The sequence below is a fragment of the Arachis stenosperma genome, chromosome 9 (assembly GCF_014773155.1).
Source record: "Arachis stenosperma cultivar V10309 chromosome 9, arast.V10309.gnm1.PFL2, whole genome shotgun sequence".
NCBI classification, from domain to species: domain Eukaryota; kingdom Viridiplantae; phylum Streptophyta; class Magnoliopsida; order Fabales; family Fabaceae; genus Arachis; species Arachis stenosperma.
The window spans coordinates 21,124,201-21,196,289 of record NC_080385.1 but is presented as its reverse complement, the minus strand read 5'-3'; the positions used below and the strand labels follow the sequence as shown (position 1 = coordinate 21,196,289).

The 72,089-nt window shown below is 33.9% G+C and overlaps 2 protein-coding genes across 5 annotated transcripts; one reads left to right on the top strand and one right to left on the bottom strand.

Annotated features, from left to right (window-relative positions):
• The first annotated feature begins 42,557 nt into the window (after positions 1-42,557).
• LOC130947924 (phosphoinositide phosphatase SAC2-like) lies at positions 42,558-52,849 on the top strand. 4 transcript variants are annotated; one of them, XM_057876637.1, is made up of 17 exons: positions 42,558-43,133; positions 44,733-44,937; positions 45,060-45,225; positions 45,941-46,166; positions 46,512-46,588; positions 46,875-47,062; positions 47,157-47,254; positions 47,363-47,496; positions 47,579-47,707; positions 47,917-48,280; positions 49,467-49,588; positions 49,976-50,089; positions 50,356-50,520; positions 50,852-50,995; positions 51,252-51,350; positions 51,660-51,747; positions 52,374-52,849. In XM_057876637.1, the coding sequence occupies exons 1-17, from the start codon at positions 43,026-43,028 to the stop codon at positions 52,464-52,466; spliced, it is 2,520 nt and encodes an 839-aa protein (XP_057732620.1). In that variant the 5' UTR covers positions 42,558-43,025; the 3' UTR covers positions 52,467-52,849. The 4 variants fall into 4 exon arrangements, with proteins under 4 accessions (XP_057732620.1, XP_057732619.1, XP_057732622.1 ...); XM_057876636.1 differs by having other exon boundaries at positions 42,560-43,133; positions 47,576-47,707; XM_057876639.1 differs by lacking the exons at positions 51,660-51,747; positions 52,374-52,849 and adding an exon at positions 51,453-51,501 and having other exon boundaries at positions 42,560-43,133; positions 47,576-47,707.
• Positions 52,850-68,302: 15,453 nt separating this feature from the next.
• LOC130949221 (uncharacterized) lies at positions 68,303-70,802 on the bottom strand. The gene is made up of 5 exons (XM_057878004.1): positions 70,247-70,802; positions 69,901-70,110; positions 69,568-69,811; positions 69,234-69,484; positions 68,303-69,120 (listed from the first exon to the last, which is right to left on the bottom strand). The coding sequence occupies exons 1-5, from the start codon at positions 70,800-70,802 to the stop codon at positions 68,303-68,305; spliced, it is 2,079 nt and encodes a 692-aa protein (XP_057733987.1).
• Between the last annotated feature and the right edge of the window lie 1,287 nt (positions 70,803-72,089).

The following is a 72,089-nucleotide window of genomic DNA, read 5'->3' as shown; positions in this document are numbered from 1 at the left end:
GTTTGTAGATAATGGAAGCTGTGGTATTTGTAGATGATGGACTTGAAGGAGAAGAAATTTTTACATTTTCTATTAGCGAGATGTCAATAGTAGATTAAAATTTCTTATTTTTTTAATAATTGCATAATTTTAAGACTTTTTTATGCAATTATATTTACTCTTATATTTACAATATGATATTTTATTAATTTAATATATTATTCAAATTTTAATTCACATCGTATCCTAAACGTGTCGTATCCAATTTTTTATAAAAAGAACGTGTCGGCATATCCGTGTCGTGTCGTGTCCGTATCACGTATCGTATCGGTGCTTCCTAAATGATAATTCGAGACGATAAATCCAACAGTATTTAGCATTTTTCTTGTAATAGATATGATCAATTTGTTAAACGAGTCAATTTTTGGATATTTTTTATATCAACATATTAAAATTCTTTTCGGTTATAACGCATCCCAAATACTTATATATTTATCTTGTATCTACTGTATTCGAGATGTACTTCAAAATTTAAATTGATAAATATTTTAGAAAGTATGCATATTAGTAAATAAAATAAAATATTTATTTATAAAAAAAAAACTCAAACATTAAGTCTTTTTTTTCATCCATAGTCACAAGAAGTATTATGAATTTTTGAAAGAAGTAATGGGAAGAGTTTTGTATTGGGTAGGATGCATGCTAGGAGATCAAGTGGATCAAAGTAGGTGTCGTTCCTCGTTAGCTAGATTCAAGGGATTTGGTTTGAATTGTTTGGGTCTATATATAAAGTTGGTTGCTCTTCTGATCCTTGGTCGGAGGAGGTTTGGATTTTGCGGAACACTTATCTTTGATAACTTTGATCTCTCCATTTTGTGGATCAAAATGTAACCAAAACTTTCTAAAACTAAGAGACTGAAAATGAATATTTTGTATCCAACTACTCTCATACAGTCATAGTCATATACCACTTCAATTGACCAGCAAGTGCCAAATCTCACTTTATATGAATTGTTGAATTCAGGGATATTTTTATTAGCGAGATCTTTTCATGAATTATTTTTTCTATTGTGACGGTGGACGAAATTATGAACTTCTGAACTTAATTGAAATTTTTTTACACAAGAAAGACTTGATTGAAAACGTTTTAAGTTATATTTAATAAAACTTTAATAAAATTATAAGAAGCTATAGAATAATTAAATTTAATCTAAATATATCTTTACTAATTTTAACTATAAACATGGAATATAAAACAAGCACGTTCATTAAAATTTAAAAAGTAAAACAAATGTAATTACTTTATAGAAAACAAAAGTAGGTATGGTTTCTATTGCTTCTAAATAATTTTCTTTTCTCAAAATTATCTTGATTTTCAATTTTTTTTAAAAAATATTTTGATTAAACTTTTCGATTTTAAATTTTGTTGTTATAATTCTGATACTAACTTATCTCTTTTGTAGTGGAAGATTAAGAATTTAAAATTCTGATATCACTGTTAGGTACTAGAGTTAATAAAGATAAAATAATGCAACTAAAATTTGCGAACGAAAAATAGATGGAACTGAACAAAAATTCAGATAATAATGAAAATAATATAACAAAATAGTGAAATTATAATCTCTCATAATACATAAAGAAGTCTATAGTACTTTCTTACATATTATGGAAATTCATTCAAAGAGTTACACATATGAGAGATCTTATTACTTTTTTCTCTAAGTTTTACTTTCTAATTCTATGCAAAATATGGCATACATTAATAAATACCCTAACCACCTATATATAGTATTTTGTGGAGATGTATTTAGTTTACAAGTTAATCAAGTTGTGCACAAATTGCACAAATATGTATACTAAAGGCTTTTTTCACATTCATCTTTATCAAGTTGTAATCTTTAACTAGAATTTTTGACTATGCAAGTTGAACAACTTGTCAAGTAGTTTCATGAGTCTTCCAACTTGATAAGAACATACTTGATTCTAGACCAAGCTTAAGTTCTATAATGTTCTTTAATTTCCTTGAAATTTTATTATGCTCCACTTGTATCACTTGTAACCTCTAGCCATTTTTGTTGACTTCAAACTAAAAAAAATAATTTTGCTTCTTCTTTTTTCAATCTCTCACTCAAAATTATTATTTTAGAATATTCATACTACTCATATTTTCAATAGGCCAGGAGAAGATCTGCACTAATCAAATTTATCTGTATTAATTGGTTTTGTTTTGATATCTGTAAGATTGTCGTTGGTGTGGATTTTTTGCATATCCACATTTCTTTCCTCCACTACTTTACAAACAAAATAATATTGAACGCCTATGTGCTTCATTTTTTAGTGAAAGGCTGGATTCTTTGCAATACACTCTAACTATCACAAAATATTAGAATCATATCCTAATTGTGTCCGAGTTCTTCCATTAACCTTTGCAACCAAATTGTTTCATTATAAGATTGTGTAGCTGTCATATATTCAATTTTTGTAGTTGATAGTGCTACAACTGTTTGTAATTTTGATAATTAGCTTACTGCATTTTTTGCAAGTATAAACACAATCTTTAGTGGACTTTCTTTTGTCAAGATCATCTGCGAAATCAAAGCCAACATAATCTTTGATAGTAAATTCAGATCCTCCAAAATATAAAGCAACATTAGAGATTCTTTTGATATATCTCAGGATCCTCTTCACAGTACTTTAGTGCTCTTTTCTTAGATTTGCCATAAATCTGCTGACGATCCTAGCATATTGAACGATATCTGGTCTGGTGCAAATCATGGCGTACATAAGGCTTCCTACTGCAGATGCATATGGTACTTGAAATTTTTTTTCTTCTCTGTTTTACTACTAGAACACATCTCAGAAGATAATTTAAAATTGATAGGAAGTGGGGTAGATATTAGCTTACACTCTTGCATTTTTGAAGCGCCACAAGACCTTCCTTAAGTAATCTTCTTGGGATAGTCAAATTTTTCTATCTTTTCTGACTCAAAAAATCTGCATCGCAAAATCTTATTTGTTGGTCCCAAATCCTTCATATCAAACTTCCTAGCCAACTGAGCCTTTAATTCCTAGACACGATCTTTGTTGAGGTCTATCACCAACACGTCATCCACATACAATAGCAGAATGATAAAATCACCAATACTAGACCTCTTTTAATAAGTACAATAGTCTTATTGAAATCTGTTGTAATCAAGGCTAATAATAAAAGAATCAAAACTCTTGTACCAATATCCTGGCGCCTGCTTTAAGCCTACAGAGATTTGGTTAACTTGCAAACTAAGTTTTTTTTTGTTCTTCAAAGCCTTCTGGTTAGAGCATATATATTTCTTCTTCAAATTCACTATGAAGAAAAACAGTCTTTACATCTAGTTGGTCTAGATATAAATCATACACAGCACATATAGTAAGAACTAATCTTATGATAGAAATTCTAACTACTGGAGAAAATATTTCATTGAAATCAATACCTTCTTTCTAAGAAAATCCCTTTACCACCAATCTTGCATGATAATGTTCTATCTGGTCTTGATTGTCACGCTTGATTTTGTAAACTCATTTGTTACCAATGGCTTTCCTTCTGTCCAGGAGTGGGACAAGCTCCCACGTCTTGTTTCTGCGTAGTACATTCATTTCTTCTTGCATAGCTATCATCCATAAAGAAGAACCTAAACTTTCAATAGCCTCTTCAAAGGTTGATAGTTCTCCATTTTCAGTAACAAAATAATATGCATCATGGTAAGTCAAGACATACTTAGCATGCCATGATGGTCTTCTTAGTTCACCTGTTGTTCTCCGAGCTTCAGCTAGTCCTTATACAACTTGCTCAGATTTTGCATTAGAAGAGTCTTTTTTCTATATTTATCATCCATGTATATTGTAGTAGTTTTTTTCAGTGTTGCTATTCTTTTCTTGCTTTCTTTGCAACTTATTGTCAGCAAATATAACATCTCTACTGACAATAATTTTGTGGGAAGTGGAGTTCCACAAATGATACCTCTTTACATTGTCAACATAGCCTAAGAAGATACATTTTTTAATTTAGGATCAAGCTTTATTCTTTCTTGAGTACTAAACATCATATAAACAAGACATCCAAATATATGTAGACAAGAATAATCGGGGTGGCTTACCTTGCCACATCTTCATTGGTTTTTTCAACCCAATTACTATTGCTGGCGATCTATTAATCACGTAGCAAACTGTTTTTACTGCTTCTGCCTAGAAAGACTTGGCTAATCCTGCAGTTCATATCATAACTCAAGTTCTTTCTAAAAAAGTTTTATTCATCTGCTTTGTAACACCATTTTACTAAGGTATATATGCAACTGTGAATTGTCTCTAAATACCCTCGTCCTTGCAAAATGAAATGAAATCACCATCAGCATATTCTCTTCCATTGTCTGTTCTCAAAAACATTATTTTTTTCCATTTTCAAGCTCTATTCGTGGTTTGAACTCTTTGAATACTGAAAACACATCTGACTTCTTCTTGATAAAAAATACCCACACTTTTCGTGAGTAATCATATAAGAAGGAGACAAAATATTGTGCTCCTCCTAGTGATAATTGTCGTGATTCCCAACATCAAAATGAATCAAATCTAGTACATGTTTGCTTCTAGCGGTTGGTCTTTCGAACTTCAATTTATGCTGCTTGCTTGTCACACAGTGCTCATAGAAAGGTAGATTCATCATTTTGAGCCATAGAAAGAGATTACGTTCTGCAAGAACTTGTAGACCACGTTCTAACATGTGGCCTAATTTACGAAGTCACAATATCGTTGTGTCTTCTTGGTTTGGAGATGCAACTGATGCCTCTACGACTCAAACTGTATCTCCAGAAAGCAAGTATAGATTGGTTGTTAGTTTTTTTGACTTCATGATCATACGAACACCATTAGTCACCTTTAACGATTCACTTTTAATATTAATCTTGTACCCTTGAGAATCCAACAACCCAACGGATAACAAATTTTTTTTAGGCCTCACATGTCTTACACCTTAAACTGTATGGATGGAACCATCAAACATCTTAATTTTGATGATACTGATTTTCACAGTTTATAAGGTATGATCATCTCCCATGAGTACAGATCCTTTTGAAACAAGTTCATAAGTACTAAACCACTCATGATGTGGAGTCATGTGATATGTTGTTGCACAATCCAATAGCCAGATATCAGCTAGTGGTTTATTGTCTTCATGACCAATTGCAACTTCAATGCACAAGACATCTCCATTATCATAGGTATTTGCAACACAATCATGTGAGGTAGTTGCATCAACAGTTTTTCCTGTGCTCTTATTGTTGAACCAACAATCTTTCTTCAAGTGCCATTTCTTACCACAATTATAACAAGTAAGGTTCTTCTTCCGAGACTTTTTTTCTACTACGACTTTGACTTCCACTAGAATTACGTTCTATTGATCTGCCTCTCATCACCGACAAAGCTTCTGTTTACTTTGAACTCTCCGTTCGATCATCTTTTTTGCACTTACTTTTTTTTTTAAGAATAGCAGTAGCAACATCATCAAATCAGACTTGATTAATAATATTTTTATTTGTGATGTTGATGATGAGTTGATTATACGAGTCTGATAAATTTTGGAGAAAAAATTTAACACATTCATTCTCTACAATCTGGCATTCTATGGCTATCAGTTGTGAAAATATAGTATGAAGATTGTTGATGTGATCCATCACCGATGTGGATTCACTCATACGAAGAGTATAGAGCCTCCTTTTCATGAAGATTCTATTGTGAAGCAACTTTGCCTCGTACAACTTAGTGAGTGCCTCTCAAATTTTCTTTGCTATCTATTTCTCCAAGATGCTTGATAATACGAAATCTACTATAGCCAAGTGTAAATTGGCAATGATATTTTCGTCCATCTCTTTTCACTTGTCATCAAGAATGCCGGTAGACCTACTTTCTATTGCTTTTGAGTAATTCTCCTTTCTCAAAATTGCCTTGATCTTCAGTTTTCAAAAAAAAAGTTTTTTTATTGAATTTTTCGATCTTAAATTTTGTTGCCATATGGTTTTGATACCAACTTGTCTCTTTTATAGAGGCAGATTAAGAACCTAAAATTCTGATACCACTATTACATACCAGAGTTAATGGGGACAAAATAATGCAACTAAAATTTGCGAACGAGAAATAGATGAAACTAAACAAGAATTTAGATAACAATAGAAATAATATGATAAAGTGGTGAAATTATAATCTCTCGCAATATATAGAGAAATCTATAATACTCTCTTACATATTATAAAAATTCATATAAAGGAATTACACATATGAGAGACTTTACTACTTATCTCTCTAAGTTTCACTCACTAATTCTATGCAAAACATGACATACATTAGTAAATACACTAATAACAACATTTATCTTTATCAAGTTGCAATATTTGACTAGAATTTTTGACAATACAAGTTGGACAACTTGCAAAATAATTTCATGAGTCTTCCAACTTAATAACAACATATTTGATTCTAGACCAAACTTAAATTTTATAATGTTCTTTAATTTTTTTTTAAAACTTCATTATGCTCCACTTGTATCACTTGTAACTTCTAGTCATTTTTATTGACTTTAAACCAAAAAAAAAATTTATTTTTTCTTTTCACAAACTAAACCTAAATACTAGTTTACTACTATGTTTTTCTTCTTCTCTTTCTTTAGTTCAAAATCATATTTCACTATCTCTCTTTCTCTTGTCAATTCTATTTTTATTCTTCATATCACATTATGTCATTTTTTACGACAATTTTTTTTATTCTTATAATTTCTTTTTCTATTGATATTTGTTTTTTTTTAATTCTTCTTGTTCTTAATAAATTTATGAATATTATTTAGAATTTAATTTTAATGTACTGTTAGTATAAAATTATTTTACATGTTCATCTAATTATATAATATTATATTAACAAAAATAATTACCTTTATTCTTATATGTTCGTTCAATCACATAATATATATTTTAATAGTTTGATTTTATTGATATGTATTTATTAATAAGTGTTTTTGTGAAAATGTAGATCTTTAATTAGTATGTTTGGTTTTCCAACGTAAATAAATAAATTTAAAAAGTATATATATATATATATATATATATATATATATATATATATATATATAATTGTCTATTGCCATACAAACTTACATAATATATATAGAAATTAGAATTTTGGTTTTAAACTTTATTCAAATTCGATTTGTATCCAGTTTAAATTGATTTTATTATTATCCAAAAATAACATAATTTCATCAGATAAAAATCTCAAAAATAAATTCGATGAATATACCAGACCAAATTTGGATCAAGCAAAAATCTAATTTCACTTGACCCATCTTAAGGGAATTTGGATAAAATATGATTTTGAGTATAATTTGACGCCTATAAGCCGTACATGTTGGGTTGTGGGGTAACCTTTGTTGCCCTTATGATGCCTCTAAAATAATACATTAAATACATTATTAATTTAAAGTTTTATATTTTACAAAAAAAATATGATAAAAATTTTGATAAATAATTTTAAAATTCTTATTAATAAAAATAATTTATAATATTTTAATTGTAACCTCTTAAAGTAACTATATATTTTTAATAATATTATTTATATATTAAATATTTTTTATATTTATTTAAAAATAGATTTTTACAAATTAATTTTGTATTTAATTTTTTAATTATAAAAATAAAATATATATGATTATTTAAAAATATTAATATCAGAACAATATGTACTATAAAAAAAATATATACACACAGCGAAATTGTATATTTTTATATATCTGAATACACCTAAACCAAATTCCCAATATTTTCTTTTGCTTATTTGGTTTATTGACGTAGCGATTTTGTTTTATAAATTTGTTTAATGATGTTTTTTCATTCGGATTTGACAGAGAGAGAAAAAGACACGTGGCGTGAATGGCGGATGAATGCAACATCACGTGGTTGGGATGGGATGTCCACGTCATCATGCCAGCTGTCGAAACCATCAGGTCACGTTTAAAACTTAAAAGGTCACTCTTAACGCCACGAGACTCTTGCGACTTGCCACTCTCTTCTTCAGCCGTTGGATCACCATCTTGCACCCCACCACATCCATCAATTTCGTCTTAACAATTATTTTTGTATTTATTTGATCTCAATAATTAAGTCATCAATAACAACGTTTTACTTCGTTTTGTTTTTTAAATTAAAATAATATATTATTGGCCCTCTTTTTTCTTTTGTGATGATTGGAGGGGAAGACTCTTTCGCTGGACAAATCATGTTATCGTCTTAAATAACTTCATGTGCTTATGTCACCTTCGCTTCACTATTCTCTAATTTTTGACCAGGTCCCTTTATTACTTTTTTGTTGTTGGGAGAAGTATTCTTATTACTACTTCCAAGTTCCAAAACTAAATAAAAGTATATGTAATTATTTGGTTAAGTTTAATTTGTATGAACAAGATACTAGACAGATAAATGGAGACATAAATTTGTGTTTGACTGCAAAATATAATATGTTTTATACATTGTGACGAAGATTAATCAATCAATAGCATGATAATTTCACATAATTTTTAGCATTTATTTCTCTGAAGTCTTCCTTCTTCCTACATTGTTCATCACTTACTTAATTAATAAGCTTGATGCAGAACTTTTACACATACTTACATGTAAAGATGAATCCAAAAATATTATTATACAGGTTAATAATATATATAATATTAAAATAAATTTATGCAAATAAATTATGTGATGTAAAATATATTATAAAAATATATTGATAGTAATATATATTTTGAAATACAAAAAATATGTATATATTTTTTATTAATAAAATGGTATATGTTAATTTTTTATATTATAAAATTTATTGATAATAAAATTTGTGTCAAATTTTTTAATAATCTTTTTTAATATAAATTAAAAGTTAATTAACAAAAAATTTATTTTTTATTTTATTTTCGAGTCTATTCTGTACAATATTCATAATTGAAAAAGATCTCTTAGTTGTAGTAGTTAAAACAGAAAGAATTAATATCAAGCAAATCAAACGATCAATCAAATAATATGTGAAAGACTTTCTATTCGTTAACCATTGAGATAACTCATAAATTATGCACAAATTACTTAATTCAACATGATTAAGAACATTAAATTTATAATATTGAACTTACATTTTAATGTGAAATTTTTTTTGTCACTAAACTCAGTTAAATAAAATCATTCTACTATTTTACTTAATTTTTAGATATTAAAAATTATTAATATTTGAACTAAACTTTTATTTATACTAGACTAAATACTAAATATATTTTTAAACAAAATATAAAGTTATATAATATATAATAATTTTATATACTTAATAATTTATTATTATTATTATTATTTATTTTTTAAAAATAAATCGGAAACCAAGGCCTCCACTCGCCCTTCCCTTGCATAAATTGGATTTTTTTCTTAAATAAAATAACAAAATTTAATAATTCTCCAAACAAGATATTTCATCTTTATTTTCGGAAATATAATTTTTCATGCATGTTGGTGTGCAGATCAGAATAGCACCATTTTGTTGTTCATTTTTTTCCTCTTACTGCTGACATTTTTTTTTACGATGTCAAGGAATCAATTGTTATACTTTTATTATGATGGTGAAATAGTGTATGACGAAGAAAGTTCAATCGTGTGTAATTCGGGACAACCGATAATTACCTATATGACACCGGAAGTCGACAGTTTAACAACTTTGAAGAATTTAATATTGTATTCTATCGTGCAACAAGAGACAAAAAGAGTGAAAAAAATTTACTACAAATATCCGACCGAAGTAGATGCCACTTTGTTTTATAAAAGGTATGTTACAGTTGTATTGTCTTTGTTGTTATTATATTTATCAAATCACAATTGTGAGAAATATTTTTATTTTCTTTAATTAGGTACCGTTTGCGCGACGACGATGACGTATGGCTTACGGCGTGGGTCAGCATATGGCGGCGGGTCAACATACGGCGTCCATTCTAACTGTTCACAAAACGCATATAAACGACGACATTCAAATATCAAATGAAACAGTTATTCAAGTAAAATAAGCTTAAATATGTAAAACTTAAATATTTATCACTTACATTCAGCATCTCAATTCCGTTCAGGATATGCTTGTAATACCTAAACCTACTCTCGCCTCTGGCATTTGTCCAGCTGGTACTGAACTCACCTACAATGCCAACCACAATATTGATTATTGCTCAATTCAATTAACTAGGTAATAATAATATGCAAGGTATTTATAAGTATTTATAATACCTCTCCATCAAGAAAAATCGACGAGTATCAAAATTGTCGGGCCGTAGCAGCAGAATATGGTGATAAGCCTAGGACAGCAGCAAGCTGACGCACCCACCCAAATTGTATTGACCATATGCTCCGTGGCCCGGCACATCTGGCGGTACAGCCATGCTAGGACAGCTGAGCCCCACGATAACTGGCCACACGTATCAAGGTCCTCCAAGAGGAGGAGCCACCTGATGTGCACCCGAGAGTCAGATGCCTCTGGAAATAGAAAATCCCCTATCAACTGCATGATGTACCCTCTTGTGTACCTCATCAGGCGCTCCTCTGTGGCATCCTGCTCCAGCTCTCCACAAACCCTGTTGTGGAACCAAGCGAGCTTCACAGTCCACTTCGTCTGTGACTGTCTGTCATCTGGACCGGAAACAACATCCAGAATCTGCTCACATAACTACTCAATTGTGCGTCCCTGATAGTGCTGCTCCCACCCACCAATGCATCCATTCACAGGATCACCATCGATCTTGAGTCCCAGCTGATAAGCCACGTCCTGCAGGGTGATAGTCATCTCCCCGCATGGTAGATGAAATGTGTGGGACTCAGACCTCCACCTCTCTATCAAAGCCGAGGCAAGCGGCCAATCGTGCTCGAACTCGACCATATAGGCCGCATACTCAAACCCAACTCGTCTGAGATATGGCCTAATATGCTCCGATGACCGTGTCATCAAATTTCTCCTGGTGCGCAAGATCCGAGGCGCCTACCAAACGGAAACAAAAAAATAAAAAAATAAGGGGACAACGAACACATAAAAAATTACAAGTTCCCTGCTTATTAATTAGAGTAAAATAAAAACCTAGTTAAAAATGTGTACCACTCGATCAAGCCTACCAGCAATGTGCTCTTCACGATCCACTCTGTACATCTGACCCTCATAACCCAATAACTGCTCCTCCATCTAAACACAATCTAGTAAAATGAAATCACACACACTGAACTCAGTTCCTTCTACGTTAACTAAATTATTAAAAAAAATATGTAAACCCAAAACAGTTTATAAACTTAGTAATTCTACTTCTGCCCCAACTAACTGACGCCACTAACTAACTAATTAATCAATATATTACTAATAATTATTCCACCAACTACCATTCGATTCACAATTTAAACTAATTATTTTGACTAAACTAACTAACAATTTATTTTGTTATACTACTTAACATGTTATAGACAATAAACAATAACTATACTTAAAAACAATAACACAAAAAATTTAACTAACATAAAAATAGTTAGTCTAAAAAATATGTAATCGGTAAATCTGTAATCCTAATTAACATGCAACCTATAAGTAATAATTTTATCCAATATGTCAATAGTAACTCTAACTAAGCTAAAAAAAATAACTCTAAGAAACCTAAAAAAATTAACACTAACTAACCCATTATTTACTAATTTGGAATTGAGAATGTCGTCCCCAATGAACTTCACGGGTGTTGAAAAAACAAAAAGAAAAGAGGAACAAAATGAATTTGAAAGAGAGATTGAAAAAGAAAGGGACAAAGGCATATGGCCCTATTGGTATATATAGAGCGCCGAACTCATCATCTTCTCTAGAGTTTGGGGGTGGGTGCGGCGAACTTGCCCTAATTACAAAAAAAAAAATCGTATTCCTGGAAATAAAGCTGAAATATTTTGTTTGGATAATTATTAATTTTTTTTATCTTATTTAAGAAAAAAATCCTGCATAAATTCGTCCCTACTTACATGAAGAATTGAATCTTAATTGTATCTATTAAACTTATTCTGTTTATATTTATTTTTAGTTTTCAATATTTTTAAGACTATATTTGATTCTAAAAATAAGATAAAATAAGACATTGAGAACAAGACATAAAAAATAAAAATACAAAAATTAATGTTTTGTATTTTATTTGGTAATGAACTAGAATAAATTATAAAAGTTCAATTTATTCTCATTTTTTCATTTAAAAATTTTGAGAAAAGAATATAATAATAATAAATATAATTATAAAAAATTAACAATAATAATAAATGAAAAAATAAAAAATAAGTTGTGTCTCTTGTTAGTATTTCTGTATCTTTCCTGCTAGGATGGACACAAAATACATTAGTTTAGTGTCTCTGGATACAATATCTTTGTCGATGTCTCATCTGGCAAACACGATTTTATGTTTGTGTCCCTGTCTCTAGTGATGACAAAAGATCGAAACCTGCCGGTCCGACCCGTGTAACTCGCCAAAAAAGACGGGTTAGACTATAAATTTGAAATCGCCAAATTTAAAAAGTCCGCCTAACCTACACTGCCTAATCTGTGGGATTTGGCAGGCATCGCCAGGGAGGGTAGGCTTCCTTGGCGGGTCAAGCGGTTTTTTTTTTTTTTTGGTCAGGGCCCTTTTTTTTATAAATTTTGATAATGTTATTGGTCTATAATAGGATGAAGATGATAATTGAAGATGTTTTAAATTATATTTTGGATTATGTTTTATGTTTGATTGATTATAAACTTGAAGATGTTTAATTATATGTTTTGGTCAATATTTGTTTTGTTTTAGACAATGTTATTTTTATTATTTTATTTCAAAAATTTAGTTTATAATTATATTTATTACATATTTATAATTATAAAGATTTTAATGTTTGTGAATTTAGAAATTATAATTTTTGTATGTCTTTAGAAATTATAAATTTATTGAAATGGTTGTGAAATTATATATATTGTTTAATATTTAATGGTTTATATTAAAAAACAAAAAGAAATTTGGTGGGCGACCAACTCGCCAGTCTGCTGTTAGGCAGTGCAGGGTAGGACAGATCAGCCCGCCAAATGGCGTGCTTTTGACGGTGCAGGGCAAGACGGAACGGATTTTTCCGTTTACCACCCTTATCTGTCTCAGTGTTTCGTACCTATAAATAATGCAAACGCAGCCTAAATATACATTACTACTATAATCATTCGCATTAGCAACAGATTTCTTTAACAAAATTTTTCTACTCATAGTTATCGATGGATGTAATCAAATTAGCGACGGAAGAATTGGTAAACGAATTTCTCCAAATCTTTTGAGATGGATATAGTGTTCTATTAAAAAATTTGGCACTATATATTCGCACAATTCGTCCCTATCAGATTGATATCAAACGATGCATTTCACTAATATTAGCGATGAATTTTCAATTTTTGTCTCTAATAATCTGTTGCTAATTCAAAATAAATTACAACATCCCCGTCACTTATCCAAACATTGAGGAAAAAAAAATTCACCTCCTTCTCCCAAACCCCATCCCTTTTACTTGTGGGCATCAATTTAATTTAGATATATTGAACTTTATATATATTTTTTGAATTAAAGTTATTAACAATGCTAAATTGTAAATTATATTAAAATTATTGTATAATTAGGTCTTTTATTTGGATTTTATGGAGTTCGTCCAAGAAACAAGAGAAAAAATGTTATAAATTTTAACTATTACCACAAAATTTTAAAATAAAAATGTATCGACGGAATAAATCTATTACTATCATCTTAAAATTTTTCTATAATTAGAATTAGCAACAGATATTATGTTTGTCGCAAAATTTGGTCATTACTTAAGATCAGATATAAAATCTTTATCATTGCTAATTGTTAGCGATGCCATTTTTATCGTCGAATATTATTCGTCATTAATTCCATCAATAACAATATAATAATATCTATTACTAATTCATGAAAACTCATGAAAATATCCGTCGCAATGCAAAATATTCTAGTAGTGTATATTAGTATATAGCTTAGCTTGCTAGCATTTTCTGTTATCTAAATATATATTATTATAACTAGAAATATTTGATAACAAAAAATAATTAGTTAAAAATAATTAGAATTTAATTTATTTAATATTTATTAATTGTTATAATAATTAATAAATATTAAGTAAAACAAATTCTAATTTTTTTTATCTCTCTAATATTACTTAAATATGGTGATAATTTTAGCCCTATTTGCCCGAATATAAGAAAAATTACCTCATGAATTTGTTAAAAATCATTAAGGATACTATAGGTAGCATAAATAGTATACTAGATTGTGATATTACTGGATAAATTATAAGAGTGCATGATATTTGAAAGTAATAACTAGCTAGGTTAAACTAGATTTGATGCCATCAATAGGGAGATCAAGCAATAGTAAGTGCTTTGATAATTTATTTAGATATTTCCAATTTGAACATCCGGAATAAAACATTCTTTTTGAGATGTCAGAGATTACTATTCGTTTTATTAACCTTAATATACCTTATTTGAGTTAAGTTAATCAGATTGTTAATAATAATAATAATAATAATTTTTATTTTGATCAAAATAACTTGCATTGAGGGGAAAAAGGATGTACCTCAGAAGTGAGAACTGCCCAATAAATAAGGCAAGTAAGGGTTATCCGAAATTTCAACACAATTTTCCCCTGAATATTTATATATATAGGTCATGTCCTGAAAATATTTTACTAGTACCATCAAGACAAGAAGCTACAGCTTAAGAGTTTTTTTCTCTTCAGATAAAAGGGAAAAAAAAAAAAGAAAAGAAAAAGCATAGATTTGAAATGTTAGTTGAATGTTCTAAGAAATAGAGAAATTATGGGACACATTTATTAGTCACGTTTGGCATGCTTATTATTATTATTAGCCTCTTGGTTGAACACACTGACCTCATCAAGTTATATGTATATCAACAATTCTTATTTTCACACTAAATTCAATTACTAAAATTAACTATTATGTGTTATTTAATTTATTTTTAATATATATTTTATATTTTAATATATATTTTATAATAAAAAATATTAAATAATTAATAGAATTTATTATTTTTTATTAATAATTAATTAATAATATTTAAAATTATAGACTAAAAATATATTATTAGACTAAAGATATTAAATTGATAGTTAAAAATATTAATAAAAAAAATTTCTATTAATCCTTATATCTTTTTCTTTTATATGACTAATTTTGATAACTAATTTTATTTTACACACAACATAGTTGTATATATATTATAAAAATCCTAAAATTAACTATAGTATAGTAGTTGAAGATTGTACATAAAATAATTTTAGAAGTCTAAAACTGATGAGTTCGATTTCATATTATAGCTATTTTAAAATTATTTAAAAATAATAATTAGTTATAATAATATATAAGTATAGATATGAAAAATAATTAATAGTTAAAAAATTGATAGCTACAAAGTTGGATTTGCATTATAATAAATTATATTTTACCCAACCATGCCAATTAATTAACTACGTGTGAAAAATGAGAAATAATTTAGCTTGCTTTATAATAACTTCAATCGTTCACACTTTTCTGACCGGGAAACAAACGAACCAAACCGCTATTATTTTCTTGTCTTTTTTTTTTTTCCTTTTTTTTTTTCATGTTTGGTTTCCAAAGACAAAGGAAAATACGTCACTAGCGTGTTTAGACTTTAGACCTCCACATAAAAACCGTGTTAAGTTTCTTAATTTATTTTTTTCCCGAAAAGTATTTAAATTATTATTTAGAGATGAGACTTGAAAGGTTTAATTAATTAATTGTTGATGCTATAGCTTTATCAAATTTTTAACTATAGAATCTTAATTTATATTATTCCAACATCAAATACAAAAATCAATATTTTAAGAGTATTTCATATATTTTAACAAAATATAGTTAGCAAGAATTGTCCAATTATCTTTTTTAACTTACTGGTACTTTGATATTTTTCTTAAACAGAGAACAAAAACTGTTCATACCCTGACCCAACGTTAAGGGCCCAGGTCCAGCCGAAAGGCCTGATCCAATAGATTAAGCCTAGCAAAGCACCGACCTCCACTTAAGTAGTCGGTATCAACCACGACTTAGTATGAAGAAGTCGGTTATGAGATTAGCTGGCAGATAAACGCTCATTCAAATGAGTAACCGCCCCTGAAATCTCTCTAACCACTTCATAAAGCCATATCTTGACCTCCCTAAGATAATGGGACGGTTACTATCCTAAAGATACGGCACTACTCCAACGGTGGTTATTGGCTCACCACTATAAGTACACTGACACGCTTCAGGTATTTCTAAGTCCAATACTCTCTAGACCTGCTTACACCCTTGCTAACTTAGGCGTCGGAGTGTCTTTGCAGGTACCACCCCCCATTCACCCACGCACGCAAGTCGGACGGAGCCTCCCGAGTTGCAGATACGCCCGGAGTTCTCCTCCTTCATACACTTGGGCCGCTGAACGCCATCTATTGAATTAATCTCCGGTTACCTACCGTAACATTGGCGCCGTTGCCGGGGACCCGAGAGATCACCCATCGATGGCGGATAGATTCCACGAAGAAGTCCATGCGGAAACGGATTCTGAAGAAGAGAATCTGAACGCAGGTAATGACAATGTGGATGTAACCCTCCACCAGGAAGTTAATGATCAACATAGAGAAGGCACCTCCGGGTAAAAAAACCCGAAGGCAAATCCTTCAGACGAGCGAAACCGGAAAAGGTGGACCATCCCACGTAACTGAACTAATGGGGTTGGTCCACAGTCGCTTAGAACAATTGGAGCAAGAGCGGGAGAAGCAAAGAAACTGAAAGGTACCTCAAAGAGGAGATGGAACGGCGAAAAAGAGTTAGAAAGAAAACTCTTACAGCTAGAATCCTCCCTCAAGGGCCATAACTCTCGCGACAACCAAGAAGATCAATTCCGGGTGGAGAGGATCCCTTCAGTGGACATCATGAGGCAAAAGTTCCGAGAAACTTTAAAAACCCTGATATGGACCTCTATGACGGGACCACGGACCCCAAAGCATCTAAGCAACTTCAAAAGTCGGATGTATCTAGCCGATGCCTCCGACGCTACGAGATGCAAAGCTTTCCCGACCACTCTGTCGAAAGCGGCAATGAAGTGGTTCGATAGCCTCCCACCAAAATCAATCACCAGTTTTGAAGACCTCTCAAGAAAGTTTCTGATGAGGTTTTCAATTCAGAAAGATAAGGTAAACATGCACCGAGCCTCCTGGGTAAAACAGGAGGTCGGAGAATCTTTGCGAGCCTATATGGAAAGGTTCAATAAGGCATGTTTGGAGATCCAAGACCTGCCCACAGAAAAACAGGAGGTCGGAGAATCTTTGCGAGCCTATATGGAAAGGTTCAATAAGGCATGTTTGGAGATCCAAGACCTGCCCACAGAGGCAGTCATAATGGGGCTAGTCAATGGACTCAGAGAAGGTCCCTTCTCACAGTCCATATCTAAAAGACACCCCGTTTCTCTAAGTGATGTACAAGAAAGAGCCGAGAAGTACATCAATATGGAAGAGAACGCAAAATTAAAAGACCTGAGTTGGCGACCTGGACCCTCTCCCTCATCTAAGGAGAGGGAAAGGGAAGTCAAAAAGAAGGAAGAACTCGGTCTCGAAAGGCCCAGAAAGTATCACTCTTATACTCCTCTCAAAACTTCTATAGTGGATGTATACAGAGAGATATGCCACACTGAAGCTGCCACCCCCCTAGACCTATTAAAAACAAAAAAGGGGGAAGCCGCGGCGACTACTGCGAGTACCATAAAATATATGGTCACTCCACCAATGATTGTTACGACCTCAAAAATGTGATAGAAAAGCTGGCCAGAGAAGGTCGGCTTGATAGATATCTCATGGAAAGGTCGGACACTCACGGGAAAAGAAAGCGAGATGATATGGGCAGGAGAGATCCGCCGCCACAGACCCCAGAGAGACATATCCATATGATCTCAGGAGGATTTGCGGGAGGCGGGATCACCAAATCTTCTCGCAAAAGACACCTCAAAAGAGTCTACCAAGTCGAAGAAGAGACACCCGACTTCCCCACTATCTCATTCACAAAAGAAGATGGGCAAGGGATAATACCCGGGCATGATGACCCCGTGGTGATAACTATGATCCTAGCTAATGCCCATCTCCATAGAACCCTAGTAGACCAAGGAAGCTCGGTGGACATCCTTTTCAAGCCCGCCTTCGACAAGCTAGGGTTAGATGAAAAAGAGTTGAGAGCCTACCCTGACACCCTATATGGGTTAGGGGACACGCCAATAAAACCACTGGGATTTTTACCCCTTCACACCACTTTTGGAAAAGGGGAAAAATCAAGGACTTTGAGCATAGACTTCATAGTCATCGACGAAGGGTCAGCCTACAATGCCTTAATCGGCAGAACTACCCTTAATCGCCTGGGAGCAGTGGTATCGACTCCTCACCTTTGCATGAAATTCCCGACTCCAGGAGGAATAGCAACGGTGAGGGGAGATCAGAAATTGGCAAGGAAGTGTTATAACGAAAGCCTAAATCTGAGAGGAAGGGGCAAAGAAGTCCACACCATAGAGCTAGGCGGCTCAAGGACCAGAGAAGAACTGCGACCCCAACCGGGAGGAAAAACCGAGGAGATACAAGTCGGTGAGGAGGAAGGAAAAAACACTTACATAGGAGCCAACCTAGGGGAAACCCTAAAACAAAGGTTGGGAGAGCTCCTAAGAGCTAATGCCGACCTCTTCGCATGGAAGGCTTCCGACATGCCCGGGATTGACCCCGAGCTCATGTCACACAAGCTCTCGGTTTTCCCTGGGTCCCGACCTGTACAGCAAAGAAGACGCAAGCTCGGCCCAGAACGAGCCTCAATAGTAGAAGAACAAGTACATGCGCTCTTGGAAGCCGGCTTCATTAGAGAGGTCAAATACCCAACGTGGCTAGCCAATGTAGTGCTAGTCAAGAAACAGAATGGTAAATGGAGAATGTGCGTCGACTATACCGACTTAAATAAGGCATGTCCTAAAGACCCTTATCCTCTACCGAGTATTGATACCCTGGTGGACTCCAGCTCGGGGTACCAATACCTATCATTCATGGATGCCTACTCGAGATATAACCAAATCCCGATGCATGAACCCGACCAGGAGAAAACATCGTTCATCACACCAAAAGCCAACTATTGCTACGTGGTCATGCCATTCGGACTAAAGAATGCAGGAGCCACGTATCAAAGGCTAATGAACAAAGTGTTTTCCCCTCATCTAGGGAGCCTAATGGAGGTATACGTCGACGACATGTTAGTAAAAACCAAGCAAGAAAACGACCTCTTAACCGACCTCTCACAAGTCTTCAGCACTATAAGGTTGCATGGGATGAGACTAAATCCCGCAAAATGCGCCTTCGCAGTAGAAGCGGGGAAATTTCTAGGCTTCATGCTAACACAAAGAGGGATTGAGGCCAATCCCGACAAATGCAGAGCCATCCTGGAAATGAAAAGCCCGACTTGTTTGAGAGAGGTTTAACAGCTCAATGGCCGACTTGCCGCCCTCTCCAGATTTTTGGCGGGATCGGCACTAAAATCCCTTCCACTATTTTCTTTATTGAGGAAGGGATGCCAATTTGAATGGACTTCGGAATGCGAGGAGGCGTTCCAAGAGTTCAAAAGATTCCTAAGCCAACCTCCTATCTTAACACGACCAGTACCGGGAAAAGACCTTGTCCTATACCTATCCGTGGCAAACAGGGCTGTCTCATCAGCTCTGATCAGAGAAGACAAGGACGGGCAACACCCGGTTTACTTTACCAGTAAGGTCCTACAAGGCCCTGAACTAAGGTACCACAAACTAGAGAAGTTTGCCTACTCCTTAGTAATAGCCTCACGAAGGCTACGACCTTACTTTCAGGCTCACACAATAAGAGTCCGTACGAACCAACCCATGAAGCAAATCCTCCAAAAGACGGATGTTGCAGGGAGAATGGTTCAATGGGCAATAGAGCTCTCCGAGTTTGATTTGAGATATGAAACTCGAACAGCAATTAAAGCCCAATGTCTCGCCGACTTCGTTGCAGAATATGCAGGTGAACAAGAGGAAAAGCCGACTACATGGGAACTCTATGTAGACGGATCCTCCAACAAGGCAGGGAGCGGCGCAGGCATAATATTGGCAGATGAAAAAGGAACCCAAATAGAGGTCTCCTTAAAATTTGAATTTCCGGCTTCAAACAATCAGGCAGAATATGAAGCCTTGATAGCCGGATTAAAATTAGCGGAAGAAGTTGGCGCTACAAAGGTGATGGTATACAGCGACTCACAGGTGGTGACCTCCCAAATAAGCGGAGAGTATCAGGCAAAGGACCCCAATATGAAGAGGTACTTGGAAAAAACCTTGGAGCACCTTGGGCACTTTGCGGAAACCGAAGTTAAGCATATAACTCGGGATCTAAATAGCAGAGCTGACGCCCTATCCAAGTTAGCAAGCACCAAACCCGGAGGGAACAACAGAAGCCTGATCCAAGAAACCCTCCAAGAGCCCTCGGTATCAAAAACAGAGGATGAACAAGAGATACTTGAGGTAGCCGGCCTAAACCTCGGATGGATGAATCCCTTAGTCGAATACCTGAAATTCGACATCCTCCCCAAAGAGGAGAAAGAAGCTAAAAAGATCCGAAGGGAAGCACAACATTATACTTTGGTGAGAAATGTCCTTTACAGAAGAGGGATATCAACACCATTGCTGAAGTGCGTACCGACCTTAAGAACCACCGAGGTGTTGGAGGAAGTACATAGCGGGATCTGCGGAAACCATCTCGGAGCAAGGTCATTAGCCAGAAAAGTAATCCGAGCTGGATTCTACTGGCCGACCTTGCAGAAAGATGCCACAGAATTTGTGAAGAAATGCCAACCATGTCAGATGCACGCAAATTTTCACGTAGCTCCACCCGAAGAGCTCACCAGTATCACTTCTCCCTGGCCCTTTGCAAAATGGGGGATGGATTTGTTAGGTCCTTTTCCCCAAGCACCAGGACAAGTCAAATACTTGATCGTGGGAATAGATTACTTCACAAAGTGGATAGAAGCGGAACCGTTAGCCACCATTACCGCTCAAAGAAGTCGCAGGTTCCTCTACAAAAATATTATCACAAGGTATGGAATACCTTATTCCATCACTACAGACAATGGAACCCAATTCACCGACGCCACCTTCAGAAATCTAGTAGCCAGTCTGAAAATCAAGCACCAGTTCACCTCGGTAGAACACCCACAAGCCAATGGGCAAGCCGAGGCAGCTAATAAAGTCATACTGGCAGGATTAAAGAAAAGACTACAAGAAGCAAAGGGAGCTTGGGCTGAAGAGCTCCCTCAAGTATTATGGGCCTATAGGACAACTCCCCAATCCGCCACAGGAGAAACACCCTTCAGATTAGTCTACGGCGTAGAAGCCATGATTCCAATAGAAATCAGTGAGCAAAGCCCAAGGGTAATTCTCCACGACGAGGTCGGAAATATACAGGGGCACAAAGAGGAGCTCGACTTGCTCCCCGAAGTCCGAGAGGGAGCCCAGATAAGAGAAGCTGCATTGAAGCAAAGAATGACTACGAGGTACAACAAAAAAGTCATTCGAAGAACATTCGCTACAGATGACTTGGTCCTAATCAGAAATGACATCGGAGTCAACAAATCGGGGGAAGAAAAACTCGCCGCAAATTGGAAGGGACCATACAAAGTCAAAGAAGTCTTAGGAAAAGGTTATTATAAAGTAACCAACCTAAATGGCACTGAGCTACCAAGGTCGTGGCATGCTTGTAATATGAAAAGGTACTACAGTTAAAAGCGAACTCTACTCCCTGATGTACTCTTTTCCCAACTTCACGATTTTTTCCCAAAGAAAAAGGGTTTTTTCTGGAGAAGGGTTTTTAACGAGGCATCATAGTAGAGGCTAAGGGAAAATAGGCTATTAAGACCCTTAGTAGCAAAAAGGTACCTTCCCAATTAATAAAGATCTTTTTCATTTACTATATCTCTCTTAAATATCCTCCTTTATTTTTATAAGTCTTTCTACGAAACGCGCCGACTTAAGCTCGACAAAACGTGAAAATCCCATGAACCGACCTAGATGGTCGTCAGGATAAAACGACGAGGTACAAGTCGGCGTAAAGAGGTTATATGAGTTGATCGTAAGAACTCAGGAATCATCCGACTCTCAAGTTGAAATGCAAATCCTAGTAAAAAGAACTCGAAAAAGCTCCGAGTAAAAGAAAACCGAGCTCCGAGTAAAGGAAAAACGCATCACAAAAATAACCTAAGTCACAGAAGCTCACTAAAGCAAAGTTGAGTACAAAGGATAGCGAAAGAGATAGGAAAACCTGGAAAAAGTTTAAAGGCTGCATAAAAGCCCTTGAAGGAAAAAGGCTCGAGAAAACAACGCAAGCCAACAAAAAGGTTTCTTCAAAAAAAAAAAGATCAAAAAAAGATCAAAAACAGAAAAGCATGCACACACACAAGGTAACTTAAACCCTTATCCAAAAAAGGGCACAGATCAGAACATTTTGTTTACGGCCTTAAAAGGCCAAAAAGAAATTGTTCACAACCACCAACATAGAAATAAAGTTTAAAAAAGGGGGACCCACAGGCCGGGCCCCCATATAGCCATAAAAAATAATAAGAGTCATTTCTTCAAAGGAGTAGAAGAATCACCACCAGACTCAGGAGGGGCGCCGCCAGGACCAGCAGGAGGAACGGAGGAAGAACCTGAAGCATCTTTAGAACGAGGAGGAGACTCAATAATCCTCTGCCCCCGAGTCTTCAGTTCCGACTCAGAAACAACCTCGGGGACAGGAGGATCAACGATGGCGCCATCAATAACTTCCTTGTCGGGATGTAAAGGAGAAAGGTCCAAGTCGGGAGCGATAACTCTGACTTGTTCCAAGAAAATTCTCCAAGACTCCTCGGCACCATCGGCGATGGAGTCCTCCAACTCGGCGTATGCGTTCCGAGAGTTCAGCAAGTCCTTCCTCACAGCAACAATATCTTGAAATAAACTGTGGTAGCTGTCTTGTGCTGTTTTCCTCAAATTTGCCTCCAAAGTGCATTGAGCCCGCAGCTTACCTACCTCCTCCCTAAGGTGATCCCTCTCCTTCCTCAATTTATCTCTCTCCTCCTTCAACTCCTTCTCATGTTTTTCAAAAAGAAGAAGCCTCCCCTCCAACTCCTCAACTTTTGAGGTTGCCCCCAGAGAGCTGAGGGGAGTCTTCTCAAAAATGTCCAAAAGTTTGCCACAAACACCCGCCGTCCTAAAACTCTCCTCAGCCATGGTGGTAAGGTGGTTTCGAACAGAAACATCATCCATATTTATAAAAGGATAGATATTCTTTCGGACGAATGCAAGAGCATCCGCCTTAACCCCACCATCAAAAGAAGAAGGGCCAGACTCTAAAGTCTTGCGCTTCTTCTTCTCGGGCTCGGAGAGAATTTGGGCAGAAGGGGGTGGTCGGGGCAAACTTGAGGAAGAAATGACAAGGGGTTGAGAAGGAGTGCCAGTATTTTTAGGAGGAGGAGGAGGAGAGGTGATCGCCCTGGCACCCCTAGACCTAGCCCAGGACTTCGCCTTGGCTTCCTGGACCCTCTGGTAGGCCTCCTGAGCGTTCCTTTTTGCCATATCTACAAAAGAAAACAAATAACAAAAATTACAAGTCGGTAGAATGCAAGTCGGCAGAAACAACTCGGAAATAAAGAACTCATGCACTACCTAGCTGAGATTGAACGAAGGTCGGTGTACCCTGGAGAATTTTCCTGGTATCCAAGTATGGGGCCTTCCCCCACGCTTCTCGGAAAAACCCCACAATAGCCGCCTCCACCTCATCCAGGTCATCTGGACCATACTTTTCACAAGAGGAAGGCGGCGACCAATAAAGGGGAAAGCGGGGAGAGGAATGCTCATCCAGGAAAAAGGGGTGGTGACCCTCTACAGCTTGAAGTTTGAAAAAGAAGTTTTTGAAATCGTGAAAAGATTCGTCGAAAAGGGTGAAAATCCTCCGACCTTGTATGGCTCGGAAGGATACCCACTGCTGTTTGTTGTTTAGCCCACTAAAGGGCTTAGTCATATGGAAAAGAAAGAAGAAAATCTTCAAAGAAGTCGGAAAGTCCAGAGCATGGCTTATAAACTGATAGATCTTCAAAAAACCCCAAGAATTGGGGTGAAGTTGAGTAGGGGCAACTCTACAGTAATGCAACACAGATATTTCGAAATCTGAGAAAGGAAGAAAAACACCCAAACGGGTGATCATACACTCATACATAAAGAAAAAATGAGGGGCCGCCTCATTTTCTCCCAAAACAGACCCGGTCTTCAGGACCCGGGATTATTAGTTCATATTTTGGCTCGTCCTCCTCCGAAGTACAGAGCCTGTGATGAGTACGAAGATGAGTGATGAACTCAGCATCGACCAACGGTTCCTCCCCAAGGACCGTAACGTCAACCCACTGAGAAAGAACGTCTACGGAAGCCATTTTTTATATAAAGAAAAGTGGCAGAAACCTACAAAAGGAAAAAAGAAAAAGAAAAATAAAAAAACACGGCCCCTAAAGAGGAGAGATACGAAGCTAGAACCTACAGGCCAACCTATCCACTCACAAAACAAAACATGCAAACATAAGGCATGGCATGGAAGAAATAAAACTAACCTTTATCCAAGAAACGAAGGTTGGAGAGAGCAGAAATCTTCGAACACAAGAATGCAGCACGAAACAAGGGAAGAAGAAGTTTGAAAGTTTGCAGAAACGGAAAAACGAAAGAGAGGGAAAACATTTATAAACACATTAAGGGGCATAATGGTAAAAACGAGGCAGTCATTAATGCGATTGCACCGTTACCAAAGCCCTCAATCCCTAAACGCTTCCCCAACGGACACGACGCTTGAATTGACGTAACTGTCAGAAACAAAAGGTCGCGAAAATCACGTCGGTTTCAAAACCCGTGAAGGTCGGCTACGAACCCGAGTTAAATACTTGAACCCAAGCCTTAAAGGGATCTTGGGCTCAAGTAGGGGCACTGTTCATACCCTGGCCCAACGTTAAGGGCCCAGGTCCAGCCGAAAGGCCTGATCCAATAGATTAAGCCTAGCAAAGCACCGACCTCCACTTAAGTAGTCGGTATCAACCACGACTTAGTATGAAGAAGTCGGTTATGAGATTAGCTGGCAGATAAACGCTCATTCAAATGAGTAACCGCCCCTGAAATCTCTCTAACCACTTCATAAAGCCATATCTTGACCTCCCTAAGATAATGAGACGGTTACTATCCTAAAGATACGGCACTACTCCAACGGTGGTTATTGGCTCACCACTATAAGTACACTGACACGCTTCAGGTATTTCTAAGTCCAATACTCTCTAGACCTGCTTACACCCTTGCTAACTTAGGCATCGGAGTGTCTTTGCAGGTACCACCCCCCATTCACCCACGCGCGCAAGTCGGACGGAGCCTCTCGAGTTGCAGATACGCCCGGAGTTCTCCTCCTTCATACACTTGGGCCGCTGAACGCCATCTATTGAATTAATCTCCGGTTACCTACCGTAACAAAAACAAATTCTACTCTTTTTTTATTTGAATTCAAAACTACCGAAATAAAAGAACTAATCACCTTGACTAGTCTTAAATTCCTAATATATTCGTTGATCATTATTTTAAACATTAACAATAATATAAAGTGCAATGCTAGATGATAACACAATTTTATTTTTTTTTATCAACAATCAATCAATAATATTTAAAAATATTAGCAAAAATTATAATATTAAAGTATTGGACTAATGTAAATAAAAAGTGGATTAACACACACATTAATGTCTAGTAATTTACTGGTATTTTACTACAATATAAAACTGGAACAAAAAATTGTCATTTACACGTTACACCAGATTTTGCTAAATTCCAAATTAAAAATATCCTTCTATATCCAATTTTAATAGATACCTTTTGGTATCTCTAAATTTTTTAATGTAATAAATTTTATGTTCCATTGATATTTAAATTAATATGTATACATAATCAATTAAATACATATAATAAATAAAAAATTTCACAAAAATTACCCATCAACTATCTCTAACAGATTTTTTGTTTTTCCTTTACTTAGCTTTACTTTAAAATAAAAAATTAAACATGTATGTTGGATTAAGAATAAAAAATGTGAATACAAAAATAAATTAATTAATAATAGATTAATTTATTTGTATTATAAAAATGGGGACAAATTATATATATCATTTTACATTATATTTAGAAAGATATATTGACCATTCTTTAAATTTAAGAAATATGATATTAGTATCTCATTGTAAAATTTTGTCTATAAACATCTCAGTAAATTATCTTGTAAAAATTAAATCTAATAAGAAGTTCGTGTATGTTATTCAATAAATAAATAAAAATTACAATAAATTTTAGATTTAATTATTCTGTTAGTCTTTATAGTTTTACTAAATTTTCAATTAAGTCTCTATTTTTTTCTTTTAATTAAATCTTTATACTACTTTTAATTTTATAATTAAGTCATTTTTAATATAAAAAAATATTAAAATTAACTGAATATTTTTTTATAAATTGAAGGTATTAATAATTAAAAATTTAACTAAATCTATAACTGGATGTATTTTGAGAGAAATATTTTGTTAATTTAAATATTTTTAATATAAAAAAGATCTAATTAAAAAATAAAAATAATATAAAAATTTAATTAAAAATATATAAATATTTAATTAAAAATTTAATAAAACTATAAAAACTAAGTAATTAAACCTAAATTTTAACAAACTTTAAGAGCTGAGCTTGGGATGTTTTAATCCAATAGATTTTATATTTCTAACGTTCTATACCATGAATTTCATACTGAAATGTTTTCTTAATGGAACTTTTTGTAAAAGAAATATGTAAAAATATCCTACAAAGTCACTCGAATAAAAAGAGTGTGAGAAATTGAGGGCAGACGTGGCAGCATGCCAAATTATTGATGGTTGGTTGGGTGGGTTCTAATAACTTCTAAGCCATCCGAAGAGAACAATAGAATATTCCTAATTCCTCCTTCTTGCGTCGATGGCTTTTCTCTCTTACAATAATTATTTTAATATTCCTTTCTATTATTGAAGTAAACGCTTTGTTTATTGACAATAATAGTTTTAGTGGGTGTTTTAAATAACAATTTTTGTTACCATCTATTTTCAAGGATCATACATTGAGAAAGAAGCATCATTCATCATAGTCACTTATAATATTAAACACAAATATTTTACTTTTACATCATTTATTTATTTTTTATTTTGTAAAAGAATGTTCATATTGAATTCATCTTGTCATTTGTATGGAGCTTTAACGTTCAATAATGAGAGGTAAAAGTAATAATTAATTTCAGATGTAAACTACATAGTATACGAATATTTTTATATTGCTAACAAAAATAATAATTTTTAAAAATACGAATAATAAGTTTAAAATTTTAAAAATGATAAAAATAATAGATATATATTCAAAAAGATTCTAGAGTTTGAATTTTGATATACTTTTTTATAATTATAATTAAAAACGAGATTTTTTAAATTTAAAATTTAATAATTTTATGCTAACTGATTTTTGTATTTTTGCGAATAACTAATTTTTCTTTAAAAAAAAGGATAAAAGAGGTCAAGACATTAAATTTTATACTAACGTTTTACTTGCACTTTTTAAATAATTATTTAAATATTTCTACAAAAAATTGTATCTAACAAATAAATAATTTTTTATATATAAAAATTATTTTTTATTTATTAAAAAAATAAATGTTTTTTTTATTATTCTTGTGACACTGCTTTTATATATTTTCATTCTTGAGAAAATCATAAACATTGATTAAAATTGTCTAATAAATGAATCACTCATCTTTATACTTAGTGCAAATGATCAACATAGTGATAAATTAAATTAGGGTAATGTTAGAGAAATAAAAGATAATTAAAATTTATTTTATAAATAAGACAAATTTTAGATATTATTAACTAATTTCTTTTAATTATCAAATAATTTTTATTAAACTAATACTACTATGATATATATTGATTATGATAGCTGCTATAAATTTCAAAATTAAAAAGATTTAAATTGTTACGTACTTGCGTTATTTTTCAAAAATGTTATTTATTATAATTCCAATAGGATAGTTGTAATAATTTTAATGTGAAATACAAAAATATTTGATTATTTTAGTATTTTATAGAATTGTGGTGACGTTTTATAATAAAAAATTTTAATTATTAAAGAATAAAATGTTACTGATATTTTATAATAAAAAATATTATTTTAATTATTAAAATACAAAATATTATTAACGTTTTGTAAAAAAATATTATTTTAATTGAAAAAATATAAAATGTCTCTGACATTTTATACATGATTTAGTTTATCATCCAAGATTTTACCTCTAATAATACAATATTAAAAAAAAGTTTTGATTTTTCTTTCTTCTCAGATATACCCAAAATGATAATTTTATATATATATATATATATATATATATATATATATATATATATATATATATCTTACTTATTAAGATTCAAACTTCAAACTTCAGAATTATATTTCCCTCTAATTAAGTAGCATGCTGACCTTATTAGGCTGAGATCACTTTGACAAAATAATATTGATTATAAGCTTGAAAACCAAACTTATAGTTTATATAAACAAATCAAACTTTTTACATATTTGTTTGTGTACAAAAAATTGTACTTGCATATTTAAAATAATTATTATCCTACCATATTTAATAAATATTATATTTTACAAAAGGAATGATTTTTATGTATTATTAACTTATAAATAAATTTATACTATTAGTTTTTTAGTCGACAGCGGTATACATTATTTAAGAATTTATCAATAATTGCATGCAAATCCTTAAATTTCTCTCGGTGAATATCAGTATAATTGTCGCCAATAATACTTAGAATCTGTTCAGAGGTAATTAACCTAGAATGATGGAATTTGTCACCTCACGAAGTTGACGAATTTCACTACTTCTGGTTCTTTTGAGTGAATAGTGAGAATTTGTAAAGACACTTTATTATTTAAGTTAAAATAAGTTTTAGAAGTAAGATTTTGAGAATAAGATAAAATAAAATATTGAGAATAAGATATAAAAGATATAAATATAAAATTTAGTATTTTTGTATTTTATTTAATGATAAAATAGAATAAATTATGAAAATTTAATTTATTTTTACTTTTTATTTAAAAAAATAATTATAAAAAATTAACAAAAATAATAAAAAAATAAAAAATAAGTTGTATTCTTTGTTAGTGTTTTTATTTTTTTTTTATCAGAATAAATACAAAATATACTAATTCAGTGTCTCTAGATACAATGTCTTTGTATATGTTTCATCTGTCAAATACAATTTTGTGACTCAGTGTTCCTGTCTCAGTGTCCTGTTCATGTAAATGAACGCAGTCTTAGGATTTGTGTGTGTCATACCGGGGGGAGTCTGAACTCCCTTTTGTAAGTGTTTTTTTTCCTCTGATCTTCTAAATAAAAAAAGATCAGATGCAATTCGTATCCAAATTTAAATGCTGGCGAGAAATTTGAGGTGATCCAGAAAATTCCGAGTACTTAGGCCAAGGAAAACGAATTCGGCTTGAGGGCCAAATCGTTGTTGGACTGCTAAGACCGGAATCCCGAATCCGTAATAAAATCTAATTAAACTTTTTTATTCAAAAGTTTATTGCCTTTAGTTTGTCTCTTATACATTTCATTTGAAATCGAATTTAGAGTTCTATATTCAATTTTCACATGCTCTCCAAATACTATGTAAAGTTGATCGGATAAATTTAATAAATCCAACTAGAGGCAGAACTAGACTAATTATTTAAGAGGGTAATAATTCAAGTGGCAAAATAAATTTCTATTATTAAAAATATATTTAGTAAAAAGTGTAAATTACGGCTCAATTTTTTTGTTATGGAACCAAGCAGCGTGATGTGCTTAGATATGGAACTTGAGCGTGCTAGACGAAAGGGTGGGACAGCTTTATGTCACTGTCAGGGTGGTAAAAATCGCATGGTCCGAATTATTTGTTTTGGAAAAATATGCAAAAAACTCGGAGGGTCCGATTTTTCCATTACTGAAATTTGAATTTCACAGCTTACAAATCGGACCATGAATATTATATATATATATATATATATATATATATATATATATGAATTTTTATATAAAGAATAAAAGAAAGTCAGACCAAGGGTATTGTGTTATATATGAATTTTTTGTTTAAAGAATAAAATGAAGTCGGACCATGAGTATTGAATAAATATATATGGATTTTATATAAAGAATTAAATGAAGTCGCGTGGTCCGAGTTAGGTTTTTTAACATAACCAGGTCAAAATAAAAAAATCATTTACATTCCTAACTTTAATTTCTAACGATAATAATAACAATTAACTTCCTAACAATAATAATTATAATTATAAAAAACTAAAAAAATTTCCAAAAAAAGCTACATAATCTAGTAAAAAAAATAATAATCATTTACATAATTATAATTAGGGCAAAAAACGTATTTAAGCCATGGGAGTGAAAAATTTACCGAAATCAGCCAAACTGAATTCTTAGACACCATTCAACCAAAACCAAATTTTTATATAATTCGAATTTAATTGACTCGAATTATACTCTCATGTAGTTCGAAATAAGTTAATTCGAATTACAATGGAAGGAATAGCATCAAGTAATTCGAAACAATATGTTACGAATTATAAAAGAGTAATTCGAATTAAGTTAATTCGAATTACTATGATAGGCTGAAATAGCACATAATTCGAAAGATATTGATTCGAATTATTGAGCAATTGTAATTATACTATAAAAAATATTTTATTCAATGCAAAATAATTTTACAAAAATAGCTTAAAAAATATTTTTTAAATTATTTTGCATACAATAAAATATTTTTTTTGTGGTATAATTTAAATAAATTTATTAAAAAATATTCATGAGCTATCAAGAATGGACAGAAGAGTATTGTATAAAATTCAAATTGCTCACCGTATAATTTGAATAAGGCTTGGTTTGGTAAAGTTTTTACTTTTTAAGAGTAGCTTATGAAAGCTGTCTTTTAAAAGACGACTTTTTAAAAGCTACAGCACTTACGTTTGGTAAAATCACATTAAAAATAGTTTTTAATAAGCACAAGTACTATAATTGTGTTTGGTAAAATAGCTTTTAAAAATTAAAAAAAATATAATAAACATATTTATAACGAAGAATAATATTTTTTTCAAATTTTAGAGACCAATAATTTAAATATTTATTTGATTTACTCTCTATATTAATATAAATAGAGTTATCATTAGTCAATAATAAAACTTGTACTGATACGTCTATTACCCATTTATAAACTTGGAGTTCGAATTGTATCAATTCGAATTAGTAGGGAGACGTGCTTTGAAGGGAGTTCGAATCAAGTTGATTCGAATTACTCCCTTTTCGTAACAAATTCTAATAAATTTTTTTAATAAATTTATTTAAATTATACTACAAAAAATATTTTATTCTATGTAAAATAATTTTAAAAAATAGCTTAAAAAATGTTAGGAGTACTATAAAAATTTTTAATGTTCTAATGACTTAGGTACTCAAATTTTAAATAAAGTACTCTACATAGTCAATAATAATTTAGAAATTAAAGAAAATATTTTATTCCATACAAAACAATTAAAAATATATTTTATTTATTTTTCCACACATATTTCCTGTCATTATATTGTCATTGAAATCCTCATATATTTCTAATTTCTCAACCTAACCTTCACAAATTCTAACACAATCTTCATATAATTTTACTTGAGACATGTGTCTCATATTTTGTGATTTGTATAAGTGAGTCAATATATATAAATGGGTAATAGACGAATCAGTACAAGTTTTATTATTGACTAATGATAACTCTATTTATATTAATATAGAGAGTAAATCAAATAAATATTTAAATTATTGGTCTCTAAAATTTGAAAAAAAATATTATTCTTCGTTATAAATATGTTTATTATATTTTTTTTAATTTTTAAAAGCTGTTTTACCAAATACAATTATAGTACTTGTGCTTATTAAAAACTATTTTTAATGTGATTTTACCAAACGTAAGTGCTGTAGCTTTTAAAAAGTCGTCTTTTAAAAGACAGCTTTCATAAGCTACTCTTAAAAAGTAAAAACTTTACCAAACCAAGCCTTATTCAAATTATACGGTGAGCAATTTGAATTTTATACAATACTCTTCTGTCCATTCTTGATAGTTCATGAATATTTTTTAATAAATTTATTTAAATTATACCACAAAAAAATATTTTATTGTGAGCAATTTGAATTTATACAATACTCTTCTGTCCATTCTTGATAGTTCATGAATATTTTTAATAAATTTATTTAAATTATACCAAAAAATATTTTATTGTATGCAAAATATTTAAAAAATATTTTTTAAGCTTTTTGTAAAATTATTTTGCATTGAATAAAATATTTTTATAGTATATTACAATTGCTCAATAATTCGAATCAATATCTTTCGAATTATGTGCTATTTCAGCCTATCATAGTAATTCAAATTAACTTAATTCGAATTACTCTTTTATAATTCATAACATATTGTTTCGAATTACTTGATGCTATTCCTTCCATTGTAATTCGAATTAACTTATTTCGAACTACATGAGAGTATAATTCGAGTCGATTAAATTCGAATTATATAAAAATTTGGTTTTGGTTGAATGGTGTCTAAGAATTCAGTTTGGCTGATTTCGGTAAATTTTTCACTCCCATGGCTTAAATACGTTTTTTGCCCTTATAATTATGTAAGAATAATAACAATTAACTTCCTAACTATGATAATTATAATTATAAAAAACTAAAAAAATTCAAAAAAAAAGATAACATAATTAGGTAAAAATAATAACAACTATTTACACTCCTAAATTCAATTTTAGCAGCAATAAAAATAATAACCAACTTTCTAATAATAGCAATTTTAATTAAAAAATACTAAAAAAATTCCAAAAAAATTATTATTAGTCATCACGGCTACACCAATAACAAACATTCAACGTTCTCACAACAATAATAAAAAATATTAACTTCCTAATAATAGTAATTTTAATTATAAAATATTAAAAAATTTTAAAAATAACTTACATATTTTAGATAATTAAGATAATGTATGATATGAAATTTAGGACGACCTACATCTCTACATTTCTTTTTTTGACATTTTGAAATTACTTTCACCATACAAAGTAAGAACCAGAAGGAGTAAAGAAGAAGAAGCAGTGGCTTTTCTTTGGAGGAATGGAATGAAAGTGAAAACGAATGATAATGTGGGTTATTGTTGGAAAAGTTGTGCACCGTTGGGGGAGTCACTTGCGGGCGACACGTGGATGGGGAGATGCAAATCGCACGGTCCGTGCCTCATGCACAATTCGAACTGTTCGAGAAGGGCCCCCCGAAAATCTATGGTCCGATTTCTCTCCTGCCTGACACCACACAAACATAAAGCTCTCCCCTCCTCCATAACCAGGTCCAACACATCATTGCCCTCCATATAAAAATTAAAAAGCGGTAAATTACATTCCATAATCTTTATGAAATATAAAAATTATATTTCAATTTAAAATAAGATATTTAAAATTTAGAACAATAATACTAATATTACAATATTAATAATACAAAATTATAATTAAATAGTTAAATAATAAAAAGAATTACATAAACAAAATAACATATAATTACATCCAAATATATTAAAAAATAAAAATAATAAAAAATTAAGTAAATAATCAAATATATAAAAATATTAAAAAACAATCAAACAATACTAATAGAAAAATAAAATTAATTTATTTAAATTAAAATATACTTTATCTATTCTATTATTTATCTATATACAATATATGATTATGTGTCTTAGTTGTTAGTTTAATAGTTTTTTTTTTATAATAGAAAGAACAGTAAAAATAGAATTGTTTTTTGGTAAAAAAAAAATGGAGGACCACTTGTTAAATTAGAATTTTTTGTAGTCTACAAAGAAAAATAAGAGTTAAAGTCTCAAAGAGTAAAAAATAAAAAAGTTAAAGAGATTAAAAAAATAAAAATGTGCCAGAAAAGTAAAAGTATTTTTTTGAGTAGACGAGTACATCGAAAAGATAATAAATTTATATTTTATTTTTTAAATAAATTAGATTACAATATTTTCTTAACACAAAATAAAGATGTTTAAATTTTTTCTTTTATGGATTTACACTATATTAGTAATGGATTGTATTTATAATTTAAAAATAAAATTGATTTTTTTTTTAAAAAAGGGGACGGTATAATATAATTTAGGAGGCTATTTCTATAAAAAATTATTTTTTATTAACAAAAAACTATAATTTAAGGGACCATTGTCTTTGAGAGTCTCCGTTCTTATATCTAACGAGTTTTTTTTAAGTATGAAAAAAATCTTCAGTGGAGCAGGTACTTGCAAAAATTTACCCATTGGGGAGCAAGTATGAGAGGTGTTTTTTTACCCGCGGAGACGGAAGATGGAGTCACGTATAATAAACGGGGAGGGGGCGCGGGTAGAGGTCCCCGTCCTATGGAGACCCGTTTAACCCCATTTATATAAAAGACCAAAATACCCCGTATATATATATTTTCATGCGAAGATAGGATCCCGCTGAGAAATGATAAGATTCTATTCAATCTTCGATAGATAGAAAGATAGATATATTGAGAAATGGGTTTAATCTATCCAACAAACCTGTGCCGAGAAATAGCCGTCCATAGCATTATAAGGAGGACCTCCGCAAGTTTCCCTTTTGAGAATTAGCTGAACTGCGCGTCGGAAGTATCTCAGGCTAGGCCTTACAAGCAGCGGCGGAGCTTGAAACGAAATTTTGGGGGGGCCAGATAGAAGATAATTGTCAAGATACTTTTAATATAGACCCCGTTTAAGATAAGCTCATCTAACCTCATCTCTCTAATTTGGGTGATATTCCCAAATTTGAAGCCGTTTTTCAGAGTATCGTTCCAAAGAATTAAGGTCAAACTCATCATATGTAACTCTTTAAACTTTTGAAGGTTGTATCTTACTTTCTTCGTGATTCATTGAAGTAGAAGAACTATCTACAGATGTTGATATTGTAAAAGTTATATGTTTTCCTTCTTGAATATTAGCATTCCTCTTAAAAAATGCATCATCAACTCTTCGATTTTTTATAATTATTTTATATAAAAATTTGAATATATATCCAATAAAATATATAAAAAAATTAGAAGGACAAATATTAAAATTTATAATATTTATTAAATTTTTTATCAATTTATACAAATACAATAATATCAATACTTATTGAATATTCTAATATTTTTTATCATATAAAAAAATTAAATTAAATAAATAGTAAAATATAAAATAATATTAAATTACATAAATAAAAAATACCTAATTTTTTATATTTGAACTCAAAGGTAGAAGGAGTGTTGCTTATTAAATAGAGAGCTGCGAAATGCGAATACACTCAATTCAGTCCAAATTCGATATGTTTTGAATGTTTAAAACTAAAACTATTGTGCAATAAAAACAAGAAATGAAGATTGAACTTTAGTATTTTAAGTCATAATAAAATATTTGAGCCAACTGAACTATTTTTTATTTTTTAAAAAGTATTACTAATTTTTTTAATAAAAGTTTGGGGGGGCCGTGACCACCCCTTGTCTGAACTAAGCTCTGCCACTGCTTACAAGGTCTAGGTAGCTCATCTCCTTCTAAGAAGTCAGATCTCCTTCCTATACATAAGCTAGAGTGGAACGATCTACTTTTCTATCTTGATGCTCAACCAACCTACTCTCCTTCTTCTAAGATAAAGGACGAAGAACGAAGAACGAAGCTCCAAGCATCCAAAGCCCAGCCGTCTGCCGAAGACATTCGCTTGGCCCACCTCGAAGCCCTATTTCGCTCTGTCCATACCCGAAATCTAAAGATTGAAAGGTACGAAGTTACTCATATAGCTAGCTTTCTGTCTTCTTGGCCTCTCTTCACTTTAACACATCACTTAGTGATGTTTTAGCCTAAACGGGTTTCCGTCGGCGGAGGACAGCTAGGCAAGCTCTAGCGGGAGAAACAATTACTTTTTACTATTCCCTAGATCCAATCGGAGATTCTCAAGATCTGCTACATCATACCTGTCTATATATATATATATATATAATATATATATATATATATATATATATATATATATATATATATATATAACTCATAAGAATCCTAGCCATAAAAAATTCATAACTTTAGTGCTTCAACTTCACTGCTTCAGAGAGTTTCCTTTTTTCTCCTCTCCTTGTCAAACCCTCAGCCTCTTCTCTCCTGAACACTCCCGACCGTCACCTCCCACCCCCTCTGTAAGGTCCCACATCGGTTGGGGAGGGGAACGAAGCATGCCTTATAAGGGTATGGACACCTCTCCCTAGCATAACGCATTTTGACGAGTGAGTGTGGGGGCTTCGGCTATCATCCCTATCGTCAAAGGCAAAACTGTGAGGCCTTGTGTGCCAAAGCAGACAATATCGTGCTAACGGGTGGTTTGGGCTGTTACAGATGGTATCAGAGCTAGAACCCGGATCGATGTGCCAACGAGGGCGCTGGGCTCCCTTAGGGGGGGGGGGGGGTGGATTGTAAGGTCCCACATCGGTTGGGGAGGAGAACGAAGCATACCTTATAAGGGTGTGGATACCTCTCCCTAGCATGACGCGTTTTGACGAGTAAGTGTAGGGGGCTTTGGCCATCATCCTTATCGTCAAAGGCAAAACCGTGAGGCCTTGTGTACCAAAACGGACAATATCATACTAGCAGGTGGTCTGGGCTGTTACACCCTCAGTGGCTTAGTCACTCATCGCACCGTCAGTTTGTCACGCTCCCACCCACTCCCGAGCTCACTGTCAGTCCATCATGCTCACCATCAAGCTCACCTCGTCTTCTTCTCCTCGTCGGGTCATCGTCGGTCGGCGTCTTCTCATCGTCGGTCACCGCAGCAGGGAGTGCGTCTTCGCGTCAGAGCCTCTTCGCATCGGAGCCTCGCCGGGTCTTCTCGTCGTCTGCCACCTCCTACCCCTCACTGCCAAAATCCTCTCCTTTCACTCTCGAGGTCACTGGTCACCGAGGCAGCAGCATCGTGCCAGGGCGTTTTTGCCATCTTCGCATTTTGTCGTCTTCGCGTCAGGGTCTCCTTGCCGTTAAAGCCTATTCGTCATCCAGCAAGATCGTCAGTTTTTTCCCTGTCTTCGCATCAGAGACTCCTTAAAGTGATTTTGATTCTGTTAACCCTAATTTATATTTCTGATTCTGATTTTTGTGATTTTGATTATGTTCTGATTGCTGTGGTACTTATTATGTTAATTATTTGCTGTGATTTTGATTATGTTAACCCTAATTTATATTTCTAATTCTGATTGTTGTGATACTGATTATGTTAATTATTTGCTGTGATTTTGATTCTATTAACCCTAATTATATTTCTAATTCTAATTGCTATGATTTTGATTATATTTCTCAATTTTTTTCTGTTTCTTCAATTTTTTTCTTTTTTTTTTAATCTGTGGATACCTAGAACCCCCGCAGATATAGAGTCCCCGTTATCTGTCCGGGAATGGGGCAGAGATGGGGACAGGTAATGGAGGTGGGGGGCGGGGGCCGGGGGGCATATTCCCGCCTCGTGGAAATCCGTTGTCATCTCTAGTTTTTTTGAACTAATGCAATATTATTGGTATTAACTTAGCTATATTCTAAGGCTTTGTTTGGATATAGAAAAAAAATGAAAGAAAAAAATAAGAGGAAAGAAAATAAAAAAAGTAAAATTATTTGTATGTTATTTGGATAAAGAGAAAATGGATGAAAAAGAATAAAGAAGTAAGAAGAAAGAAAATCATAATAATATAAAATTATATTAATATCATTATCTATATTATATGTAAATTATAATTTATTAATAATAAGAGATAAATGTGTAATTTTATTCACATTTACCACATTTTTCTTCATTTTCATCTCATTTGTGGGGAGAAAATATTTTAGTGAGTCTATACTATTTTTTTTCACTCTATTTTCTCTTTTCATCCAAACAATAAAAAATTTATTTTTTTATCTATTTTCTTTCTTTTTATTTTTTTTTCTTCAAATTCCCTCAATCCAAATAATGTATAAAAGAGAAAAGACAAAAAATTAATTTTTAGTCAATTAATATTTGCTAATTTTAGGATTTAAAATATATCATTTAAAATAAAAAATAAAAAATTTATGATTTAAATTTTAGCACCTAAAATAAGTAAAATAATTTTTAAAAAATTAATTAATAATGATTGAAAGAATTAGTTATCTAGCATAATTTATATTAAAAATATAAGACAATTACATGCTCTTCTTCTATTAGTGTTTACATTTCTCATGTTGTTTCAAAAAATTATTGTTATATCCATTGAATTCTTGAAGGTTGATATTTTAATTATCGGATTAATAATTTCGTATCATGGTATTAAAATTAAAATTGACATTAAACTTAAGCTAAAATGTTTAAGCTTTAGTGTTTGGATTGAAAATCAAAATTGTTGGTTTTTTTTTTATCTAAATAATATTAATTTTTTTTAAAATACGTATGATTTAAAGAAGAATCAAAATGTATAGGATGCATTTTGCATAGACAAGGCGTATATAGTGAAGGAAGTAAGAGACTTGTAATAAATGAGCAACTACTAAATTAATTAGTTAATTTAGTAATTTAGAGTATTTGTATATTTATAAAGTTAATATTAAAGGGGCGCGCTACACATCCAGGTAATCATGTAACCAAGTTGGCCCAACCCTAAATAGATGCACGCGCATTAATGACGAGTGAAAATACGCGTCCGAAAATCCTTCGTTACTTCGTGCTCATTATAAAAAAAACGTTACTTCTTCCTTAACACGAAACTGCTCATTCTCTTCGAATCTCTCTCAAAATCACTCAAACTTCAGTCACGTTCTCTGCGAAAACCACTACTGGAGAAGAATCGCGAGAAGATTTGGCAAGGAACAACTAGAAACGAACGAAAACAGCAACAGAGATTCGCCTTCCTCCTCCTCCTCATTCTCCTCCTTCTTTTTCGCGTTCCTTCTTCTTCATGTGTTTTCTCCTTATCTTCATTCTTTTGTTGTTATTGCTGTTGTATTTTTTTGTCTTTTCCTCTTTCTTTCCCTGGTGAAGAAGCAGTAGAAGGTGAGGATGAAGAGTTTTGAATTGTGTAGAACAGAAATAAACTAAAATGGCCAACTCCACTAAACCGAACATCATTCATGTGCTGAATAAAATATCATAAACATTTAATCATCAATAAAAATATTTCTACATGCACAAAGACTCAATTGAACACATTAACAATCAAGGAAATCAAAATGAGCAACTTCATTAAACCGAGCAACATTTATGTGCTGAATAAAACGTCATAAACATTCAATCATCAAGAATATCATTTTTCCATGCAAAAGAAGTTAAGTGAACATGTAACAATCAGGTGAACCGAAATGATCAATACCACTAAACCGAACACTAATCATGTGCTGAATAAAACGTAAGAAGAAGAAGAAGAGGAAGAGGAAGAGGAAGAGGAAGAGGAAGAGGAAGAGGAAGAAGAGGACGACGAAGAGGAAGAGGAAGAGAAAGAGGAAGAAGAAGAAGAACCTATGTGCGCGAATTTGAAAGAAGAAGGAGGAGGAGGAAGAGGAGGAGAAATACTATTCTTGTTGATTGAAAGTTGATCACCATTTATTCACCACATGAACATTGTTCGGTTCGGTGGCCTTTGTGATTTTGATTCACCAGATGAATGTTGTTCGGTTCAGTGGCCTCCTTTTACGTTGTTCAGTGTTTAAGATTATTGTGATAGCATGCAGCAATCATTTCCTAGCTGTCTCAACATAATAACCTCATTCAACTGATTTAAAGTTGAATCATTTATTGTTTCCATTTAGAAGTGTAGATCAAAGAAGAAAACGAAGAAGAAGAAGAACGATGGAGCTTATTACGTTGAATTCAATGTAGATCAATAATGAAGAATACGAGCAGAGAAGAAAAATGCGAACAGAGGAGAACGACGAATTTTATTAGGTTGAAGAAGAAGATGAACGAAAACGCGAAAAGAGAACAAGGTTTACGTTGAGAAAGGTTTATCACATAACAGAAGGTTTATGTTATATACGTTATATGAGGCGTGTGTATAACAAATGCGTAAGGGGGTTGAGGAGGCGTGTCTGATTGAAGTTACTTGCTTGGATGAAAAAATTTACATGGATGTAGAGCTTTACTCAACATTAAATAAAATTTGATATTTTTATGGGTAGGATAAAGTAGAGTAAAATTTAGAATTTTAGAGTGTGAGTAAGGTTAAAAACTTAGGGTTGAGAGATTCTCAACCCGCAAATAAAATATGGTAGAGTTTTAATAAAATTTTTAACTTATGGATAGGATTAGGGAAGGATCTACTCTACCCTACTCATTACTAGCCTTAACTTTGAGTGGCTAACAACAACCATAGAAACTCTAATTTTTGAACAAATAAATTTATATAAATAAATCAAAAAGTTATGTACACAAAAAATTAATTCTTATATATATATATATATGTATAAATATAGAATTTAATTTTAATGTATTAATAATATAAAATATTTTATTAATACTGTTAAAATAAAAAATAATTATTTTTATTGACGTAATATTACATAATAAAATACATATATAAAATTATTTTATACAATTAATATATTAAAATCAAATTCATAAATATATTTTTTATATTTTAATATATATATATATATATATATATATATATTTTAAATTACTAACTAATTTAGATTGATTTTTTTATGTACAAGTCACTTAATGATAAATTTTTTACGTATAAGTAATGTAGTGATAATTTAACAGTAACATTAGAAAGGTAATATTTTAAAATTACATATGTATTCTAGTAATAATTAATAATCATCAAATAAAATAATTTTAGAATATGTAAATTATTTTTTTTTATTATCTTTCAAATATGAACGTGAATAAAATAGTGATTTTAGAATCGAGATGAAAGATCACGTTCTTAGAGGCGAATAAAATTAATGAAGTGTGAGATGGTACACAAAATAACAATTATCATTACAAGACTACGGAACCCCAATACCAGGGGATTCAAATTTTAGAACACATTGAAACGTGGTAATTCACGTGACATGATCGAAATCAAGCATGGTAATTTGGTAACTGATTGCTAATAAGGAAATTAAGATACCATTACTGCATGCTGACAAAAAACTGCTACCACATACAGAGAGAGAATGTGGGTACCCATCTCAAAGGGAGCCGAAATTGTGCTGTCCTTTTAATTTCATATTTATTATTTAATATAACTCATTAAAATTTATTTCTTACCAAATATTAGGGGAACGATTTAAAAATTATTAATCAATATTTAACTATTTTTTATTTTTATACTATTAAATTTTAATATTTAAAATTTAAAATTTAAAATTTAAAATATTAATCAAATATTTATTAAAAATAATAAATTTTGTTAGCGATGTAACATAACAATAAATAATAAATATAGCCATTTTTATTTATGTGATGTCTTTTTTTTAAAATTTATGCAAATATACAATCTGAAAAAATCAAGTATAATTGTTTGTAGAACAATATTATAAAAAATAAGAGTGACAATAATATGTTTCAAAATAGTTTATATATACTTGTGAATACTAAAATGAATACTAATCCAACTATTCTATTTAAAGAAAAATAATAATGTCATTTTCTTTTTTATAATATCAATTTATACATGACTCTTGCATTGTATATTTATATAAATTAATAAAAATATAATATTATTAAAGTAATAATATTAGAAAGAAAAAATAGTTTATATTTATTTTATTTAGTATTTATTTATTAAATAAAATAAATTTAGACTATTTTAACTGACTTTTTATTTATTGTATCCTAAATATTAAAATGAGAGTGAGAATATTGATTTCTTATATATTATTATTATTAGAGTTTAACTATTATATATCTTTAAAATACATGTTAAGGTTATTATCAGTAAAAATATTATTAGGCTTATTTGACAAAATAAATTCTCATCTTCGTTTGATAAAATGGCCAAATTATTAATATATTACTATAGATGTTAGGTCATTTTATCAAACAAGACTAATATTTGAAAATTTATTTTGACAAAAACAAAAAACTAAAATATATTTTATCAAAATTAAAATTTTTTTCAGGTGTGTGACGATAAATCATTATTATTATTATTTGAAATTTCTATTTTTCTCTTTCACATCGTGTGGATGCATTGTTGTGGCAAAGCTGTGACCTTTTCTTCTGTTTTCTTCGCTGACAATCTCATTCATTCATTCATTTTTCACTTTCTTTTCTTCTCTGCGCCCTCTGCAACCCAAAAAGCTGCTTCTGATTCTCTTTCCGCTTCTCCATTCCCCAAAACCAAACACCTTCTTCTTGATTCATCAGCTTTTCTATTTCTTTCCCTGCTTCCTTTTCCCCTTTTTTTTATTTTGTTTTCTTTTCTTCTCTGTCTCATTGTGTATCTAAACAGAACTTCATGTTATTCTCCCATTGATGTAAAATTTTGAGCTTTGTAATTTCCTTTCGTTTTCTCTTTTGGCTGCGCTTTTGTTAAAGAGCTTCTGTTTAATTTGATTAAACAGAAGCTCTTTTGTTGTGTTTTTAATTTTATTCTTGTATTTTGTTTGTGTTGATCTCTCTTCGGAGAGTAATTTAAGAGAAAAAAGAAAAACAAGGAGCTTAGGTTGAAGCTCTGGATCTGAATTGTGATGGCGGAAGAAAAGGAGAAGATTCAAAACCGTGTTGTTGTTGTTGACGATGCAGTTGAGTTGAAGTGCAGCTACATGCAGAAGTTCAGGCTCTATGAAACTCGCTCGGTATATGATGATTCTCTATAACCTTTCAATATTTCAATTCATATATGCATTTTTCTTACTTCGTCTTTTGACCATGATCTACCTATGGCGTTGTTTTTCTTTTTCTTTTCTTTTCTTTTCTTTTCTATAACCGTGTTGCTCTCTGTTTGTTTCTTAAAGATGCTGTAATCTCTCTCTCTCTCTCTCTCTCTCTCTCTCTCTCTCTCTTCAAATTCATGTTTTCATAATCAAATGGATTTGTATTTTCTTTCTCTATGAGCAGTTTTGTTTTTGTGTTTTTTGAATTTGGATTTTGATGCTTCCTGTTTATTAAGGTGTGATTCATGAGTTGTTGTGTATGTGAAATCTGAGAATTTTCATAAGATGACATTGATCTGGATTTTTATGCTTCTGATTGGTTTCCATAATTGTGATTTGTTTTTTCATTTATGATTTTCATGATGTATGTCATTGATGCTAGATGATTGTCAAATGATTCTGTAGCAAATAGCTTATGGCTTGTGAATTCGTGTATTCTATTTGACCTTGTTCGCTAGCTTAGTGTTCATTTTCGCTGAATATGTCCTTTTCAATTTTGTGTGATGGATGATTAAATATATTAACATAATTGTCACTTTGATTTTATTAGCACTAAATTCGATTGGCTTCGCAGTGAAAGCTGCCTGTGATATCTAGTGATTGTGTTTATGCCAATACTTGACTTTTTTACTATGCTCTTCTTAAAAGGGAAACTAGGGCTCTTTCTTTCTGTTCTTTCATCAATTGCATGAATCTGGTCCTATATAGTAATGTTTTCTTGCTAATCAAAATAGTAATTTTTGCTAATTTTGGAATTTGATATTGCTGACCTTTGTTATTAGAAGGATTGCCACTACTTGTCCCTTTCAGGAAAAAATTGAGTAGTCATGCGAATATTATCTGGAAATTTTGATGAAGTTGGGGCAAAATCCAAAAGAAGGCCCAAAACAGTTGAATTAAATCCACACATCATTCCTTCTTTAGAAAGTGAAACCTAAAAGGCAAAAATTGATAGTCACATCCTTAAATTTGACTTTACCTTAATCTTCAGCATTTGTCACCTTCATCTATCTCTCTCACTTTTTATGTTTGTTTTTTCCTCACCTATTCTATGCTTAGGGGCAGAATTCATAGTGTTCTAGATAGATATCAAGCATTCTTTCTCTCATCAGCTAACATAATGATAAGTTGTTGGTTTGTTTCTTGCAAGACAAGCAATTGTAGCTTCTTTACAAAATCATCTGGTATAATTTTGTACTTATATGTTTAAATTCTTAGAAAAGTTGGTGGACTGCAACAATTATTGTTGTAATCTAAAGTTTGTTTCAACTTTTTTACTGTTACTTTTAACGCTATTCATTCACATTAGAAAAACCACTTGTAATCTAAAGTTTTGCGTTAATATGGAGTGATATTTATAGCAAAGCTACATCTTTCCATTTCTTTAATACATTAATAGCTGTGATGTACTTTTTCCTTTTAAGAATATCATCCTTCTTAATTTGTCTATGACTCTATGCACATTATGCATGTATAGGGCAATGTTGCAGTGTTCTTATTATTATTCTTTTTTACATGCAGAACTTTTATATGATCGGAAGAGACAAAAGCAGAACCTCATGGAGGGTCTTGAAGATTGACAGATTGGATCCAACGGAACTAAACATCACTGAAGATTTGACAGTGTACTCAGAAATTGAGTGTTGTGACCTTCTAAGGCGCATACACGAAGGAAACAAGTCAACAGGGGGACTGAAGTTTGTTACAACTTGTTATGGAATCATTGGTAATTGAATCTTCTATCATCTTCTTCATATGAACAAAATTGTTATTATGGTCTTGTGTCCCAAAATACTGGCTATAATAATTAAGGTTTCCGTCATCTTATTATATTTTTTTTTTATCTAGGATTTGTCAAATTTCTTGAGCCATACTACATGCTTCTCATAACAAAGCGAAGGAAAATTGGCACAATATGTGGGCACACTATATATGGTATCGCAAAGAGCGAAATGGTTCCAATCCCACATCCTACTGTGCGATCCAAAATGGCATATTCTAAGGATGAAAACAGGTCTTTAGTCAATTTTGCATGTAATTGTAATACGTCTATAGCACATACAAAGAGACATCTGAGTGTAGCATTGAGAACTATACCCTGTGGTTTGTACATAGTTGAGAGTTATGTTATAAATTGTGGGTTTTCATTTGTGTTCATTATGTTGTGTAGTGAAAACATTCTGTTAGAACATCATATTTTAGCTTTGTTGAATTCTACAGTTTGGTTTCCTTTATCTGTTCCTTAGTTTTTGTTTTTGTTTTATTTTTTTATTGTACCATATATGTTGATTGTCTCTCTTCAGTGTGTATGCACAATGTGGGCTTCCTCAGGTCAACCCTATCATCTTTCTGTGGTACTCTCTAATTGTCTCTTTTGAAGTAGAAATGATAATACTTCTTCAAGATTTCCAAGTCGTGTAGTTTGTTTAGTGTATACCTCCATCATCCGTTTCATGTTATACATTTATTGTCAGTTCATTTCCTGCAAATGTACAGGGGCAATCTTCATTGCTGTTATGATGTAAATGTAACTTTTTGAGTGAGACAAGGTATTGCCAGGGTTTCACTCAGGAGATGGCTTTCGTTTCCTTTTGTATCTTTTTTCAATACTGTTGGTTATAGTTAATTGCTTAACAATTTTATTTTATAACTATTTGTTTTCATTTTTATTTAGTCATATAATAATCCATCTTATTAATGGGCTTTACTTTTCTTCTCTTGTGACTTAGATACAAGAAGCTTCTGTGCAGTGTGGATCTTACGAAGGACTTCTTTTTCAGCTACTCATACAATGTCATGTTTAGTCTTCAAAGGAACTTAACCGATCATAATACAACAGGACAGTCACTTTACGAAACACTGTTTGTTTGGAATGAGTTTTTGACTCGTGGAGTCAGGAATAATCTCCAGAATGCTTCCTGGACAGTTGCCTTAGTTTATGGCTTTTTTAAACAGGTACATAACAGATTCCCCTTTTGGCTAATGGATATATATTAATTTCGTTGTACTTTATCAGCAATATTAATTTCATTTGAAATGTCTAGTTTTTACCATATGTAACTTTGTATATGCTATTGCTGGCATTTTATGTGATAAGAGTTAATGCTGCAATCATTAAACCATGGATTAGTAGTATTCACACAAAATGATAATTTAATGTAGGCAGTATTTTTTATCGCTGTATTGGTGTCATCAAGCCTCTCCTATAAGTGCTAGAAAGAAATGCTAGAAATATCTATTCCTCATAAAAGGTTATGCATTTTCTTGTTGACAGTTGTTCATTTATGGCATGCTGTGTAGGTCAAACTTTCTATTTCTGGCAGGGATTTTCACTTGACTATCATTGCTAGGCGCTCGCGGCACTATGCTGGGACAAGGTTTGTACTTTTCCAATCCTTTATATGAGTTTGTCACATGATAAAGCTACATTCTGTTTCAATTCTTTACACTTGCAGTCCTTGAAGATATACATCTGCTTTTGTTTACATTTTAATTTTTCTAATTGAGGTTTTTTTACTGGTTTCTGCCAAGTACTTCAATCCATGAAATTCATGTAAACGGGTGATTTATCACCCAGAAACTTGGCATTTTCCTGCAAATTTTGGCATTTTTATCTTACTTATTTCTTGACATATTCCTTGCTTGCTGTATCTTGTGATGCAGATATCTGAAACGAGGAGTGAATGAAAAGGGAAGAGTTGCTAATGATGTTGAGACAGAGCAGATAGTTTTTGCAGATGCCCGTGATGGAAGCCCGATGAAAATAAGTTCCGTGGTGCAGATCCGGGGTTCAATCCCTCTGTTCTGGTCTCAAGAAGCCTCTCCATTGAACATAAAACCTGACATTATATGTATGATATGGAAGCAACTATTCTCTGCTTGTTATGGCTTGATTGTTGTGTAATTTTTTCTGAGAGCTTTTTTGCTTCTTTTTTCTTTTTCTAGTATCAAAGAAGGACAACACCTTTGAAGCCACAAGGCTTCATTTTGAAAATCTTGTTAAGAGATATGGAAATCCAATTATCATATTGAACTTGATTAAGGTAGGCAGCTTCCCATTTCTAATGAACAGTTAGGAATATTGAATTTCTCGGTTGTGTCTAACCTCTAAACTAGAATGTTTTCTGATTTTCATTTTTTTTTTGTTCAAGACACATGAGAAGAAGCCACGAGAAACTATTCTGCGAGCCGAGTTTGCTAATGCTGTTAGGTCTATCAACAAAAATATGAAAGGGGAAAATCGACTGAGGTTCCTCCATTGGGATTTGCATCGACACTCAAGACGGTAACTTGCTCTTCTCTCCAACTGTTTCAGTTTTTTATTCTTGGGTGTTATTTTGACTTTATTGGATCAATTACTTCAGCAGCAAAGCTACTAATGTGTTGACCCAACTGGGGAAAGTGGCTGCATATGCGTTGAAGCTGACTGGTGTCTTCTACTGTTCCCTGACACCAAACTTGACACCAGAGGGACTGTTCCAATATTCCTTCACAGGGTATGTTCTATAACAGCACTTTGGATGCTGTTTGCTGATGTATTTTCCCATTGAATTACTTTTTATATATTTTGATGATTTATTAGATGATCTTTGTATTAAGCAATAACCAGGAATTTTTCTGCTTGTCTCTGCAGCAGTTAATAATTGCTTTTTGTTTGAAGTACTAGTTAATAATTTTATTGGTGATTTTATTTAATATAATGCAGGAATAAGAATTCCATTGGTAACTCTCTGACAAAACAAGCTAGCATGGACAAGGATGTTGATAGGGAAGCAGAAGTTAATAATTGTTACTATAGTGGTGATGAGAACAAAGAGTACAGTGTCAGACCCGAGATGCTTCAAGCTGGGGTCTTAAGAACGAATTGCATAGACTGCTTGGATCGTACTAATGTTGCTCAATATGCTTATGGACTAACTGCACTTGGACGCCAGCTGCAAGTTTTAGAATTCAGTGAATCCCCATATATTGATCTTGATAACTCTTTGGCGAAGGAATTAATGGCAGTCTATGAGTCCATGGGTGACACATTAGCTTTTCAATATGGGGGCTCTGCAGCGCATAATAAGGTAACCTTTCCAACCTTTGGGCTTCATGAATTATGAAGTCCAGTATGGGATCAAAAGTCGTGTGCATGATGACAGGATCTACTGTCAAGGATCAACTATTCGAAAAGCTTAAGCTGTTAAGTGAAGACCTGAGAATGATTCTTAAATCTAACATTCTGCTTCATGCAAGAGCCAAATGGCCCTGAAGCATGGACAATGCACAGGATCACCTTCCTTGTGCTGAAATCTAACTTTTATATAGGGGTGAGGACAACCAAATTCATGAGTCACGACCATCTGTTCATAAAGACCAACTTTCCAAAGGCTTAAGTTTTTAGGTGAAGGTTCATGAATGACTTCTCTATCTAACATCTACATCTTACTTTTTACATAAATTTAAAATGACATATGTTAACCTATTGTTGAAAGCATGTTGCTTTTATTATGTTCCTAGGCAGGGTCCATGTTCTGATGAAAGCATGCCTTATCTTGCTAGGGCATGTATTTCATTCACAAGCTTCTGATGTAGGGTTTTATTTGTTGCATGTCTTGGTAGTTTATGGATGTAGTTATTGCTCTCACAATTAGTAGAATTTCTCATGCATCTTTTTCATCAAGATATAAAAAATATATCCCTAACTCTTTTTTTACCATAATAAATTTGAAAATGCAAGTATTCAGTGTCAAAATGGTATTTCATATCTTAGGAAAATGAGTTATTGGCAATAAGACCCCTAATAATAATAATATCTTTCGAGTAGAGTTGGTGATAGTCATGGATCCTGTTGTTTAATTGTCATTTGATTGTTGTGGGCCTTGTGGCATTTGGTTGGGGCCACCTTTTAGTCGATGCAATGCATAGTGGTGCATGGTATTTGGTGCTTCACTCTTAAGTAGCCACGAATGTTGTGCATAGTACATCCTGTCTTCTCAATGTATGGCCTTTCTTCTCGGCATCTGACTCAAGAAGTGAATTATTGGTATTTCTGCAAGGTTTCCACTACATCATGTGCACCCTAAACGACCTATTCGTATTCGCATTGTCTCGAATTGTGTAGGAGGGGGTTGGGTGGAAAATGACCTCATTAGCTTGACTCTAGGATTGTTCCTAGCGCTTGATGCAATGCATGATAGTTGTAGCGATCTGCACCTTATGTAATGAACTTGCCTCTTACTCTTCCTATTTTCTCTTGATCTTTCTGTACAGATATTTTCTGAGAGAAGAGGTCAATGGAAGGCGGCAACACAATCCCAAGAATTTCTTCGAACTCTGCAGCGCTATTACAACAACACATATGCCGATGGTGATAAACAAAAAGCAATCAACATGTGAGTCAAATTAGAGCCCATTTTTTAAAAGTATATTTACATAACCATTTCCTTAATAAATTTGGTGTAACATTAGTTATTTATATATTTATGGAGAAAACAATCAATTTGGTCCTTAAGTTTTCACCTGCTAATCAATTTGATTGATGAGTTTTATAATCGTTAGTATACCATGTCAATATGCCACACGAAACTTGATGGTCAATCCCGCTAACTTGATTCTCAGTTATAAAACTTGGGAACAAATTGATAAGTTTTCAAACTCTGCGATGAAATTGATTAGCAGGCGAAAACTACAGGACCAAATTGATTGTTATATCGATATGCATGCTATTTACATTGGGATGAATTAACTTATGTCGTATTTGATACTGTTTTTCTTGTCAGATTTTTGGGGCATTTTCAGCCACACCAGGGAAAACCGGCATTGTGGGAGCTAGATTCAGATCAACATCTCACTGTTGGAAAGCGTGGTGCATTCCCGGAAGATGAAAATGTCAGGTATATAATGGGTTGTTTAGTTACACGATTTTTTTGGTGTTATCATGATTAGGGAAGCATCTGAAGGAGAAGTGTGTATCATCTGTATTTTTTTCATCCCATTAGAGGTGAAGGATTTCACATGACCTTGTAAATATTTCATTCCAATGAAGCTACCCAAGTACATGAGAATACACTTTAGCTGTCCCTCAAGGATTTATTAAATAAAAATATATTAAACCTTGCCTGGGCAGGGGGTCTATAATGCTATTCTTTTATTATGGTAGGCCAACTATTAGACGATCACTTTCCGATGGTAACATTAAGGACAGCACAATTAGGGACTTGAATGTCACAAATTGTCAGCAGTCGTCTAACATACCTGACAAGCATCGTCATTCAGAGTCCACCCCAGACATCTTTACCTGTGGAAGTGCTATATGTCATTGCAGGTATCATAATTGACCTTTTTCATAATGCAAAAATCTCATAGCCATGTTTAGACACTGGGGGTTTATACTGAATAGCTGTCTGTTTGCCAAATATTTGAGTTTCTAAATTCTAATAGAAGTTTCCATTTGTAACTTCTTTAGTTCAAATTGCATTTAAACAATTATCTTCCTTCTTGATTGTTTGGTGAAAAACTGAAAATTATTGAGAAGCTTTTCGGGATTTCCCATATAATATTGATAAGGTTGTCTAATGCAGTCATTGATTGATCCTATTGTGATTTATGCAAGACATCAAAATCTTCTAACTGTTGTGTTTGTCAATATCATACAGGCTTATATATGGGGGAATGGTCAAGGACCAGTATTGCGACACTGATCACATTTGTTATGATGAACACGGAGACTGCTCCAACTTCGTAGATTTGGACTGGCTTTCATCTTCTGGAAACTCTTGTGAAGAGGAATTACTTGAAAGGTAGTTCTAAAACTTTGATCAGTGCTTGCTGATATACATATGTCATATTCTTGCCACTTTTCTTTCACTTAACGATTCAAAATGTGGTCATCAAATCTTGATCAATCATAGAGGGGTTCTGAGAACGAGGAGATACTTTTGTCATAGCATAACTAAATTTCAATTCCTTTGGGAGGTTCATCTATGAATTGAAAATAAAATAAATAACCAGTGAGGAACTAAAGTCCTGTCAGCTTTTTGTTTATGCAATACTCAGATCTCATGCAATTATGGGGAGGAATATTTTGACTTTGGAAGAGAAAATAAAGAGGGAGGGAAGACATTTATTAGCAAACGTTAAGGTTTCCAGCCAGTGGTATATATAGAAAACTTCACTCATCTCCTGCTATTAGCATTTTAATGAAACAAATTTATTTGTCATGAGAAAGTTACTGAATTCTAGTTTATTATCTTTCAGCTTTATGCTGGAGGAATTCTCAGGAGGATATTGATTTATTTATTTATTTTTCTATAACTGAATTTGGGGATTGGTTTGGACTTTCCATGTCTAGTGTCAATTGACGCGGTTATAGTGGATCGTCATTAAAATTGACCCTATCTTCGAATAATAATTTGTTTGATTGTGATGATTGACCAACTACCTTTTTTTTTATTATGACTACAGGTCAACCAGCATCTCATCAGAGAATATTGTTAATGAGCTAAGAACTGAGATAAATACATCTGCTAGTGACTCTGGATCCAGCATGAAGGTTAGCATGCATTGTTATGTCGAGATTTATCACACAATATCATAATTTCCTTTAATTCATGAAATATTTATATTAACGAGTTATTGTCGATTAAAAGAAAAAGAAATAATTTTCATAGCATTTCATTCCCTAGTTATTAATACTCACCAGTCACCAATGAGTTTTTCCTAAAATTGTAGTTCGAACATCAACTAGATACTGCACATTTATTATCACAGTTTGTGCTGGACTAAGAAGTTCAAGGTCTTTGTTTTGTTGTATATTCATCTTTTTTCCTAGCTTTATTTGATCTTCATCCACCATCTGTGTTAAACTCGCTTCTCATAATCTAGCCATGGTTTTTACCATCAAGGGTTTGCTGGGGATGATAATAGAGAAAAAAAATTTCATTGACAGGTTTTTATGTGTAAATATACACCAACCAAGCTCATCTATAAAAAGTTTCACCCCATTTTAACCACCAACCCAAGTTTGACCTCTCAGTTTTTTTTTCTTGGACTGTAACCTATGAAGTATTTTGTTATTAATATCAAAGTAAAATTCTTCTAACGATGTGAGAACCTGATTCATGTGCATAAAGTTGACACTGAAAATAGGAATTAAATTATGTTTTTAACGTGTTTCAGGGGAGGCAGAGTGTGGAAGAGCTCCATAAACAAGGCAAATATTCTGAAAGCTTTGAACGATGGGTAAATTATGGAGAGATGCTTTTTGTTTGAGACCACTGATGTCATTAGTCATGACCTCCATCATCCCCATCCGAAGGATGTGGGTTTTGACTTTGCTGTACAGAAAAAAAAAAAAAATAAAGGGTAAGATATCATCCTAAAGAATAATATATAATATAGAAGTGACAACAGCTGAGAGAAGCTGATTTTTTTGAAAGGGCACTTTGGTAGCAATTTCTATAATTTTTAGTTTTTTTACCTAAAATGGAGCGTCTATGTGGGAGGTAAATGTAGATGTCAATAGGTAAATTCATTTTTCTACCTTCCATTAAGTCCTCTTAGGTGCATATTCCTGGGATAATCATGGAACCGTGTATATAAATTTTCATTTTTCAAAATTAAAGAGAGAAACATGATAGATTATGCTCGGATTATTATCAGTGGTTTTACGGGTGAATTTTCTTTATTTCAGTAGAAACAAGATGATTATAAGAAAATATTTTTGGTGAACTAACTAATTTTCTGAATATTCGTAGAAATAAAATCATTAAATCTTTAAAGTACTTTCAGAAATACTAGTAGATGCACTGGCGACTCTTCCAGCATAACATGTCTTCAAAGGATACTATTTTCCTTCCATTCGAATTTTAAAATTAAAAATACGAAAGATTAGTTCGAGTTGGCTAATAATGGAGTTGACTCCCTAGACTTTTTCTTTAACAAAATTATAATCCCACTATAGGAATAATATTTTGATATCAAACATCAGCCAATTTTCATATGGGATCTCAATCAATTAGTTATAAAATTTTTGTGCTTGCTCAATAATTTTGAAATACATGTCTTTCTTTGAATTTTCGATTTTTTTCTAGGAATGCAAATTATAAAATAAAAACAAAAAACACTCTTCATGAATCATTTCAACGGTATCAATAATCAAACCAATTGAATTTGGATCATTTCTTAAATCAAAATAATCAATTATTATTCACATAACCTTTCACTATGATCATTACGTTAAAAAGACTGCTTGCATGACTTTCGAATGTTTCTTTTATAGTTTTATCAGAATGTTTCATTTATTGGAGTTTTGGATTTTTAATACTAGATATTTCATATGTTTCTTTTATAGTTTTAGCCCAAGTTTACAATTGGTACATTTTTCTTTGGCCCAGTACAAAAAAAAAAGAACTTATTACATGATTTTTTTAATAATAAAATAAATATCGACAGTTGCTAAAAAGAGCGGTGATGACCACCTTATCTTTCTCAAGGAGAATCTTCCTCTCTTAAGGAGTGTCTTTAGTTCATCTTTCATTCTCTACGGCAATTTGTTTTCTTTACTCTCAAGAAGGCGATCAGTCTACCGAGAGTGAAGTTGTTCGTCTTAATCAAATTATGATGATAGCTTTGTTGAAGGAAATCTGAATATGGTGGGTAAGATTATCTCCGACAAAGAAATTAGCTTCAAGATGTGTAAAGCAGCGCTTTTGGGAATCTAGGAGAATCCGAAAGGAGTAGCGATCTTAGACATCGGCAGACACAAGGTTCTCATCAGCTTCAAGGATACTAGCAAGAGTATTCAGATACGCAAAGGAGGACATTGGAGCATCAGAAGAAATCTTGTTAACATGCAAATATGGAATGACAGACAGTCAGTTTATGATGTCGACCACAAATATATGGAATTATGGGTACAAATACATGGGCTTCCGCTTGATTACATAACGATGAAAACAACTGAGATTATTGGTAAGAGATTAGGTGTTGTGATGGAAACGGAAAACCCAAGATGGAACAATGTCCTTCAAGAAACTTTTTGAGGGTGAAGGTAACTTCAGAGAACCTTTTTATGGGTTGATCTAAAATATGAAAGGATTCAGGATAGCTATTGTCTAAACTGTGGAATCCTTGGTCATAATAAGAAGGAGTGCAAAAATCCAATGGCAACGGCATGTTGGAACCCTTTGAAACCAAGGTAAGCATTTCAGCCGGGGGTGCAAAGCAGCGGGAAGATGACGAAAACAGGGAGTCGAAGGATGATAAATAAGCGTGTGACGGAGAGCGTGAGAGAATGGAGACTTCGAAGGAAAAATGGCCAGATGAAAGTTGTACGAGGAACAGAGCAGGAGAGGGTTTCAAATAATTTTTAAGCGTAACCTAGAGCAAACAAAAGTCAGTCATAGAGAGAGCCAGGGATCAAGGGAGCAGATTGACCACAAATCAGTAAGTCTATCAACTAGGCGTGTTATTTATGAAGAGAATCATTCAGGTTTGGGTGAGAAACCAGTAGACTTCATAAACAGGATGAGGAAAGGGAAGGATATGCTTCAAGAGGCAGAAGAAGATAATTGGGATGTTAGGCGGAATGGTGAGGGGCGTCAGCACCTTGCGCAAGCCGAGGTAAAGGAAGGAGGCCACGACAATAACAGGTGTTTAACAATCAGAGAAGAGTTGAATAAGCTCTTTGGCAAGAAGGGGACTCAGCAAAACCATCAACTCAATGATGAAATGCTGGAACCAACAGTGAGGGGGACATATTGTATCAGTCAAAATGCATATGAGCTGTAGAGTTACTGGAAAAAACCAAAAATAAAAAGAATTGTCACTATAGGTACCAGAACCATGATTCAGAGGATGAAAAATGGGGAGAAATATTTCATTGAACTAGCAGAGGATCAGCAAGATATGGAAGAGGATAGCACTGCAAAACCTCAACTGAGGAATAATTTCATGTGGGCTTTGGAGCTGGCTTACAACTTAGGAATACATCTAAACCTCAAAAAGAAAAGAGATTTAGGCATCAATGTAGATTATGAAGAGGAAATGAAGAAATCTAAGAAAATGAGTATGCAACAACCAGGTAAGAAGTACAAAAATGATGCTGAAACACACATGGCTAAGGAGGCGGGCCTTGACATGCCCCACCATCAGCCATGATTGTTGTCAGCTGAAACTGTTGAGGAATGGTGGCCCCTTCGACAGTGCATGAATTAAAAAGCATCTGTAAATCTCTCAGGCTGTCCATTTTGTTCCTTATGGAGATTAAAGCTAGTAAACCGAGTTATGATAGAATTAGGAGAAAGTTATATTTTGACAACATGTTTTGTGTAGAGTCCCGGGGGCTATCCGGGGGATTTTGTATTTTTTGGAAAAGTAATGTAAATATTCATGTTTATACTTGGTGCGATAATTTTATTAAAACTAAAGTTAATAGTGACAATGATAAGGAGTGGGAGTGGGAGGCTACTTTTGTTTATGGGCATCCAGATTACAAGAAAAGGAAGGAGTTATGGAAGGAATTAACTTTTGTAAGTAGTAATTTGGCACAACCAAGAATGTTGATAGGAGACTTTAACAATGTAATTTCATAAGATGAGAAAGTAGGTTTGTACTCTAAACCGAGTAGTCAGATTGAATCTTTCAAAAACTTTGTACGTGAGAATGCTATCTTAGATTTGGAACTACAAGGGATGAAATACACGTGGTTTAGTAATCAAAGGAATGGTTGTGTTACTAAGGAAAGGCTAGATAGGGTTCTTGTCAATTGGGAATGGAGAAGAGCTTTTCAACATGCCACGCTCTTAGCCTTACCACCTATTAGTTCGGATCATACTCCTCTAGTACTCAATGTTAATCCTAGAGGTAGAAGGAGTAAAAATTTTAAATTTGAGGCATTCTGGGTGGACCATGCCGACTGTGACACTGTCATAAGGAGAGGTTGGAGCCGTTCTGGCAATACTGAGGCTGATCACTGGACAAATCTCATTCAAAGAACCAAAATTGTAAGAAGGAATTGGTCAAATGGAGTAGAGTCAGTTTTAAGAGGGTAGATGTTGAAATAGAAAAGTTAAAGCTTCGTCTCAAACAATTGCAGGAAGCTGATTATAAAGAGACTCAGCAAGAGGAGATCATCAGACTTAAATTGGAGATAACTAGACTATGGAGACAAGAGGAGAAATACTGGGGTCAGAGGTCGAGGGTGAAATGGTTAACATTTGGGGACAAGAATACTTCCTTCTTCCACGCCTCCACCATCCAAAGAAGAGATAGAAATAGGATAAAGAGATTAGAGGATTCTACAGGACATTGAGTGTGTGGGAAAAAGGATATTCTCAAGCTAGCAGTAGGTCACTTTCAGAATCTTTTTAAGGTTTCAGGAAATTTAGATATGATTGCTTGCATATGCCATATTCTTGTTAGAGTGATTGAGGATATGAATGGGGTGCTCATGGAGGAGGTTACTGATAAGGAAATCAAAGAGGCTACTTTCACTCTGGGAAGTCTTAAGGCACTAGGACCAGACGGTCTAAATGGTCTCTTCTATCAAAAGTACTGGTCAATTGTTGGTAAAGAGCTCTGTGATGTAGTTAAGAATTTTTTTCATGATGAAAATTTTCCAAGCAGTGTTAGGAAAACCTTTATAGTTTTGGTTTCTAAGACTAATCACCCGGAAATCCTTAACAAGCTTAGGCCGATTAGTTGCTGCAACTTTATCTATAATATTACTTCTAGAGTGTTGGTTATTAGGCTTAGAAAAATAATTGATAAGATCATATCCCCATCCAGAGTGCTTTTGTGGGAGGACACCTGAGTCAAGATAACTTGGTTATAGTGCAGAAAATGTTCCATGATTTGAATAGAAAAGGGATGAATGCTTCCAGAAACTTAGCCATTAAGATTGATATGAATAAAGCTTATGATAGGATAGAGTGGTCATTCTTAGAGGCAACTCTAAGGGCCTTTGGGTTTAACCCGCATTGAACGAAGATGTTGATGAAGAGTGTAAGCCAAGTAAGTTATAAGATTAAGATTAATGGACTTTTGTCGACGACCATTGAGCCGCTGAGGGGTCTTAGGCAGGGGGATCCCCTATCGTCATACCTTTTTATCATAGCGGCTGAGGTTTTCACTATTCTTATGGATAAGGCTAAAGAAGATGGCATAATTTCGGGAGTTAAATTCGCCCATACTACACCAGCTATTTCACACCTCCTTTTTGCGGATGATTGTATACTTTTCTCAAAAGATAGTGAGGAGAAAATTTATCAGCTCATTACTATTTTGAACATGTACACCGAAACCTCAGGGTAGAAAGTCAATTTGGACAAGTCTGGGATCACGTTTGGAAACCAGAATAGAGTAGAAATAGAAGAGATTTTGGATCAGTCAGCTTGGGATAAACCAGGTAAGTATCTTGGGCTTCTAGTGCACTAGAGAAGATCAAAGAATAGTGCTCTCAGTTGGATTGAGGACAGAGTGGTGGATATGCTAGCAGGTTGGAAATAAAAACTCCTTAATCAATCTGGGAAGGAGGTCCTCATCAATTCAATAGTTCAAGCAATACCTGCCTATACTATGAATGTGGTTCTTTTTTCTAAAGATTTTTGTGAATGACTTAGTAAGAAAATTGCCAAATTTTGGTGGGCGTCTTCAGGTAAGGAAAGAGGTATTCATTGGAAGAGTTGGGATAAGATATGTGCCACTAAAAAGGATGGAGCTATTGGGTTTAAGGATTTATATAGTCAGAATATAGCTCATTTGGTAAAACAAGCATGGATAATTTTGGAAAATCCTAAAGCTATTTGGGTTAAGGTACTAAAAGCTTTTTACTTTCCAGAGGAGGATTTTAAAGATGCTATGGCAGGAAGGGCAGCATCATGGATGTGAAAAAGTATTGTTCATGACAGAGGTTTTCTTTTGAAAAATGGAAGATAGTTGATAGGAAAAGAAGAGCGGGTGAAAATCTTGGAAGATAAGTGGATAATGAACATGGATAAGGATCTTGTGATTAGAAACCTTGATATTAAGTTTGTGAAGGATCTGATTCTTGAGGGAGAGTGGTGGAATGTGAATAAGTTAAAGGTGTATTTTGATGGAGTCTCGGTCGATAAAATCATTAGAACCCTAGTAAGTTTTTTTGGAAGGGAGGATAGGTTTAGCTGGCCTTTCAGAATGGATGGCAAGTACACTATCAAGACGGAATATCATGTTGCTAGGAATGAAAGGAGCTTCGGTAATAATAATAACCCCTATACCAGTGAAGGCTTAAAGTATTTATGGCAGGAGATTTGGAAATTAAGAGTTCCTCAAAAAATCATAACCTTCTTATAGCGGGCATCGCATAACATATTACCTGTTTTTGGAAATCTATTTAATAAAAGAATAACTAACACCCCTATCTATCCTATTTGTTTGCAGGAACTAGAGACCACTGAGCATGCATTATTGCTATGTCCCTGGACAAGGGCAGTTTGGTTTGGAGCCCAAATTCAATGCTGCCCTACGACCTTAACAGTTTCTTCCTTTGGGAAGTGGATGATGGATCTTCTAGGGAAAATGAGGCTGAATGCAGGGGCTAATTATGATCTTCGCAGTAGTAAGGTTGGTTTTCTGGTTCGGGAGGTGTGGAAAATGAGAAATCTAGCAGTATATCAGAAGACTATCCTAATCCTATAACGGTGATTTGCAAAGCTAAACTAATGGAACTAGAATTTGCAGAAACGGTAGAGGAACCAGCAAAGGAATTAACTAAAGCAACAAGAACAGGCAGCATGGTTACTTGGAGACCGCCACCAGTAGGTTGGATCAAATGCAATATTGATGCAGCGTTTGTTGAAGCACAATCTATGGGAGCTACGTCAGCGATATTCAGAGACCATAACGGAACCTTCCTTTCTGGAATTAACTCCACCATACCCGCCACTTCATCATTAGCTACGGAGGCATTAGCGGTTAGGGCAGCTTTAATTATATCACAAAATTTTCAAATGCAAAAAGTTATCATAGAATCATATAATCAGATACTCATTCAGGCACTAAAATCACATGCATCAATTGCAGAAATTCAAGTTGTACTAGAAGACATACTACATCTAGTAAGAGGCATTCCATATTGTGGTTTTACTTGGGTGCCCAGAGAAGCAAACTTATTAGTACATGAAGTGGCGAAGCTATTCTCTCCACCAGAATTGGATTTTGTATAAGCCACTGTCCATTAGGAACATTCTTCGAAAGGATAATTTTGCTGTCTTAGGATTGGCAAACAGATCTTGACTGATGGCAGGAACTATTTGGGAGCTGAGAGTTCTAATTAAGATGCTGTGCTGGACAACTCGATGCTCTAGGTGACAACACGGGAGCACAGACAGAGTTTGGAGATGAGGCAGAGGGGGCTAGGTGGGTTGCTGCATTGACGGAAGAATTCGCTAAGGTGGGCTCACTGTCATTGATCTAGGGTTTTCAGGTTCTGTTGTTGGTACATTAGCGAGGTTCTGTCTGTTGCATGTGAGGACAACTATACTGAAGGGAATGAATGTAAATAGAAGGATGTGAGGAGGCGTGGAAGACGAAGACTCTATGCGATTAACGAGATGGTGAATCAACAACACGTCGACTGCTGCTACTGGAGGACGGGGTGTTACCGTCGGTGCCATTGTTGTTGTAGTCTGGTTGATGCTTACAAGACAACATGGCTTGGTTAAGGACTAGACCTTCAACGATGTCACAAGTGCTTCAAGTATCGTTCATTTCGTCTTGATGTTGGAGTTTGAAGTTGCTGTGTTACCCAACAAGACTCTCGTGCAAAGGGGATGGGGATAGTAGGGGGTGGGGATCGTGGGTGGGTCTCGGGCCTCTTTTGGGATTGATTATTCTGCTCCACGGATCCGGGCTGGGCTGTTGGTTCGGATCCCTATCCAAAAAAAATTAATAAAATAAATGAAACGTGGTTGAGGCAAAGTGTGAATGGCAAATTAGTTTGCCTCGATTCCCATTCCTAGCCTAGCACTAGCTATATTTAGTGTGTTTGAGTGTGTATATCCAAAAAGAAGAAAAGTTCAAAACAATTTTGTTGAAAAAAATTAAAAAAATTTAATCTATTGCTGTTGACGAGATTGGTCAGAAAAATTGAACAATTTAAAATAATTTATAACTTTTATAACTTTTATAATTTAACAATTTAAAAAGAATTCAAAATTTAAAAATGTGGGTTGTTGGATTAAGCATAGCAATATTTTTTCCTACGATGAGATCTTTCTGTTTGTGAGATTTACTGAACAAAGCTAGAAAGAGCTCAAAGCTCCCGGACAGAGTCGCAGCAAGGTAAGTACAAAACGGAGAATAGAAAGTATGAATTGATGAAAAGAACACTTATGTTTGATTGAATGAAATCACAATATACCGACCAGAGCCACATGCCAATATATATCCACACAGTGACTCAAGACTAGAGCTCCAGAGTTCAACACTCATTCCAAGATTCATAACCGATAATAATCAGTGACGGATCCAAAAAATTTTAGGAGTAAGAAAAAAAATATATACATTAAAATAAATTTTATTGGATGTTATTAATTAGATGAAGATGTAAAAATGAAAAAAAATTAGTGAATACTTTTATTCTTAAAACATATTATGTATTATATATAATTTATAAAAAATATTTTTTTATTTCTAAAACTTGAATTTAAAATATTTTAATTAAATTATAGATAACTTGTTATCTCTACTAATTTTTTTGAACATATTTAATAATAAAAAACTGAATAGTTGGCGCATTAATGCCTAATGATATACTAATATTTATAATTTGAAACTAAAGTTATATATAAATATTAGAAAATTTAAATCTGTACATAAAAAATATGTTTATATAAAATAATAGAATCTTTAATTTACAATTTTTTTCTTTCTTTCTTTTTAAAATAATTAAATTTGTTATATATTTTTGAATTTAATTTTGATATAATATTAGATGAAAGATTTTTTGTATTTATTTAATTATGTATTATAAGTAAAATATTTTTTATTATTATTCTTAAAAATAAAAAATATATTCTAAATTAGTAAATTAATCAATTCATTTTAAAATTTTATATGCAACATAGGTACATATAATATAACAAAAAATAAAAAATAAAGTAATAAGGATGAATAAATTAAGAATAAAATAAATATATAAAGTTATGAAGAGAATAAAATATTAGATTAATACCTAAACTATAATTGTTTGAATTAAAATTTGCAATTGAAAATATCAAAAAGAGAAACAATGAAATTGAAAGATATATAGAGTCATAGAGAACTATATAAAAAAATACGGAGAATTTAAAATTTATCTTTTGATGAAGATAAGATGACTATTAGAAAAGAATTAGCAAAAGAAGGTTGAAAATATAAAAATAAGAAGAGAGTTTAAATGAATAAAAGAGTGATGGGACAAAAATTAAATTTAATTATGTTAAATAATAGTCAAAATAATGAAAAAATAAAAAAAGTAAATTTGGCCAATTAAATTTAGTTTATTTATAGTAGAGTCATTTAAAATTATTTAAAATAGTTTATTTTTCTTATGAATGCAGGGGTGGTGTATTGGCTGGATATTGGCCAAGGAAGGGTATTGCCGAAGTATGGAACTCATGGTCAACACGCCGGGGGTGTGGTGCCTGAGCAGGTGGTGACGTGGCGACACTCCTTCAACACGCCGGGGGCGTGCTTCCTGCGACGTGGCGGCACTCCTTCAACACGCCAGGGGCGTGCTGACTCACCACGCAGGGAGCGTGGTGCCTGGAGACCCATAAAGCGCAGCAGAAATTCGGCGGAGTTCCAATACTGCTGCTGCACCACGCGGGTGGCGTGTTACAGCCTGCCTGCATGTAGGGGACAGCCCCCCTCCGGGAACCAGCGAGCTCTTCTCCTTCTTTTATATGTATGCATTCTTCTTGGCCATTGTTAATGAAATAGCTACTGAAGCAAAGAAATTAGAGAGAAGAAAAGAAGTGTGGGCTGTCTCGGTGTATAGGTTTAGGGTGAGAAGAGTGTAGTGAGTAGTAGTGAGTAGTAGTGAGTTAAAAGTTTATACGGTGAAAAAAATTTAAGTTTAAGGGATTAAAAAAAATGGTACGTAATTATATGGCGCCCGAAGAACATAGGTTAAATTATACAGTTGGTCCCTACACTTTTAGTGAAATTGCAATTTGGTTCCTACACTTTAAAAGTTTATAATTGGGTCCCTAAAGAAAATTAAAATTTGCAATTTAGTTCCTGCCGTTCAAAAAGTGTTTGATTTAACAGAATATTCTCAGCATATTCCTATTTTAAACATGTGAGCTGCACATGTTTGACAATAGAGACCAATTTACAAATTTAGTGAAAGTATAGGGACCAACCGTGTAGTTTAACTATTTGAAAATGACCAAAAACTCGCTAGGCTATCTGAACCCACCCCTCCCCTCCCCAACTCTCTCACTCTCACCCCAGCGCTCTTTATTACCTCGGGTCACCATTGCCGTGCCTTTTGCCTCTGTCGCTGCGCATTGGATTCACCGATAAATTGAGTTACTCTTTTTATGTTGATTTGTTGCTATTTTTTTCTTAGACATTGAATTGCTCGCTTTGAGCATGTTTTGGATTGGAATTGTTCTCTTTCATTTATCGGTGTTCAGTATCGGAATTGGAAGAGAAGAAAAAGTCATTGGATGAGAGAGGTGAGTTGGAGGAAGGAGGCGAGACCCGACCCGTGAGCACAAATGCAGTGGATCCGGCATGACACGGTGAATCGAGGTGAGTAGGGGTGTTCACGGTGTAGTTTGGATTGGATGATTTTTTTAAAAAAATCCGATCCAATCTGATCCAATTTTGAGCAGTTTGGATTGGATTGAATTTGTGATTTTGTAAATTAAAAAAATTAAATATATATAACAAGTCTCAACATCAAATTTTAAATAACCAACAATGACATAACAAGTCTTAACAATATCTTAAAAAACCAACGATAATATAATAATATAAATAAAATTATAGGTTAGTTAAAATAAATAAATAAATCACATTTTGAACATAAAATATTTATTAAATAATAATACATGAAAAATGTAAAAATGTATAACAAATTGAATATGTTATAAGTATAATTGTAAATATAATAATAAAACAATAATATTATAACACGTTGTGCGGTTTGGATTGGATTGGATTGGTTGTGAAAAGTAGATTCGAAACCCGATCCGATCCAGCGGTTTGCAAGAAATAAAATCCAATCAAATCCGAATTAGTGCGGTTTCAATCGATTTTCAGTTTAGATTGGATTGGATGAGCAATTTAATTTAGATCGGTTTGGATTTGAACACCCATAGAGGTGAGAGACAGAGAGCGCTGGAGTTGGGGTATCGATTTGGAAAGTGAGAAAGTGAGAGTGAGAGAGCTGGAGAGGGGCAAGGTGGATTCAGATAGCCTAGGGAGTTTTTTGTCATTTTCAAATAGTTAAATTACACGGTTGGTCCCCATACTTTCACTAAAATTACAAATTGGTCTCTGTTATCAAACATGTGCAGCTCACATGTTTAAAATAGAAAATATGCTGAGAATATTCTATTAAATCAAACACTTTTTGAATGGTAGGGACTAAATTACAAATTTTAATTTTCTTTAGGGACTCAATTATAAACTTTTAAAGTGTAGGGACTAATTTACAATTTCACTGAAAGTGTAAGGAATAACTGTGTAATTTAACCAAGAACATATTATCAACTATTTAGATCATCCTATTTATGTAAGTTGGCAAATTTTAATTTTTTTCTGTATTTAAAGTTTATTTTTTATGTATTGATATTTTTTTATGTATATATATTTTGTAATGAGAATATTATTTTGTGTATTTTATAAATATTTTAACAATATAATAATAGCTTTTATAAAATAAACGTTAATAATAATAAGAATATGTGTAATTTTTTAATAATTTTCTTAATTTTTGTTATTATAAATATATTCAAGAATAAAAAAAATATTTTGACTTTTTAAACATAAATATGTTGTGTATATTAATAAATAAATATTATAATAAATTAAATATGTAAAATGTATAAAATATATATTGTTATTAAAAAATTAAAAAAATTAAATAATTTGATAAATAAAGATTATTAAATAATACATGAGAAATGTTATTAAATATTGTTATCGCAAAGTTTTTTTCGTAAGGATTAAATATTTTATTCGATAAATAAATAAAGAAATTAATTTTTTAATAAATAAATAAATAAATAGATAAGCTATGTTAAATATTTTAATAAATAAGATATTAAAATAAATATGTGAATGTTTATTAAAATATTTATAAGGATTATTATTTAATTAATGTAACATATATCTTTGTTGATGCAGCTTAACAGGATTTTGTTGGTGCGTAAACTGGATTCGCCACAGACGTGGAATTCGATGGTGGAGAACTACTGATGCGCCACGGGATTCTATCACGTCTCTAGAATTGGAGTCATAAGAGGATTTCACCCCATGTTAGCTGCTCTGGTTGAAAGGTGGAGGCCAGAAACCCACACCTTTGTATTGCCGGTCGGTGAGGTTACAGTGATATTAGAGGATGTCGCTCATATATTCGGCCTACCCATTGATGGAGAGCCTGTCAGTGGATGGACAGATAGTAGTGGTAATTTCCTTCAAAGTCAGAGTATAGCGATATTTGGTCGTGAGCCATCAGTCAGTCATTCTTCGAAGTCCTATATAAAGTTGGGTTGGGTTCGATGTATCAAAGACGCAGAGCCGTTGGACACTGAGGAGTCCATCAGAAGATACGTCAGATATCAGATCTTCTGTTTGTTAGGGTCGACTGACGTTAGAATTTTTGCTAGTAAAGAATTTGTAGAAATATAGTCGTGTTGTGAGTATAGATTCTAAACCAACAGAAAATCCCTTCGTACAAACGTTTTGGTTGTCACAAGTAACAAACCCCTTTAAAATTGATAACCGAGTATTTAAACCTCGGGTCGTCTTCTCAAGGAATTGCAGGGAGGTATGTTCTTATTATTGGTTATGGGTTTTGTAAATTGGGGTTTTGAAAGTGAGGAACAAGTGAATTAAATGACAAATAAAATAAAATAATTAACTATAAAATAAACTCTTGGCAAGATATGAAAATTCGGAAGTCCTATCCTAGTTACTTCTATGAGAATGGAAGTTAATCCCACTTAGTTAACCTTTGCGTAAGCAAGGGAAAGTCAAGTGAACCAATCGGTTAGATTTCCCAAGTCCTAGCCAATTCCTAAGGAAAGACTAGAGTTAGTGGAATTCCAGTTAATTAGCCGACATAACAATCAATCATGAATAGTTGATAACTCAATAGCTTCCAGTTAATCAATTAAAGCCAATAATATAAAAAGTTAAATAAGAATCTTAGATCTGAAATACCTCAAAATCATGAATTAATAAAGATATCAAATGTAACATGGACAGTTGTAGCCAAATAAAGAAGTTGAGTTAAACATAGAAATCCATAAACTAAATTGAGAAAATAAATAAAAAGAACATTAAACCTGATATGAAGATGAAATAATCCTGAAGTGAAAAGAAATCCTAATCCTAAAATAAATTCTAATCCTAATCCTAATCTTAAGAGAGAGAAGAGAGCCTCTCTCTCTAAAAACTACATCTAAAACCATAAAAAGTATATTATGAGTGAATGAATATAAATGAATGGATTTCCCCACTTTATAGCCTCTAATCTGTGTCTTCTAGGCCGAAAACTGGGTCAGAAACAGCCCAGAATTCGCTGGTTATGAAATCTGCCACGCTGGTTTTTCATCACTGCGACGCATCCGCGTGGAGCACGCGTTTGCGTCGCTTAGCAGTACGACCACTATGGCAAATTATATATCAAATCGAAGCCCTGGACGTTAGCTTTCCAACGCAAGTGGAACCGCATCATTTGAACCTTTGTAGCTCAAGTTATGACCGTTGTAGTGCGAGAGGGTCAGGCTGACAGCTTTGCAGTTCCTTCAACTTCTTGTATTCCTTCCACTTTTGCGTGCTTCCTTTCCATCCTCTAAGCCATTCTTGCCCTGTAATCCCTGAAATCACTTAACACACATATCAAGGCATCTAATGATAATAAGAGAAGATTAAATAAAAGAAAATAAAAGCCAAAGAAGCATGTTTTCAATCATAGCACAAAATCAGGAAGGAGAATGTAAAACCATGCAAATCATATGAATAAGTGGGCAAAGGCTTGATAAAAACCACTCAATTGAGCACAAGATAAACCATAAAATAGTGGTTTATCATCGACCCTATTCACGGACAAGTCAACCGTATATGCCCATGCGAAATATCTACCATTGCATCACGATATGATACAAAGGAGTTGGATGGTCCTCTGAACCTGTTGTTTGTTTGGGCATGGGAGCGAATACCTTGTCTTGCTCTCGTACCGAGACAAACCCTTCCACCAGCCGAGATACCAGTTGCCAGGAGGTAATAAGTCTTATTTTAGTCATGTGTTATATTCATGATGCATGTTTGACTTATGGTGAGTTATTTAAATATTTTCAATTAATAATGTTTCAGGTGGAGTCATTTAGAACGAACCACAGCGTGGTTATCAAAGACCGTAGACACATTCAAGCATGATATAGACTACATGCAGGAGGTAAATAATTATGGTTCTTCTTATCCATTTTTCCAACCATTATTGTTAGGGTTCTAATATACCAATAATACTGTGGCAGTTTGAGTGGCGGCCGTACGACGGATTGATCGTCCCGGACGAGTTGCATCCTCATCTTGAGGTGTGTGACATCGTTGCTCTATTATTGTTGTTCGAGTGTGTCGAGTGGCACCCTACGGACGAGTGATGCGTCAGTTTGGATATATACAACCTCCTCTACGGGCAGCAAGGGATATTCCACTTGACCAGCATTGCATCGTTCTACGCGGAGTGCAGCTTCATTACTGGATAGTTTTGCATGGGCCTTGGATAGTGGAGTGGGTCAACAGGTGATACAGTCGATTGCGGGATCTGCACCCCCTTTCGATCTGGGATTTTTTTCGACAGTTGAGTATCGGGATTGGTACGTACGCTCCTACGGATATTTGTTGAGATTGACGGGATACGCTCCTCATCATACACAGCCACCTGCCCCACAGCCACCTACCCTTCAGCCACCTCAGCATACAGTGTTTGAGCCGTTTCCTTATTATATACCACAGCTACCGGCCTACAATCATGGTAGCCATCACACTCAGGGCAGCCACCACTCTCAGGGCAGCCACCATTCTCAGCACTCTCAGCACAGTGACAAGGGTCAGTCCGACCAGCATCATGATCCCATAGTTACCATTCCTTCTGGTCATGATTGGTTTGACTTCTCCAACGACGGACACAGAGATTAGCAACTACAGCATTGGACCAACGCTGGTTTGGGTGGCTGGTTAGATTTTAGTGGTATCCCTTCACCGTCAGTGTCGGCTAATCCAGATAGGGCATCAGTAGATATGTCTCATGGTTTGCAGGGTCGTACTTCCGACCACACGTCAAGGAGTGCGTCATGTGATAGTGGTTTTATCCAGCGCCAGTGGACATACGCAGTTGTTGACACGTTCAACCCCGGTCCATCTGCTCCAGCAGAGGCAGGTGGGTCGGCGGCTCCGACAGATGCAGGTGGGTCGGCCGCTCCTACAGAGGCAGGTGGTTCGGGACCTTCGGGGGTGGATGACTCAGTTCGAGGTCACGCATATGACCTATGAACGGAGCGAAATTTACCTGATAGGTATACTCCATCGCGGTTCGATTTGGGCATTATGGGTAAGGGACTGAACTACTTAATTGGAAAGAAGTGAGCTTCGGTTTAGGTTTTTTATATTTTATTTTCAAAATTAAGTTAATGTAAATCGTGTTTAATGTTTGGTTTGTTAACTTATGTAATCCGTAGTTCTTTTTTTTGTATATTTACTTAAGGAAATCAGTTAATGACAATATTAAGCGGACATTAAAATATCAATGGGTAAACTTCAATTGAAAAATACAAACACGTCTAATTTCAAAAGCATCAACTGACAAAATGCAGATTAAAAAATACAAACATGACCGTATTAAACTACGAACAAGCACCACTCGGTCCATCACGCTGAGGACACTTACTCCGACTATGACCCTGATCACCATAGAGACGGCATATCCGAGGACCACGCATGTCGCGTGAGTCCATTTCATTCAAGTATTGGGTCAGTTTGGGCCTGCCTTTAGACGTTCGCCTCATGGCGGGACTAACGACCAATGTGGGTCCCTCATAAGTAGGCCATGTCTCAGGATCACCTAATGGTGTGAACTCAAATCTATATACCTTACGAACCTCCGTCATCTTGTACACATCATGCACATACAACTGCCAATCGAGACGCTGGTTAGCACAACAAGCAATAACATGGCGACATGGTATTCGTTCAACTTGAAAGTGCCCACAGTCACACGTCCGTCGCGCAAGATCAACAACTAACACCTTTCCAGTAGTCATTTCGCGCACCTCAAACACCTCATTTCGTCTATCAAAGTGGTGCACAACTATATTCCCAGCCTGTTGCATATTTGCTTCTATCCGCTGTTGCGCAAATACGGAGTACGTAAATCCAGCACGCTTGCGTTCGTGAGTCTCGGCACTCTTCCACGTAAAAAGTTCATTTAACCTATAATATGTTGCTTGAACCAGCGCCAACACAGGTAGATTACGGGCACCCTTCAACACTGAGTTAATGCACTCGACAAGGTTTGTTGTCAGATGGCCCCATCGATGTCCCTCGTCGAATGCCAATACCCAATGTCTGAGTCCAAGGGCATCGCACCACCTGGCATATGCCTCGCCTCGCTCTTCCAACCTCTTATAGTTGATATTGTACTCCTCCACCGTTCTTGAATACCCTATGTTGACAACAAGCTTTTGCAAGTGAGGGACTTTGAATGCCCTTAAGAAGTTACTGCCGATGTGTCTTATACAAAAATCCACCATGCTCTTGGAGGTTGCCAGTCACTACCGGAACGATTAACTGCTGCCCGTATTGACTCATGCCGGTCTGAGATCATACCCACACCGTCTTTTCTAACAACATACATTCGCAGATTCCTGAGAAAGAAGTGCCACGCATCAGCTGTCTCCCCTTCCACCAAGGCAAAGGCGATAGGCACAATGTTTTGGTTCCCGTATTGTGAAACAGCGACTAGAAGTCTACCTTTGTATTTTCTGTATAGGTGTGTGCCGTCAACCTGAACCAGGGACTTGCAATGCCTGAATGCCCTAATGCATAGATTAAAACTCCAAAATACACGATGAAGTATTTTACACCTTGCGCCTCCTCATTCGCGTTGTACAGTGGTCGTGTTTCTATTTGGACAACTGAACCAGGCATCTTCTGCACCATGACCGAGAGCCACCATGGCAAGGCTAGGTAAGAATCCTCGTAACCACCGAAAACTTTGGCTATGGACTTCTGCTTTGCCAACCAAGCCTTTCGGTAACTGATAGAATAGTTGAAACTTGACTGGACTTCCGCAATTATATATTTCACCTTGATGGACGGGTCTGTCTCGACCAATGGCCTTATAGCCTCAGCAACTGTATCCGAGTCCAACTTGGAATGATCTTGTGAATCATTCCGATCGTGTACGTGTGCCTACCATTGTATCTGCATATCTCCCAACAACCTTTTTTTCGTATCAAGCTGGCTCGGATAAGCCAGTCACATCCATGCCCGTACATCTTGCATTTTGCATAGAACGTCTGTGGCTCAGACTCATACACATCATAGTCAATTCCTCTAGATATAGTGAAACTTCTAATTACTGCGACGACTGACTTTCTAGAACTGTATTCCATTCCAATCCGGAACTCTCCGTCCTCAGGATCAGCCACGCCTACAGAAAGCCGAAATCATCGTTTATTGATCAATCCAAAGTATAAACTAACAAAAACTTATTATTTAGTCATCATGTACCTATGTTTGCATATTCCGGAAACTCAGGACATGCATGGCGTTGAGATCCAACTCACGCATAAAAGGTGGTACGTACATCGGTTGACTACTCGAGGGATGAACCACTATATTCTCTGCTACTGCCTCAACTCCCACATCACCATCCTCATCTTTGTCGCCGGCTTCATAGGTGGCTTCGAAGTCCTCTTCACTGCCACTATTCATTCCTTCGTACACTGCAGCTCTATCATCATCTATATTTATATCATTTTGGACCGCTACTGCCTCTACAGCTTCAAACTCAACGTACAACTCAATCTGTGGGTGTCGCATCTGAGTCTGCCGGTGAATTTGAAATATATTCTGCATACTCGCTTCATCAGTGACCGGCATGATATCAAACTGTATTAGACCACCAAAAACTACAACCGGATTCCGGTACAGAATTCTGCTCACTTTCATTAACGTACCATTCTCCATGCTTTGACAGAGGCCGTTCTGTAGCTCCATTAACATCATCGTGCATGGAACCACAAATAAAAATGAATTCTGGGACACAAACCTCACTCCCTCATGAGTATTATGTATTATCTCACTGTTGCGATACACCACCAAATTTGCGGTGCCCTCCATTACACTAACAACAGCCTCAAAGAACACTCACAACACACTCAAATTTTACTCAGTATGCAAAACACTATCGAGCTCTGCCTTATATAGAGAGGTGCACTTAACACGCCCCCCACGTGCTGCCTGGCTCAGCCAATCACAATTTAACACGTGTCAGAACGCCCCCACGTGCTGACTCAACACGCCCCCACGTGTTGCATACTTGGACCAATCATTCTTCGCCACGTCAACACGCCCCCTGCGTGCTGACTCAGCACGCCCCCCACGTGCTGCCTGGTGGACGAAATTTTGATCTATTGTCTTTGTACTTGTATGAAATTTAATAATTGGCTCTATTTGAATTCACAACTCCGTTCAACTAACCAGCAAGTGTACTGGGTCGTCCAAGTAATAAACCTTACGTGAGTAAGGGTCGATCCCACAGAGATTGTTGGTATGAAGCAAGCTATGGTCACCTTGTAAATCTCAGTTAGGCAGATTAAATTTGTTTATGGTTTCGAAAATTAATAATAAAATAGAAATAATAAAAGGGATAGAATACTTATGTAAATCAATAGTGGGAATTTCAGATAGGCGAATGGAGATACTGTATGGCTTGAGAACGCCTGCTTTCCTACTGCTTCAACTCAATCCTTCTTACTCCTTTCCATGGCAAGCTGCGTATAGGGGTTCACCGTTCGACGATGGCTACTTTGTATCCTCTCTGGAAAATGGTCCTCTGCGCTGTCACTCGCATGGCTAATCGTCTGGAGGTATCACACTGGCCGAAGGCTACATCCCATCCTCGTAGTGAAAACTACGCTCACGCGCTCTGTCACAGCACGACTAATCACTGGTTGGTTCCCGCTCCTGCTGGAATAGAATCCCTTGATTCTTTTGCGTCTGTCACTAACGCCCAGCACTTGCGAGTCTGAAGCACGTCACAGTCATTCATTACCGGAATCCTACTCGGAATACCACAGACAAGGTTAGACTTTCCGGATCCTCATGAATGCCACCATCTATCTAGCTTATACCACGAAGATTCTGTTGGGGAATCTAAGAGATACACATTCAAGCTCGGTTGCATGTAGAACGGAGGTGGTTGTCAATCACGCGCGTTCATAGGTGAGAATGATGATGAGCGTCACATAATCATCACATTCATCATGTTCTTGGGTGCGAATGAATATCTTGGAATAAGAACAAGTTGAATTGAATGGAAGAAAATAGAATTGCATTAATACTTGAGGTACATCAGAGCTCCACACCCTTAATCTATGGTGTGCAGAAACTCCACCGTTAAAAATA

Excerpts from the sequence above, each read along its gene's own strand:
- LOC130947924 (XM_057876636.1), top strand. The coding sequence starts at position 43,026 with ATGGCGGAAGAAAAGGAGAAGATTCAAAACCGTGTTGTTGTTGTTGAC. Across the intron at positions 45,226-45,940 it reads TATTCTAAGGATGAAAACAG|ATACAAGAAGCTTCTGTGCA; the intron begins GTCTTTAGTCAA and ends CTTGTGACTTAG. Across the intron at positions 50,996-51,251 it reads GAAGAGGAATTACTTGAAAG|ATCTCATGCAATTATGGGGA; the intron begins GTAGTTCTAAAA and ends TGCAATACTCAG.
- LOC130949221 (XM_057878004.1), bottom strand. The coding sequence starts at position 70,802 with ATGGAGGGCACCGCAAATTTGGTGGTGTATCGCAACAGTGAGATAATA. Across the intron at positions 69,485-69,567 it reads CAAATAGAAACACGACCACT|GCATTGCAAGTCCCTGGTTC; the intron begins GTACAACGCGAA and ends TAGGGCATTCAG. Across the intron at positions 69,121-69,233 it reads GGCAGCAGTTAATCGTTCCG|GGTATTCAAGAACGGTGGAG; the intron begins GTAGTGACTGGC and ends TTGTCAACATAG.